Genomic DNA, 72,089 nt, shown 5'->3' with positions numbered 1-72,089 from the left:
GAGACTGCAGGAGGAGGTGTTGAATGTTGTACTCAGAAGGCAAGTGCAAAAATAATAAAGTGAACAAATTTAATGGATTTAGCTTCTATGTCCTGCATATAGGATCTTGGAACAGAAAATTTCTTCCACCCCTCATTTTATCCTTTTTCTATTTGGCAAATACTCTTGTGTGTCCAGACATAGGTCTAAAGTTTAAATTGACATGTCTGATTTAATCTTATTTTATTGACATGTATCACTGTTGTCATGGATCACAGCTGCAGTTTTCTCAAAACCCTGTTTGCATTAGCAAACTGCAACTGCAAACCCAACATGGGGAGCACAAGAACACAAACCACTTCTTCTGAGTAAGGCCTTAAATAGACATCAGCTATTGATTTTATTTTTCATATGTCAGCCATAAAAAGTTACACTTATTTTAAAAGGTAAAGAAATGAACAGATTGGAGGCTCTTCCTATCATAAGAATTCTAGAGTAGGTTAAAAGGTCAGGTTTACCTCCAATTGCATTGTTGCCACTATTTCTGACACAAGTATCTGATTGTGACATCAGAAGTGGTGGCAGATGTGTGGGGTCTTGCAGATCAGCTTTCCAGTGGAGGATACATCAGTGGCATAGAGTCTGGGTGTATTCTAAGTGTAACTTTTTTTATTTAAACACGTACATCAGACCTGAAACAGAGATGGTCATAAACAACATGCAGGGCAATTCCTTTTTCAGCAATCACTGCTTCACACAGTCTGTTTCACAGGGAGCAACTCAGAAACCAAGGCAGAGAGCAAACTCTTCTGTTCTGTTGCTCACACAGCTCTCTGTATGCCAAACCCTGGAAAACAAAATCTAATAAAACACATTTATTTGCACACTGAGAAATAGAACTTGGAATATGGCAACAGCTCAACCCAGTTTCATCTGCCAAAACACCGTGTTACTTTCCTACTTCTGTTGTAGGCCTACTACCATCGTTTATACAGCCCTCATGGTCCCCACATTACATATCACACTCATTCTCTCCTATCTTCAAGAGGCATGCCCTTGAAAAGAAAACAACCACTTCCCATCTCTGGGCCTTTTTCGAGGCAGACCTACCAACACTAAGCTTTTGCTGGAGACTCAGAAGAATTTCCTTTGCTTTACCCCTTTTTTATGTATTTTGGCTTTTTTTGGTCCACAGTGTCCCATATGTCCTGCTATTAGAACATTATTCAGACTTCTGTGCAGGTGGAAGGCTGCCGACTCATGTACTATGCTGTTGGTTGCCATATAAGAAATTACAGGGACAGATAGGGAGATTTCTCCACTCAGTGCACTTGCCGCTTTGCCGTTTCATTTCTGCTCCAGCACTACATGTGTCACTCCTACCCAGCCCACTGCTGAGAAAGCACTCCTCTGTGCATGACGGTTCAAGTCACATTCTTGGCTGTTGATAATCTATATGCTAAGATTCCAGGACTATCACTCTGTCTGTGTGTTACTCTGATGTGTATTATGAAGTGATAGAAACAGCTATAAGCATGGCTGAAAGCTCTTTTTGTATAGAATATCACCAGGTTCAATCATGACTGGAATTCATGGTCTGTTATCATCTGATTTTTAAATTCTCAGCCATTTTAACTTTATGAATTATACCCTGTAGCAGCATGGGGTTTCAGGTACAGTAAGGCATGTATCTATGCCATGCCCAGAGTCCTAGAGCATTGTAAAATCTGAGGTAACTTAACTAGTCACCACTGTTACCCTACAGATAATTTGTATGCAACAATTGCAGTGGTTGTATGAGGAAGACTGCACAGATGGTGGATTACTTGGCCCCCTTGTTGCACTCATGTGACAGCAAGAGATTTCGGCTACCAGTACTGTAAATAATGAGAACTATTTTTGAGAAAATTACCATCCTGACAATTCTCTGCTCTCTCTTCAGAATGAACTAGCCTGAGTCTACAGCACAAGGTTCTCACAATACATCCATACTCAGAAATAAGGATGCACTACACCTGCTTTAACACCTTGCTATTGAATTCTAAACACATCCAGTCTGTATCTTTCTCATCCTACTCTGATCTGAAACCGTTGCTATATAACCAGGCACAAAAGGCCAAGTTGCTGTTTTAAGCATGAATTTCCTGACTTGAATCATTTCAGTCAACCCATAATAACAACAGCAATATACATTTTTTCCAGGACCGTGAAAGCTATTCTTATTCCATGCACATTGTGCCCTCTAGCCCCAGTCAAGATGTCTGCATGAACAGACAGCTATCAGTGTCTATCAGACAGAGCCAGTCTGCAGCACTTAGCACTGCTCTGACACCACCCCCAGCCAGGTTGAGAAAGGTATCCAGGATCAAAACAGATAAATGTCATGTTTCAGAGGTGTGACAGGGTTCAAATGCTGTGAAGACACTTCCCTACTGGCACAGAAGTTCTGGCTGCTGCCAGTGTAGTTATATATGTATCTTTCTCTTCTCCCTGTCCTTTGTTCTTCTACCTTCCTCTCTTTTGACGCCTACTGAGGCCTGGTCTACACTAGGAAATTAGGTCGGTATAACTATGTCGTTCAGGGGGTTGAAAGATCTACACCCTTGAGCTATGCAGTTCAACCTACCTAGCTCCCTGTGTATATGATGCTAGGTCGACAGGAGAATTCTCCCATCAACCTAGCTACAGCCTCTTGGGGAAGCGGGGTACCTAAGCTGATGGTGGAACTGCGCTGCTGTAGTGTTTTAAGTGTCGACAAGTCCTTAGACTCCCGTAGATATCAGTACGTTGGAATAAGCAGCTGTACAGGAGATTTGGTTTTAGGTGTCCCAGACATAGACTGGGCCATAAAAGTAAATGGTGAAGCATCCTTTGATTTCAGTGGGAGTACAGTTGGGCTGTATATCATTTGGAGCTTCTTTTATATCCCTGTGCTACAAATTTCTGATTTCTTCGTTCAGGAATACTTGGCAGCTTTAGCTCTGTCTGACTATTACCTATTTTGTTTCCTTATTAAAAAACCTGAGAGTAAACATTAGCATTCCTGGGAGGGTAGATGAGAGATCTTACTAGAGTTGACTACACTGTTGGCAGCAAACTTCCCAGACACAATTCTGCAGAGAGATATTGTTTCTGACCTGCAGCATCGCTGCTATTTCAGCCTGTGAATGAGGCAGTCAGTTATGTCCTCGTATGAATCAAACATGTTTCCACAAGCCACAATCCACCAAATTTCCTTGTACATGTGATCTAAATGAGGACCCAAACCATGGTCTCTGAGGGTGAGAGTGGAAAGCAAATATGTAAAAATAAGCAGCAGTATGAAAGGGCTCTCCCTGTTGCACCAGCCAATTAATAACTTTCAATCTGTTTGGTTCTTTCTCCTAGCAGACAGTTGATTCTTTTGCACACCCTTGAATTCATTGCAGTTGTGTGGTTTTTTTCATTAGCCTGTATACCCCAGGTTGATTGCCTGACTTTGAGCTTAATTGCTGTGAGGTGACTAGTTACCTCAGGAGTGAACCATGTACTCAATGAAAAGGAACCTGCTAAGAGTACTTGCCTAATGACCCAGTCTCTGCTAAAATTACTCACATGTGTGGAACAAAGCACTTCATTTATCCAGTGACAGTGCTGAGCAGTGCAGAAATGTATATTTTGGGGGAGACTCAGGATGCAGCAAAGTGCTTGTCCCTTTATGTTTAGGACTTGATGGAGAGAATGTGGTTACTTCCCTCTTATAAAGAGGGGAACATGGCAAATTAATGCTAATTGGATTGTTACGGGAGAACAAGTAGGAGAAGAAGTAGGGTCTTTTGGCTCTGCAGCTTGAGCAATGATCTTTGCCTGGGACAAAGAGAGTCTGTCAGGGAGAGAAGGCAGTGTAAATTCCTCAAAAGTCATGAAGACTGGCAAGCCAGAAGGCATTGCACTGCTTTATTAGAGAAGGGAAATACAGAAGCAGCCCAAGCTGCATATGCCTAATAATAAAGTGAGGCTTCAGGCTTGAATTTTTGGTATTTCCACACTGAAAGTTAATGGGGGAAAAGTCACTCCACCACTACCACGAGCCCTCTGAGACTGAACTACTGAGCCATTCCTCCTGGCTTTTCAGTCTCTGAAGGCTGCAAAGTATCAGCCCACTGAAGAGCTTTGCAGAGAACAAAGAGGCAATTCCCTCTCTCACTAGAAGTTAGTAGAGCTGGAGTCATTTATAAGGATGAATGTAGCAGAGAATGTTGCTTATTTTCCTGATTAATTTAAGTTTGAAGATACAGAACTGGTTTTTTTTTTGTGTGTGTGTGCGCCTCTCCCAAAGTTTCTCATTAGTGTTAAGAGCAAAGGCTGAAAAAGACAGAACTATTTAATGTAGGATCTCAGTAATTACCAGGTAATGGAATGCAGACTTTTGCTAAAGGGAACAAAATGTTTGGCCAGAGCCTTTGAAAGAGGAGGAGACTTCTTCCCTCTCTTTCTCTGAACTATGCATTGCAGATCATCCAAGAAAACAGGGACTGGTAGAGCTGCCCCTATAAAAGCTTGGTAAGGGTACAAAATAACAGAAATAGCAGCACTGGCAGTAGGCTTGGTTGATGGGCATGGCAGCTGGGCATCCATCTGCTTAGCTCTATGAATATATGACAGATTAGTAAATGGTTTTCTTTAATTCTTTTGTGGTGAAGTTAATGCTGGTAAAAGTTACTAGCCTGATAGGAGTAGAGAGTAAAGGGCTAGATTGCACTGATGAACACTTACTCACATGAGCAGTCCTAATGATTTCCAAAGGCCGAGGCAAGGCATGCTTCCCCTAGCCAGCTCGCTGAAATGCCTTCTCCCTGACCCTGTGCAGGCATTTCTAGAGCTGAAAGAATCACTCTCTCTCCATACCTATTCAGCTCTTGGTTCCTCTCTTTTACAATTAGTCAGTGGACCATGATGTTAATTAGTGTCAGTTGTTGTCAGGGAATTTTCAAGGGAGGGGAGTTCCCACTGCTTGATGTAGTCACTGTTTCTTTAGCTTTTAGTCACCATTTTAAAATTCTTTTAAGCAAAGTAAATTGAAATAATTTATGCTTGAATCAGGTCCATGGCTTTTCTCAGACCTTGGCAAGGCTGCTCTAGAGAGCTAGTTGAAGTCCTGGTTTAGTTCTCGAGTGAAAAGGAGAGAGTCTCAGTTTAGCCCCTATTAGTGCACATCACAAAACCATGAGATAGTTTGGTATCAACTGCCCAGTGGTCTACGTTCAAGGAAAGCTCAGGACTGCAGTAGCAAGGAATGCTTGAGACCATGCCTGAAGTGTAGTGAAGTCAATGGGAGTTTTTCCATTGACTTTAGTGGGTTTTGGAGCAGGTCCTAGCAGAGGAGTGTAAGGGCTGAGAAGGCGAGACAAGAATGGCTGGAGTGCCATAGATCAGAAATGAAGAGCTGTGTGGGTTGGTGCTGAAGAAAAGTTTGCACAGCTCTTGTCTAAGCTGGTTCAGACCATTGTTATCAGCCCCACACTTGCCTGAACACTAACCACCATTTTTCCTTTTCAAGTTTAAAACTGAAAGTCCAGTAAGAGCTTCTCCTCTAAATTTTAACGTCTCAATGCCTTTAGGGGAGAGATGATAAGGAAGAGCATTATTCATAACCATGAGTGAGCATTATAAACATTTCAATGGAGCAGCAAGGGACACGTATCATTCTTCACTGAAGCAAGTTCCATCTATCTGCTCATTTTTAATGCAGCCTGCCCTATTTATCTAACTGTACAGCAGGGATGGGAAGGTCGAAGGTGTCTTAAAACATGGCAAATTGTAAAGTGCACCAGAGTTTTTTCTAAAAAACAAAAACCTAAACCAACAACCCACCTCTAATCATTTTTGAAGCAGAAGTTTTGAAATGATCTAATGGGATTTTTAATGGACATCTCTCTCCTCTGAATGCTCTAAAATGGGCTTGCCAGCTAAGTCTTTTTGTTTTACGTAAAGGGGGAACCCCTTGGCCTCAAGCTTCCAGCATGCTGCTCGCTGAGGTTATAAGGTCTGATTCACCAGGAATGTTCTTTTTGGCATTCTCTCAGTCAGGGCCACTTAACTTCCTTGCCCCCCATCATAATCCTTATCCTCCTAGCCACATGCTCTGTCTTCCTGCTTCCAGGGTATTCTGTGTTCCAGGAGACTTTTTCTGCCCTATCTGCTTCAAGTGCTTCATCCCACTTGTTCACAGCAACCAAGGCTCACCTACCTATTCATTTGGGTTCCCTATTTCAGGCACTTTCTGTCCTCTAGGTTTTTCCTCTCTCATTGACCAGCAGTCAGGCACCAATCTGAAGCCTCGTTTTCTATTCTGTAATTTTTTTTCTCCTATGTTTAGAATTTTCTGGTACCACACATGTAATAATAAATCAAACATTCACAAAGAAAGCTGCAACCCAAACCTGAACTTTGAAAGCTGGAAAACAGCTGAAAGTAAAAACAATCTGCTAAAGTCGCACAGTTCATTGGATAGCATGAGCACTTTCTCTACTGACACACATCCAATTCAAAAAAATCCACTCAGAGTTTTAGGAGGAAAGGATCAACTCTTAAGTTGATAAAGACAAATCAGAACATAATACCACACATACTATTCTGGTTTTCAACTTCTTATGCTATTCTCCTTTACAGCCTTGTTATGTCTCTGTCAAGAACATTCCAGTCCCTGAATTCTGTTATTTTCCTGATTTCCAGACACTGGATGCTTCATACTCCACATGCAAATAGATATTCAGCTAGTGATTTTGACTGGTTGCAATCCTCTTTCAAGACTCTTCTATTTATGGGGTTTTTTTTCAGTTCATAAGTTGTTTTTTGCATCATCTGATTTGACCAAAAAAAAAATTTCTACTTCAGTAATGCATAAAGTATACAAACTTATAAATAGAGGTAAAGAATTAAGCCCAAATCATTTAGTTTCCTGGAACCATATATAACTAACTGATAATCTTCAAAGGTTACATTTTCTCTGCTCTTATGGCAAAGTCTTATACCTACAAAGTAATAAGGATGAATGATTACTATAAAAATTACATAAAGAATTATATTCTTTCTACATGGTTTTGAATCATCCTAGGGAATCCTGTAACAGGAATATAATCTATACTAAATTCTATAGGACATTTTAAAATCCAAAAGTAATGTTTCTGTTAAATTCTTCAGGACTGTTCTATAAGAACAACTCAAAGCAAAACTATTCTGCAGTGCTTTCTAATGGTGGTGAGAGATGCATATTAGACAAATGCTACTTTTGACTGTAACTGACATAACTGCAGACATATATGGCATTTCTATAGCACATGACGTTATTCATTGTGAATATTTGGTCTGAATATTTAAATCTCTGGAGATTTTTACCTCCTTCACTCTGATAAACTCCAAACAAGGACCCTTTCTGCTTTGGACAGTATTGGACCTACTTCTTTAGCGTTCTGCCTTTCTGGCACAAGTACATGTAATATTCAGAGTTCCTCTCTTTTTAAGGGGAAATCAACAACTTCCTGTTTTCCTGGGAGGCTTTCGTTGTAAAGGGATGGGTATTTATCTACACCCTCTCTCATTGCATTGAGCTGGCAGGCATCCTTCTGTTTAAAACAAAAAAACAGTGAAGAGGATATCTTTAAGGAGATGCCAATAACATCTAAACTGCTCCTTACATTCTTAGGGGATATTTTGCTATTTTGCTATTTTGACCCAATCAGCAAACCTATTTTCCCCTGGATTGATTCAGTAATGAAAGGATGGAATCCTGCCTTCATTTTTTTAGCTGCTATGTGAACTGAAGAGAGGCATGTACTTTAGTGTAGTCTCAAGTCTTTATGAATTAGTAAATGCAGAAGATGTCAGAATTCCACCAAACGATATGAATTCTGTGCCAATAACAAAGCAGTTAAGATCGGCTGGCCCATGTTCTGCAGCTTAAGCAAATTCTCTGTTGTGTTAGCTTGGCAGGAGGTAATATTTTAAAAAGCCATTATTGCTAAATCAATGCTACTGAAACAAGATTGGTCTTCTCTAAAGTGTTAATAACTCATCAGAGCACATTAAGAGGTGACTGGTTTAAGAGAGGTTTGAATGTGAAATTAAAGTTTCAGTCTATTGGTCTAATTCTGCAATGTTTATGTCTGTCAAAGATGAACTGCAAACAGCATTTTGCTTGCTTACTGTATTGTTTACCAGAGGTTTCAGTTAACTGTGATCAAATAGGAAAGACAGTGGGGTGATAAATTTAGGAAGTTAGCAGTCTTGCTGAGTGTCCTAAACTTGTTCTTTGTCCTCCTTCCTGTTCTGTGAGGTGTCTGTCAGAATCCATAATAGTTTTCAACATGTTGGAATCATGGGACTAGATTTTGCTCTTGTGTGCAGCACTGTGTATAGGTTGGCAGGTTGTTGGGACATATCAGCAAGTAAAGACCAGCAGAAAATTAATTCTCCCTCTGCACTGGCTTGGCTTTACTGGCCAGCACATTTCCTGTTCCCTTTCTCCACCTGTTTGCTCTGGTTATGAGAGACAGAGGACAGACAACTTCCATTTATGCCTATACACTTGAACTAAACTTGAACTTGGGTAATCTGGAGAGAACTATACATGATGATCTTACTTCCCTGCATGGATGGCTAGGTCAAGACACAATCTAACCTATCGCTTAGGGTGGGCAGAATGGGCTATATCAGATAAGATGCAGAGCAAACCCAGAACCAAACACAAATATTTAATGGGGTTTGATTAATTTTGCAAATATTAATTTTATTAATATTTTGCTCAATGAGAATTTGAATTTTAAATACCATCCATGGAGGCCACGGAAAGTGCCTAGCACTCTAATAATAATAATTAATAAATCAATCAATCTTGGAACTTTTTAAACCAGAACTTCAAACCTTGGGTTCTATCTTTGCAGATAGGGTTTGTGACTTCAGCGGAAGAGACAAATATATAGCAGAGAGTTCATGGTAGCTTTTTACACACACACAGACACACAGAGACATGGTGATGTAGCAGCTACTCCAAGATGGTGGAAAATTTGGCAATATTCCCACTGTGAACTGAAAGGTATCCCGCTAATTCATTCAATCATGCACTGAAGCCCATGCTTTCAAAGAATCCCTTTGAGAATACCCATTTCCACAGATGGATTCTCACTCCATAGACTAGAATGGCTCTGCCAGAGGTAAGCTGCCACGCAAGGTTTCAGAGTAACAACCGTGCTAGTCTGTATTCGCAAGGTTTCTCTAGCAGTCTGCCCTTTGCATCGTTAGATTGGTCACTGTAAGAAGTCTGTGATTTCCTGAGGCCCTTTTATGATGCCACGAACAACCAATGGGGATGACACTGCCATCAGCTAGGTTATTCAATTTATCTACCTACCAAGGAGGGGAACGTAATCTTGATGAGTGAGGTGCATCAAGGAAAATGACAACATAGATCTTGCACTGGCTCAAAGAATCTTGGTCCATTGATGGATCATTGCCACCACTGAGAAATATATAAACAAAAACATTATACTGTGGTTATAGATGTGAACCTCATCTATAAACATACTGGGGTTACTTTTTCTTTCCCAGAAGAGAGAGAGATACAAACCAATGGAATAAGAGGCTAATGTATACAATGCCTTAAGTTCACATTTCCCCCACTGTATTTGCTTGGCATGGTGTCCACTGTACAGTAAATCACAGAGTTAAATACCCTATTCTTTTCAGACTATTGGACATTAAATTTGCAGCTTATTAGCATGCAAATAGCTCTAACTGATTGCACCCTTAAACACAGTGCTCAAAAGTTATCAGGATGAAAGTACCAAAACTTCAACAATAATGGCTTGCATTGTTGCTAAAGGGAATCTGTGACCTGTGGGGAATTGGACCTGTATAGACTACAACTGCAAGGAAATAAAAACTTGTGGGATTTTTTTCTCTATTCTAGTGTCATTACATTCAAAACTTTTTTTCTGGTGAAATTTGTTTGGGAAAGTAAAGGGATTGTCAGAACTGAGGTCTCTTCAGTTTGTTCATGATTTTACCGTGTTCCATACAGCTTTTGTAATTCTGAACATATTTGTGTCATCTATTAATTACTGAGATTGTCAGACTCAGAACAATTAGGGCTTAATTTAAATCGGAGTGGAGTAAGGGAAAGGAGGCCCACTGGATTTCCTCATCAGATTTGCAACAATACAAATTAGGGTTCAAATATGGATTAGCTAACAATGAAAATTATGTAGGTGATCTGAAGCTAATCTTTAGTAAACATTTGTCTGTATCACAGAACTGGAGCATAATTTAGCAATGCCTTTTGAGAAAAGAAGACAGTCAACAATGGAATAGCAGGAGGTACTGCAGGCCAGGAGTGAGGTGCATAACTGTTTGGAGGTTAAGGACTAGAAGAGCAGGGGATGTTGTATATAGAACAGAGGTGCATTAGTAGAACTGTGTAGGAGAATTTTCTTAATATCATTCTCCACTGTCAGTGATATCACCTAAAAATCATTCAACAATAAAAAAAATCAAATGGTGCAAAGAGATAAAAGCTGCTTTCTGTCAGAATATAAAAACATAAGTAAAATGTCACCAAGGTCCCAAGAAAACCTTTCCTGAAGCTTTTTTGCATTGTCAGCTCTTTTCATGAAACTCCCCGGGCTGCAAACTTGGAGGCAATCCAGCTTCACAGCTCTGGGATTTACCTTTGCAAACAAAGGTAATCTGGCAAAAATCGAACTACTAAAATGCCTGGATCTCACACATTGGGCAAAATGTATCTCCCAGGCCTTCTGCTTGGAAACATGCAAGGAAGCAAATGCTAAGTGGATGTCCAGATCAGAACTACAACCCACAGTGGCTCAACTTGGATCCGCAACCTGCCAGCAGTAGAATGGCTCACACACACAGCGGCAACCAGGTGCACATCTGAAGTCTCTCTTTCACCTTTAATTTGCTGACTCAGGCATTGACTGCTTCAACTCACACAGCCAACTTAGCCTGTAAAGCGAACACAGCAAGGACGCTCCATCTTGCTCAGCTGAATGGCTCGTGCTTTGGCTTGTTGCACTCCTGGGGCAGTCTGTCATTTTTCGGTTTGCTGAGTGCAGATATAAGTTATACATACATCCCAGGCCTGCTGCAGCCCAAGGTTATTTATGAATTAACATTTTCCTTTATCATTTGGTCAAAGTATTTTAAATGAATACATATTGCATGCATAAAACTGTCAACCCCACTCAAGCGCTATATGCGGAATGGGGAGGGAGGGGCCAGCAGGAGGAAAATAGCATGTCATTTTAGGCAGATTTAATAGAAAATGCTTTCCCATTCTCATGGCTCAGGGAGAACATGATTTGAAGGCTCATTTCTGATGCAGTGGTACAGAAACAGAGCCTCCTCTTTAAACAAAATAACCCCTGGATATTAAAGCCTGCTAAGCCAATATCTTCTGGAGACTCACTGGTGCAGGAGGGCTGGTGTATTAGCCTTGGCACTCTGGAGACCTGGGTTTGAATCCTAGTGGTTTATCGGTAGGACACAGCTGAAAATGAATTTATCACCTCCTTTTCTGAGGTGCTGAGCCCTCACCACTCCTACTGAAATCAGTGAGAGTTGTGGGAATTTGGGACCTTTAAAAATAATATGTCTCATTCTGGTCTCTAGACATTTGTTCACACGAAAGAAACACACCATTTTACTTGATAGTGTCCCTTGTGCTGAGGAGACTTAAGACTGCAGGACTAGAAGGATACAAGTGCTGTACGTCAGGACTGGAGTGCGCTGACTTAGCTGTGTGCGGATCACAGGAGTGAAAGGACAGAGATGTATGGTGGAGGTGCATTAGCAGAGCTGTATGGAGGCAGAGAACTGGAATAGCCAGGCAAGGGAGTGCTACAGTTCAGGACTGAGACAAAATCATCATAGCGCCATGAGGCTAGCCTTACTAAGCTGTCATAAATTTGTTCTGGATGAAAATGGGTGAAATTCCATTGAAGTCAACAGCATTGTATCCATTTATATCAGCACTGAAACTGGCCTAATCTGTCTGATGCTAGCAAACAAACAAATAGTAAAACAAAAATGATCAGGGGTTTAGGGATCTTCAAGCTGTGAACTATTCAGGTTTGAAGTGATTTCAAGAAGGCTAGCAAAATAGCATTGTCCACTGATATTCACATAACAAAGATCTTTATACAGGTCTGAGGAAATTCCCTTTTCCAAAATCATGAGCAGAAACTACCTGGAGAAAAGGTCACATTCTTTGTTTTGCTGTCAGATCACACTTCTAATTCCATTGCCTACTGCTGCCATGCACAGTGCTTCACAGCAACACCACATCTCCTATTTAAAGGGTAAGATGGGTGGCATTTAGACTGAATATCCATGAAGCGTTATGCTAAGCAGTGAGAACAAATGTATTTTGAAGGTTCAGTTGCATCTTGAAGGCTAAACTACCTATAATGTTTGTGAAGAGGTGAACACAGCAGACTGGATTCATAGGACATGGGGGCTCATTTTACACAACCCTGTGCCTGAGGGGGCTGCAGAGCCAGACTTGAGGTTTGCTTGAAGGAAGCCGGGCAGGAGTACCTACCCACACACCTGTGGGGATTCCATCTGGGTGTGGAAACTTGAATGTCTGGCAGGGAGCCTCAAAACTTCTGGAGGCTGATTAGAATATCCACTGGCTCAGTTCATACCCTGAACAACATGGCCCCTCACATTCTCAGGCTAGACCCATCCATTTTGTGCTGGCTGGCTCTGGGCTCCAGAATGAACCAATCATCTGCTGCAGCCCCACTCCAGGATGACCTTCCAAAAACGTAGGGCACAGAGCCTCCGTTCCATTGCCTTGAACCAACAGATCCCAAAGGGGGGGATCCCGTCTGATGGTTTAACAGTTATTCTTGGTGTCTAGCTGCATATTTCTGTCTAGTCATAACCACTGTTATGAACACTTGGTACTGCCTCCTTGAGATGACTGGAGGAGCTGGGGCAGTGATAACACAGCTATATCATTGTCAGGAAAGAGAACTGAAAAGGAAGAAATAAACCCTTGAACTCCAATCTGGATGGCTATCCTCATGCTGACAGATGGCATTTTAGCAGTTGCTTTTGTTACAGACTTAGAGACTTTTGTCTCTTCACTAGCCAGGAGAATGGGATGCTGGAGCCAAAGCTCCTCCAAATCTGACACAATAATCTGGGAAAATTGCACTTTCCAGGGTTTTGAGTAGCATTTAAAAATTGTTTCTTCTTCCATTGTGGCATTTGATTGCCACGCCTCTTTCGCTCCCCACTGTCTCAAACTGTTCAGGTCCACTCGAGTCTCTAGTATGTTATCCTCTTCCCTGTTAAGCTGACTTCTGTGGGTGCCTCCTCTTAGTCAGCATGTTATCAAATGGTGGTCAGGCAACCCAAGCTGATGTCTGTGCTATCCAGCTATGTCACCCAACATTCCTATTTTAGTCTTTGCAATTGCTGTATTTGCAAATACAGCATATTGAAGGAGCCTTGGCTGGTCTACAAGCAGTACTCCTCCTAAGTTGCTAGAGAAACTTCTCTCCACTATTCTTATAATTTATTATTTATATTACAATAGTGTCTAGATGCCCAAACCAAGATTGGGGTCCCACTGTGATAAGTACTGAAAAAACACACCATAAGAGTCAGGCCCTGCTTGGAAGAACTTACAGTCTAAATAGAAAAGAGCCACAAAGGGTGAGAAAGCTAGCACTATATTTTCTGAATCCCAGCCCACTGCCATAGCCACAAAGTCATTATTTTTCCCTGTGCTCAGTTCTTCCTTGCTAGTCTTTGTTTTCACATGCATAACTCATAAATGACATTGCCATCCAAACCTCGCAGGTTAGCCATTCATCTGCCAGTAATGCACACAGCCCAAGTAGATAGAATGCATCTCCTGCACCATGAAGTCACCTTTCCAACACGTGGCTGTGAAATGCTCTGCTATCCCATCCCATGACACCAGAAAGACCGAGACCATCTGTTGGGAAAGTGCCACTGTTACTTGGATGGGCACATAAAGCAGAAACCATCACAGCAGAACAACTATGTTTCAACCAATTTATTTTGTGGAGTGTTGCCACCGGGCCATCTTTTCTTTCTTTCTTGTTTTTGAAATATCAAGTAACAATATCAACAGATTGCACTAATCAAACCAGCATCTGTAGCACCTGCTTAGCTTGTATCCAGCACTGAGGAATGCAAAACGAGGCAGGCTTGACAGATGTAACTGTCACAGAATGAAAGAAGGTGTTTCACACTGGGACAAACTTAGGAAGGAGGAAAAAAAAGAGAGATCATTTATATCCGAGAGGCATTTTCTATTCCACTGTTTTTCTGTGAAATTCACACCACCCATGCAAAAGCTGAGGGGCTATGCACGGAGTACCTCTGTGGGGGGAGGAAAAAGGGGTAGGGAGATGAATGAAATCTATCCTCACAATCTTTACAGACCCAAGGCATGCAGCACCAGTGTAGTTGGTCTGCTGTTGCCCCTGCAGCCTATGCACTCTACTATTTACTGTGGAGTTGCTGAACCATCACATGTTGGGGGGTAACTAATGGATGTGCTGGCTGTGCCCCTGAATGTATCCAGCCTGCCTAGGAACCTCTGTGGAGAGAGATCTCATCCCTCACAACCTGGCCTCTGCTTTAGCCTGCCGTGAAGTCATAAGCAGGGGCTTCAGAAGATGCTGATTCTCCTGCCTCAGAATTGACAGCAGTGCAACAGAGCAGCAGACCATCGCTGCACAATCAGACAAGAGGAGAAGGGCAAAGGAGAGAACACTTGTTTTAGAAAACAAAATGTACTAGCTAGTTAGCTAAAGTGGCCATTGAAATGATAGAAATAGAGGTGACCTTCACAAATATGAAGCAAGCAGTTGAGAAACTTCAAAGTTTCTGCAGATGGGGATTGGTTCACAGAGAGTGAGAAGAGTCCTGAAATTCCCATGCTCATCTAAGTGAATTTAGTTCCTGAAACTGTAAACAATTATAAAGATTAATTATTGCCTTTATTGTGAGGGTCTATATAAGGCCATTAGCTACTACTCATTTAGAATGATATACAAAATTACCAGCGTGCCTCTTTAGAAATCTTGTTTTAACTACTCCTGTGATTGTCTGAAAGTATATATATTAAAGGCAAGAACAACCATTTGTAATAAGCAAAAATATAGGAAAAAGTAATTAACAAACTTAAAACCCATTTATTCTCAAACCTGATTTCTTTTATAATGAGAATAGACTCTTTGTCTCTAAAACTGAACAAGATTCAGTCTTGGTGTTTCCCAACTTTTGGTTGGATGTCATTAAAAACAGAATGAAAATGTCTGTGATTCATAGAGTCCCAGACCATAAGGCACCATTGTGATCATTCTAGTCTAACATCCTGTATAACACAGGCCACAGAACTTCCCCAAAATAATCTCTAGAGCATATATTTTAGAAAAACAGCCAGTTAAAAAATTGCCAATGACAGAGACTCCACCATGACCCTTGGTAGATTGTTCCTGTCAAGGTTCCTTCTCCGCTCTGAACTCTAGGGTACAGATGTGAGGACCCGCATGAAAGATCCCCTAAGCTTATTCTGACCAGTTTAGGGTAAAACTTCCCCAAGGCCCAGATTTCTTTCTTTCTTGTCTTGGGAACCAGCTTAGGTTAAAAACCTGGTACGGTGTCACCACCAAGCGATTTAATAAAGAATACGGGAAGAGACCACTTGGAGACGTCTTCCCCCAAAATATCCCCCCAAGCCCTTACCCCCCTTTCCTAGGGAGGCTTGAGAATAAACAAGATGAGCTCAAACCCCTTGGATTTTTAAGACCCAAAAAACCCCCAATCAGATTCTTAAAAATCAGAACTTTATTAGAAGAACAAAAAACAAACAAACAAAAAAGAGATAAGAGAACAACTCTGTAAAATCAGAATAGGAGATAATCTTACAGGGTAATCAGATTCAAAACATAGAGAACCCCTCTAGGCAAAACCTTAAATTACAAAAAGACACAAAAACAGGAATATACATTTCCTCCAGCACAGTGAATTTACAAGCCAAAAAACAAAGAAAACCTAACACATTTTCTAGCTAGATTACTTACTAACTCTACAGAAGTTAGAGAGCTTGCATCCTTCATCTGTTCCCAGCAAAGGTATCACACAGACAGACAAAACCCTTTTTCCCCCCCTTCAGATTTGAAAGTATCTTGTCCCCTCATTGGTCATTTGGGGTCAGGTGCCAGCGAGATTACCTTAACTTCTTAACCCTTTACAGGTGAAAGGATTTCGCCTCTGGCCAGGAGAGATTTTATAGAACTGTATACAGAAAGGCGGTTACCCTTCTGACATCCTGTATAACACAGGCCCCAGAACTTCCCCAAAATAATCTCTAGAGCATATATTTTAGAAAAACAGCCAGTTAAAAAATTGCGAGTGACAGAGACTCCACCATGACCCTTGGTATATTGTTCCAATGGTTAATTACCCTCACTGTTTAAAAAATTATATCTTATCTCCAGTCTGCATTTCCTCTCTTTGAGGGGCCCTTGGAAAAAGTTATTCCCAGATGTGCTGGGACATTTAATTGTCCTTTTGATCCTCCATCAGAGGAAACTTAATTAGGCTCACAAAGGGTAGGGTCCCCTTGCAAGCAGTAAGAAACTGGGGCTTGCACATGAGCCACCCACTGCAGATAAGTAGGTGTGGCCAGGTTTTCTCACCATCTGGGAAAAAAACCTAAGGGGACTCCCGCACTCTGATTCAGCCAATCCATTAGGCATCTGTTTAGCTTTAAATGTGTGGGTAGTTATTAGGCAGGTGATGAATCAGAGCCTACCCTAGGAAACAACTTGTAACTGAATGAACAGAGCTGCAATGTCAGACTGTTGGAATAGAATGATTGCAGATTCATACGATACCATTTATTTTTGTTTAGAAGCAGCACTCATTAACTAGACACCTTCCCCAGGGGAGCCAATGAGTATAATAATTAAATGTAAAAGGAACTCATGATTTCTTAACACCGAGATATGGTATTTCTGGGATACTGTAATTTCCCTCTCAGTCATGTCAGATATGTAAATCAGCTCTGAAATAGGCTCCCGGGTCAAACTGTTTTTTGGATTAACATCTCGTCATTATTCCTTCTTTATATGTTGCCCATATGGCTGTGACTGCTGTATGCTCAAAAGTCTTTTACAAATACTTTTCTAATCGGAAAATGAGAGCCATAGCAAAAGGTTCCTGCTTTCTTTTGTTTCTTCCATTCTCTAGGCTGTGTAACATTTTAAGCATGACACCTCAGTAGGACGAAATGCAGCACAGAGTATGTCAGAAATCCCAAAAGGCAAGCCAAGCATGGTGCTTGACTTTCATCTCTTGTTCACCTTCAGCAATAATTTTGATGCCTTAAATGGCTCACATTCTGTGAATTTGATGATGTGTGATATGGAGAATGAGAGCAAGAGGAAGGAAAGGTTGAGAAGCAGTAACACAGCAGCTCAAGGATGTGAAAACTACTACAAAGCCCCCTTGGGGTGATTGTGGTTCTGGATAAAATTATTTAGCAAGGGGCGGGGGGAGGTGTCATGTTTTTTTACAAGTTTTTGAGTTCTATGCTTTCATTATTGTTTGTATCTCTCAGTGTTTTCACCAAGATTTATTTATTAGTTACTGCAAGATCAATTAGTATTTACAGATCAAAGTGACCTCTTGGCTTGTATAAGCTTGATACTGCAGGGCACTGACCAGGACTTGAAGGTAATGGAACACCTCAATCCTCACAGAGGTCAACAGATGTAGAACATACTCTGCACCATGGAAGTGTGGGGCTGAGCCTTATATAGCATAAAAGGAAAGGCTGGTGAGGGCCCTGGATGGGGACTTAGGAGGTCTGGGTTCAGCGGCTTCTTGTAACCTTGGGCAAATCACTTAATGTGACTCAGTTCCTAAACATCTCATTTGAACTGTCTTTCTATGTGTGTGTATATGTATATATATACAGTGTATGGAAGTAAGCAAACATATTATTTGCACTACCTGGGTGACAGATGGAGGGAGACTTAAGAAACAGCAAACTTCATTTTGAACCAAGGGCATGATCAATGGTGATGCTAATTTTAAGAGGATTTTTTAAAGTAGAGCATTAACATTAATGGGCTTTAAATTTTTAATTCTGTCTTTATCTACATACCTGTTTATTATTTAAGAGTTGGGACCCTTAAATATTATGCCTGGATACGAATTTTGCAGTGTTTTTTCTTTCTCCTTTTTAGATCATTTGGGGAAATGTGAAATGAACAGTTAACGTTACTGCTATGTGACAGGCAAGTCACCAATGGATGATGGCCTTTAGTTGAAAGCTACAGAGTGTTTTCCAAATCTGACATCACCAGAGCAATTATACTTGCTTCAGTTTGCAAGTTTCCAGGCTGCTAGGCTTCCCCCCCCTTTCATGCAATTTTATACTGCCCAACTCTACTCAGCACGCAGCTCAGTTAGGGCCTTATTTAATACCCCTGGGATGTTTTCCATCGACATCAGTAGACTTTGGATTAGCTGTTTAGATTCTTCCCTACTCCAGCCTGTGGCATTTGCCAAGTAATAATTGGATTTGCAGTCAAAAGTTGCAAATTCCTCTTTCTTATTTTGCTTCTGGTTTTTTAAAGTGAATTTAGTGCTTGTTAAAACTGAGGTGCCACACTGACAGATGTGGAGACTGTGGGCCTGTGGTTAGAGCACACGCCTGTGCCAGGGCAGTATCTCCTCCCCGCCTCCCCAGCCTTGATAATGTGCCTCAGTCCAGATTTGGAAGAGTGGGTGCATCTAATATTCTATGCTCATTCAAATCATTGGCTTCTCTGCTGAGACTGACAACCCACACCCAGTTAATGTCAGCTGTGCTGATGGTCTTTGTCATGTGGACATCTCTCCCCTGGGAGCTGGACTGAGATCAGCAAGTCACTTCACATAAGCTATGAACAACTATCCATTGGCAGCATTAGCTGATCATAACCAACCTGGTGAGGATGCTAACTGGCCAGAGATAGTGAAATTTGAGTTCACTCATTCCATAAAAAAATAGACTTTACTGCTTGATTTATGCCATTTAGCTGCTTGTTGACTCAGTGTTATTGCATCATGCACTTCTGGGATTGGTTTGATTTTGTAAGTGTACAGGCAATGGTTTTGTTTTTTTCAACAGTCTCATACACACCAATATACAGATATTGGATGCAGTTACAAACGTCGACTCTGTCACAGACTTTGGGGGTTTGACTTTGGAGAGGACAGGTTGAATGAAAGATCCCAGTGGAGGACACCACGTCCTCCCAGATGATCTACTTTCAAGGCATTTAAATGAAAATCAGATGGCCTGTCAACCAGGCAGCCAAAATTGACACTTGTATAATTTAATTGAGGCCATTGTTTTATCCCCTTATGGGACAGAAGTGTTTTGTTGTGTCTTGGTATAGTTGAGTTGTTCTGGCACCTGAATGAAAAAAGACAATGATTTTTGTACCATAGCCCTATGGCATGATATATGTTTATTAATTTCTATTGTCACCAATAGCATTGCCTGCATACCCTTCATTTCTAAAATATTTTAAAAGGCTGGGGCAAACCAGTTATAATGGAATACACCATTAGGAGGAAAATTAGCCAGTCAGAGATATACAGGGTTGTGCAGGCTTAAATATAAATCTTTACAAACTAAGGAGCACTGAGGAATCTTGGGTATTGACTGATAAGAAAGTCATGCTTTTCTGGATTAGGTCTGATATAATAGCCTTTTAACACTTCATTGTTACCTTGTGTTCTCTCCTCTCCCATCACCCCATCTATTTGTTGTATCCACCTACTCTTCTCATCATATACTTACACTGTAAGACCTGCAGTGCAGGGACTGACTGGGCATCATAGGTTTGGGCAGTGCTTTGCACAACGGAGCTGGGGCATGCAGATGCTACAACTATACTACTACTGATTCTCAGAATGGATCCGTGCAATAAGGACTAGTGATGAATTAAGGACCTTTGGCAAAGAAAGAGAACCACTTAGCTCTGTATTCCTATGATAAATATGCTTCTTCTGTTTAGGATGGGTGTTCAAAGAGTAGAAAAAAATTAGGGGGCACCATTTCCAGGAGTGGGTCTCTCTTAACTTGTATTTATGTGGGTGAGCCATTTTTCATGAGGGCTGGGAAAGAGAGGTTGCTGTTGCCACTTTTCTTTTTTTCCCCCTTCTAGCTAATAAATGGTTAATCAGAGCCTTCACCTCCACTGTTCTCAGAGGTATCCTCTAACTGTGTTGGCCATAAACCTCAACTGCTTATTAACTAACAGACTTATTAACTAACAAACATTGCTCCACAATTGTCCAGATGCCAGATGTCCCAGATGCCAAACTCTTCAATTCCCTGCTGGACAACTTCAGTAGGAACATAGGACTGATAGGGACCTCCTGGGTAATCAAGTCAAGTCCTCTACTATTGCAGGCAATCCTGTCATATAATGCCATTCATACACCGATCAAACTTCATCTTAAAATCAGTTAGGTTTCTTGTCACCACTACTCCTATTGGCAAAAACAACGAGGAGTCCTTTGTTAGAGACTAACAAATTTATTTGGGCATAAGCTGTCATGGGCTATAACCCACTTTATCAGATGCATGGAGTGAAAAATTCAGTAAGCAGGTATAAATATATAGCACATGAAAAGATGGGAGTTGCCTTACCAAGTGGGGGGCAGTGCTAACGAAGCCAATTCAATTAAGGTGGAAGTGGCCCATTCCCAACAGTTGACAAGAAGGTGTGAGTATCAACAGAGTGAAAATTATTTTTTGTAGTGACTCAGCCACTCCTAGTCTTTATTCAGACCTAATTTGATGGTGACAAGTTTGCAAATTAATTCCAGTTCTGCAGTTTCTCGTTGAAGTCTGTTTTTGAAGTTTTTTTTGTTGAAGAATGACAACTTTTAAGTCTGTTATTGAGTGTCCAGGGAGATTGAAGTGTTCTCCTAATGGTTTTGGAATGTTACAATTCTTGATATCTGATTTGTGTCCATTTATTATTTTGCATAGAGACTGTCCAGTTTGGCCAATGTACATGGCAGAGGGGCATTGCTGGCACATGATGGCATATATCACATTGGTAGATGTGCAGGTGAACGAGCCCTGGATGGTGTGGCTGATGTGATTAGGTCCTATGATGGTTAGCCTCCTATTGGGAGGCTGTTCCAGAGCTTCACCCTTCTGGTGGTTAGAAACCTTATTCTCATTTCCTGCCTAAATTTACTAATGGCCAGTTTATACCCATATATTCTTTTGTTGGCATTGTCCTTTAGCTGAGCTCATGCAGTTATGCATTCCTAGCACAAATATGTGCAGCACGTTGAAAATCTGGGGGCAGCATGTAATAAATTACATTTGTTATCAAAATAAACATCGCAATATGTACCCCATTGACTGTATCATACATTTTCATAGTTAATTCAGTGCAAAAATCTCCATGTGACTGTGCTGTGGAGTTTCCAGTCTGCCATACAGGTGCACCATATGAGCAAAGAGGCCTGGTGAAGGAAATGAGGTCCATTTGCAGAGTACATAGGGCCCAACTCTTTGGCAGTATATTTTCTGTAGTCTGCGGGATGGGGAATTTCACGGAAGGTACAAAGCTTTCCATACTGCACAAAAATGGTTAAGGAACTTTTCATTGTTGCCTTAGGCAGACTTTACATGAAAGGAAGTGTGTTTACCCAAAGAGGTTAATCAGCCAAACTCAGGATTCGGTTGTAAACATGAAACCACAAAGCTATTTAAGAATTCATCCTGCAAAATTCCTTGAAACACTTAATTCAATTGTTTATTTTCTTTTACCTCACCCTTTATCACCACTGGCTGCTGGGGAGAGGCTGTTTACCAGGGGAAGATATTTAAAGCAGTTTAAGATTTATCCAGTACAGGGGCAGGATGCATAAATCCTTTTAGCTCCATTTTCCATTACCAAAGGGTTTTGTGAGTATACTGTGGATGTATTTCAGTTATATGTTTGAAGAGATAAAAAAAACTCTTTGTCTATCTACATCATCAATTACTTTCCCCTCCCTCTTTTCGGGGCACTGAAAGAACCCTAAGTAAAAGATGGATGTGGACAGATAAACTTGAAAGGAAAGTGAATGGGATTTGATAAAGGGGTTTGCCAGCACTGTGGCATCTAGCTAGAGTGATTGAATGCATTTTTTTAAAAATTTCTACAGAAAGTGTTTTCTTCCTGAAATCACTAATGTGTCAGTATATAATCTCCCCTATAAAATGTAACTCCACCCTCATTTTAAGATCTTTAAAGACATTGTGAAGAAGCAGCTCAAAAAAGCTGTAGATTTGCAGGGCAGATCAGTCACAGCAGGGTTTAAGAGATGGCCTATTGAGAAACATGAGGGAATTGGAGTGAGGAGGAGAAGGACTTTTGTTGTTGTAAGAGGCTAGTGAAAAATCCACAGAAGCTTTTGTGTATATACCAGAAGTCACTCAAGGAAGATTTAACAAATCCTATTCTGGGAAAAAGCTAGTGATGAGTGACTAAACGTACAGAAGGAAAAAGTGACTGCACAGCCATGTGAGTTAGGCATTCATTCTGCTTTTAGCGTAATCCTGTTAATTAGGAATCCTCGGAATGACTGTTTGTGTTTAAATTTTTTATCTTTGAGAAACTTGGTGCTACAGAGGTTAAACACATTAGCCCTTGCCCCCTCTAAAGAGCCAGACTGAAATCTAGAAACAAATCGGACCCCAGACTTGGATCCCCTGAATTTTGGCTGGGGGCAGGAAGCGGGATCTGGATTTGGATTTTGATCCAAGTATTATAGTTCAACTTGTCTTCTTAGTATGCCATACCACCACCCGCAACAACACATCTACATTGCTCCATGCAGTTATTAGATACTTAGAGAAATTGTGAACCAGATTCTGACATGGAATAGTGCCTACTTGAAGTGTTTGGAGAAAGCATGAGTAAGAGTATCAGAATATGCCCCCATGTTTGTAGTGCCATTTGTCAGGCTACTGCTCAGTACGGGGTCCCTAATGTTTACATTATGGAGGCATACAAAGAAGTTAGCAGGCAAAGAGTGGTCAGGGAAAGTGAAACTACCCAAGATTCCTGAAGTTCTTGAAAATGTGCCTGACATTTCTTCCATGTTGTTGTTTTTTTCCTCCTGCGCAAATTGAACTAGCTACATAAAAATGCAAGCACACACTCGCATGGAGAAATTCCTTTTTTTTTTTTAAATTTTGGAGCAAAGTCCTTAACTACTGTGTAGGTACCTCACTAGGAAAAAACTAAATCTGTCTTCCTTTTGATCTGTTCGTAGCTACAGGCAAAAAATTGGACTCCATTCCAAACCTTTCAAGACTGCCACCAATAGGAACCATTAGACATTCAAAGAGGAGCAGAGTCACAAAGCTAGGGAGATCTCCTGAGCATTCACATTTGTGTTACGTGCATTTGGTGACTGTGTGTTACAGCTGATCCATATTAATATCGGTTAAAGAACCCTGGGTAAAAGCAGTAGGGAAGAGGGCCTTTTGTGTGTGTGAAAAAGTGGAAATCCAGTTGCTTCAGTTTCACAGAAAGAGTTTTATAATTTAGGTTCAGCAGCATTCTGTGACTTTCACCTGCACCTACCAATTAAAATGGGAAAATTGGAAAAAACGTTGGTTGTCCCTGTTCACTTACCTTTCCAGCCTGGCAAAGAACAGAGGATACAGGTGCCATCCTTGAAAGCATCTGCTGCTGTTCAATCACCTCATGTTTAATTGGTAAGGCAATTTAATCCTACTGGGTGGCTGCAGGGAACAAATAAAAGGTGGGTTTCCGAGGCATTTGGGCAAGAATAAATGCTGGAATCAATGGGCTAGACTTAATTTGAGCTGGTATAAATCTGGATTGACTTCAGATTTATGTCAATAGAACCAAGATCAGAATCTGACCTGATGCCTCTTGTTTTGGTGGCAGCATTTAAGGTGGCCTTCTTTTTTTTACAGCAGTTTGGTGCTGATGTCAAGATAATATCCTCTAGCTGGCACAAGTGATTCCTGAGAGAGAACTCCCTTTGCTTTTTTTCTGCTCTTTCTTTCCATTGCAGAGTGCGGCCCCAGGGTCCTTCCTTTCTAAATCTTCTGCTAACCAGGGTAGTCACTGTGGCCCTGAATGTTCATCCCACTGCTTGAATCCAGAATATCTTGAAGGGAAATATTGGAGTGCCCCATATACAAATGTTTGCTAAACTTGCTTTTTCAGTAGTGCTGAGGGGACACTTCAGGGTAGATGATTTTTGTCAGCTGTCTCAGTTAATGGACTTATTAGCAAGCTCCTCCCCCACATTCCTGCTTATCTACCCAAAACGCCCATAAATTGTCAACTTTCCACAGAGTGTATAAGGAACAGCAGAGCACAGGAGGGGGATCACCAGGAGAGTTGTATAGTTATCTCTTCACCAGATTTGATCTGTGATACCTGCAATATCAGTGCAGTGTAGAAGTTTTAGGACAGGGTTATAGTTTAGTGTTTTTATTACCTATGGCTATGGACCCCAGGTTGGTCAGGGCCACACTGTGCTTGGCATGAAAAAATTTAAATAACATGAACATATTTCTTCAGGGGGAAAAATAACATTTTCTGTCAAAAAATGTTTTCAGTGGAATTGTTTTGACTAGCTCTAGTTTTCACAGAGAAAGTGAGATGTTTGAGGTAAAACCATGAAATGTTTAGCTTTCTGTGGCAGATTGATAATATGCTGTAATACCCTGGACCAACCTAATGGAATTAAGATAAACTTTATTAATTAAGTTATAACCTATTGAATTAGGTTTAATTGGGGTCCATTATGTTAAAAACACAACTGTGTATGTCTTATTGTGGCATTGTATATAGCTTCTGTAGTAGATGGGGGATGCTAATGTAATTCCTTTGAAGCCATGCACTTGGAGAGGTATGCATATATAGTTCAAACTGGGTTCTCCAGGGATCAACAGATAAAGAAAGGCTTTTTGGATAAATAGCCTGGTTTTAAACAGGCTTGGGGTTTTCTTCCTGGTCCAGCAAACAGACAGGACCCTTGAGCCACCAAGGACCCCAATCCTTAGGGAAGGGTTAGAAGGAATGGGCCTACTGAGGCTCCATAAAACAGGATGCTTGTTCTGAGCTGAAGCTGTGGTGAACTTGAAACCACAAGGATACGCCTGGCTGGGCAGGGTGTCAAAGGAAAGCTCCTGCCTGAGCCTGTGTTCGGGTTGGGGTGATCTCTGGGATGCTTATTAGCATGCGTGTAAGTTCTAGTGTTGTCGGTTAGTATGTTTTCTCTGCAACGATTTTGCCTTAAGAATAAAATAGGCTTAGATTTTTTTTTTAAAAAAAAGAAGTGTGGTATCTGTAACTGTGGGCAGTCCCACTGTTAACCACCTCTGAAGAGAAAGCAAGCAGGGGTGTTTGGGCAGCCTGTTTCTCCTTGGAATAACACAGCGAAGGCAGGGAACTGGGCAGCCTGGAAATATCCTGGTCAGAAGGGAGTGAGAAGGGGGTCTCCACCCAAGAAAGACAGTGGTTGGGGAGTTGGAAGCCTAAGAGCTGGTACCCTTGCTGGACCACCAAGGGAAAATACAGGAACACTTGCCCTGAACTGTGACACCTTTCACAAAGTGATTCCTTTACTGTTACTTCCCCACTACCTGTTTCCCTAGTATCACATTTCCCGACACCTCCCATTGTTACTGCAGACTGATGATGTCAAGAAGGTCGAGATGAAGAAGAGAAAATGGGGGATGAAGGATAAAAGTTCTCCTTTTTCACAGAAAAGCTGTTGGCTCTGGCAATATTTGGACAATGCAAGACCTATCCAGGATCAGATCATACAGGAAACTCTCCTCTGCTCCACTAAAATAAATGAGGGTGGGGGACCTGATATGGACTTTGTACAAGAAGAACCATTACAGAGTAAATTAAAAGACATGATAACAGAGTTCGCCACTATTAGTCTGATTAATTGGGATGAATTAACCTTATATAAGCCAATAACACCCACATCTTTCACAGGGGCAGAAGGAAACCTGCATAGCATGTGAATGGAGATGAAAATCAATGCAGCTTCATCTCCATTCTGCCAGTGTGTGTGATGAGTTCATTATCTTTCATTGAAACCTTACCCCACCTCCACCTCCCCTCTCCTTCCCTCCATCCCCAGAAAAACCCCTCTATGTGTTCAGAAAAGGTAGAAACAGACAAAAGATACCCAGAATAAGGAACTACTTGAGCAAGAGGGTGGTTTTACATGCTCTGGAATAACAGACCGTCCAGGGATGCAGCCACATTGGGAATACATTAGACCTACAGTCAGAGTGAGACGGACATAAAGAAAATAGAAAAAATATGGGAATGATAGTTCCTTCACTCCCACAGTAGTTTCATGTAGGCTAAAGTAACATTAATGATTGAAGGGGACTGTGTCAGATTAGTTGTTGGAGGTGGCCAATACTGAAATCCTCTTCTTTAAACCTCATTGGGCTGAAATTCACCCCCATGCAAAAGACTAGCTCAAATGCTATAGTTCACCATTAACATTCTATTTTAAAGACACGTGTTAAAGGACTTAAATGTACCCTCAATAAAACTGCCTAGGCCTTGTGCTCACCCTCTGCCCGGAGGGGCGAATTTCCCCCTTAGCGGACGTCCATTTTTCAATAGTTTGGATTGGATCCAGGTCAATTAAAAACAAAATCTAAAATACTTCTGCCTCACAGAGGTTTTTGAAGTTTAATTTAAAAAATCAGAAGGGAGGTCAGAGAAATGAATTGACAAGTTGGAGTGAGTTCAGGGAGAAGTTAGATAAATGATTAGGGGGCTGGAAGAATTGACTTACTGTATGAGGGAAGATTAAAAGTTAAATCTGCATGGATTTACAAAGTAGTGATTGCAAGGGGATATGATAACATTCTGCAAATATTTGAAGGTTGTAAACAGCAAGGAGGGAGAGGAATTAATATGACAGGGTTCAAGAGGGGGACTGGGACGGAGATTTCAACAATCAGGAAAACTTCTTGTCACATCTAATAGGTGGTGGAGTAGCCTCGCAATGGAAATAGTGGGAGCGCCATCGATTGAGACATTTAAACTAGGTTAACAATCACTGCATATGTACAACAAAAAGCAATTCTGCATGGTGAAGGAGGATCTAACTGTAGTTTCTTCTAGATTCTTTGATTTTATGAACTGATTCCTATCTCTAAGGTGCTTCAAAGATATGAAGTTCTATGAAAGTGCTAACTAATATTAAATGTGAAGCGATATTTGGAGGGTTTAATAAAATCTCCTGGCTAAGGTCCTCTGATGCTTGAAAAACCCAGAGACAGAATTTTAAACGGTCTTGTCCAGGGTTTGGTCTCTTCTGTGTCTTTCAGTTACATAGAATGGGAGACAAATAAACCCAACATTTCAGCCCTCAGACGGCTTCAAATATGTTGGGGAAAGATCTTCACGTACAGAAGCAACAGAGTAATTAGCAATGTTGAACGGATTGCACTGGGGTCCTTTCCATATGAGTAACCAAAAAATTTAAATTGCTTATGGAAGTGTGGGCAGAGCTGCTGGAACTACTTAAGGCACTCTTGTGAGGGCAGCAGCAAAGATCAAACTGATTATATTTACATTAATCTCCAAGGGTCCAGGGAGTGAGCATGATTGTTTTTAGAGGGTAGCCCTCATTTCAAATATCTATCTGACTATATATTTCTCAAGAGAAAACTGACAGTCCAGTTAAGTCGGTGTAAATATAGGGAACGACAAAACAAGATTTGATACTGCTCTTGGGGTCAAATGCCAAGTAATCCCACTGTTGTCAGTGAAGTTGCATTCAGGATAATTTGGCCCTGGATCTGTGAATTACATTGTTTAGTATTTTACAAGTCAAAAAATAGTGAGGATGAACCTGAAAATGTTGTAGACTGAGGAGGGCTCTTAGCCAGTGTTGTGCTGCCAATATTTTAACCAGAAACAGACACAAAACATTCCCCCTTAGTCTATGAGAAATATTGTCAGTGTTTAAAGAAAGGAGGGCTGAGGGGCAGGGCATTCTACAGCTTGGTTTTATGCTTAAACAAAAATTCTCTCTCATAACTTTAACTAGGGAAGAAGGCAGCATCACTTGGCAAATCAACTTATAAAGTGGAAAAAAATATTTACATTGATGTAAATTCTGAGTCATGTTTTGTTTTTTATTTGTCCATGCCTGCATCTCCTTTTCTTCAGCTTTTCTTGACATCAAGTGTCTTGATATCTTTCACCCAATTGCCTCCCTTAATTTAAGACCCTCTTTAGTGATTTTGATCTGCTTCCAGATGTTTCCACAGAGGTATCCTCCAAGGAGAATCTGACAGTCTCTGTGTATATTTCACAATTCCATTCATTGACACATAGTTTTTTATTTTTAATCTTTCCTCTTTCACTTTAACAATATAGGGTCCTTTCTGAAGATGTATATACACAACAGTTTTCTCCCTTACCCCATTTCTTTGCATCTTATTTCCAAATAAGTATTCCATGCTGCAAAAACTAACAGCCATGCTTTTACATGTGTATAGTCTTAGCTGGAAGTATTAATAAGAATACAGCTTACTGTCTGCATTTAAAGAGACAAGAATCAGATTTTCTTAGCCCCTTCCTAAATTTACTGTATCCCATATCAAAATATGATTTATTGACAAAGCTGTCATAACATGTAACAAACGTCAGTCAGAATGCACTAGCAATCTTTTTATATCTAGCAGGTACATTCCTAGTTTTTAGTCTGGCTGTAACTGAACACACTGATCACTGCTAACATTCTTGTTGCCCTCCTCTTGACCTTTCCTGTAGGATAGTGCCTAAAGCTGGCCAAAGTACCCTAATTGTGCTGTAACAAACCTCTTTGAAGTTACTGGAATAATTTATTCTGATTTGTCTTAAATGCACCACTCCTTAGACATTCGGAAAAGCTGGAGGGGATGAATTAGTATCGGATTTGAAATACCTATGCACCCTGGAAATATAGCTTTGAATCCCAACAGCTTTGACTTATCCTTCATCTGACAAAGGAACTGTGTATATATTCAGTCCTTGAAGTATACCATAAAACCTGAGGCATTATGTGCTCTGAGGTCCTATGAAGTTTTCCATAAGAATAGGGTTTTAAGGGGTATCCTTTGCCAAATTGTCATCTCCTTTTGAGTTGTGTGCCTGCCACACACCCATCCCAGAAGTGGCTGTGTAACCGCTTTCATGTACATAGTTTGCACAGCACTGTGCAATCCTTGGGGATGAATAGCACTATAGAATGGTGAACTATTACTATTTTGTTTGATTTTTTACCACATCTTATGATTGTGTCTCAGCTATCTCAGGTTCTTCACATGTCTAGTATGTCCTTGAATGGGCCAGTCTAACACACAATAGTTTTTATGTCTACATCACATATCTTCAACTTGTCTCAAACCACATATCTTTAACTTGTCTAAATTGGCATTCATGTAATCCAGTATAAGGCAACGGTATTTCACGATGAAGCAACTTATCACTCTAAGACTTTAACATCCATGCTACTTAATACCGATTCAAGTATTACTCTCCTAGGGATCTTATTCACCTATTAAACAATTTGAGGAAAAGAGGTAGGAGAGCTTTCCCAAACATCCTTGTAACGCCATCCCTGCACGGCTCTCCTAGCTCCTGCCCCCACTGGGCTGAGAAAGTCACACAGAAACCTTGGTGTAGTGCTCACCTGGTGCTTTTATTTACAGGTTGTGTTCCTACCACCTTTCTACTATACACATAGTCCCCTTCGTACAGTCCACCAGCAAGAGAGAGGGGGCAAACTATCTCTCTCTGCTTCCCCTCACTGCCTTTCCTCTAGTGTAGCTTACAGCCTGATCAACTCCTCCCCTGTCTTCCAGCCCCAGCCTGATGAGGCAGCAGCTGTTCCAGCTTTCCCAATCAGGGCCAGGTGATCTACCCAGCTCCAATTCACCTCCCTTAACTGGAGCTGGAGTGACAGAGGGTTGGCTAAGCAGTTTTCTGCTTAGCACCCTGTCACAATCCTGTTTGTTTGACTGTCTCATCTGACTGTGTTGTGATGAATATTAGTGTCCCATTCTATGAGTCTATTTCTTCCTTACCTTTCATACTAACACTTTTAGGGCTAGTTAATCATATCTTTGTTTTCCTGTAATATCCAGGTTGAAATGGGGGGTGCAAGATTATTGATGGAGAAGCCAACAGAAGAGTCCAACCCTGATCTTGTTCTCTTCCTTTCCTCTTGTACTTCTCTATGGTTAGTCCACATCACCATTGTTGTTTCAAACATTTTTCAGTTCTGTTACCTCTAGGCCATCCTTGAGATATGCATATCTACTCCGTCTATTTTTTGCATGAAGAGAAATAGTCTCTTACCCTGGGATCCTATACCAGTGTCAAAAAGCATGTCCTGTTTGTTTTTATCAAGATGGCCAGCACTAGCAGGCAGCTCAGAAATGCCAGCTTTTGTTTGGATACCTTAGAAGTGCCTGTTACCTTCTGAACTCTTAGACTACTGCCCTTAGCCAAATGATTGGGCTTTTCCTTTCATGGTTAGTGCTCTCTGCAAGCACCCTACCCTAGAGATTAGCAGATCATACCAGAGCTTGCATGTGCACTGAGCTAACACATAGTATAAAACACATGGGGCTAAGGAACAGGTTGAAAAGCATAGAAAATCCCGTGACTATGGTATATTTCCTCCAAAGGAAACTTAAGTTCTTTGCTTTTTTGACATAACCATTGCAGATGGTGTCTTAGATGCATTTCTGCTCCAGTTGCAAAAAGAATATTACAATTTATTTCAGCCTGCCTTCATTTTAAACTTGAACAACCCATAGCTAAATATTCTTTATCACCACAAAGTAATATAGTAGCAACTGGCTACAAATGTGTCTCTAGACTGTAATCTCCTAGAAGCTCAAGAAAATGCCATGCATGTGACTATGTTCAATAAATAATTATAACAATACTAACTGATATTGGCCTGAATTCTCAGTTTCGCTCTGGCAATGTAATGGGGGCCTTAAAGTGCACATATATGTAATCCCATTACACTTTTAGAAGGATGTAAAGATGCTGTAGCCAACCATAGAATATAACCTGGGAAATTATATGCTGCTGCATTTTAAAGTGGTCCATATGTACCCAAGGTAGGAATGTATTGCAGATTCTTGACAGAAATATTGACTGCAAACTGCTATTGTTTTGGTCAATTTTAATGCAATATTTAACTCAACCCATTGAACCTTTGTAGGTTATCCCTGGGAAAGATGGCCTGAAATCAATCTGGTTACTCAGAGCTCATTCCCATGAGACTAATGCAAGAGGTTTGTGTGTATCATGAACAGTTCAAGGTCAGCTTAAGAGCTTGGCAGGGCTGTGTTCTGTCACCCATATTATTCAATTATCTTGTTGACTGGATGAGGAGATGAGCCCTTCATGATCACAAAGCAGTAGCTAACTTAGCTAGTGGGCTTTTTTGTTTGTTTTATTGTATGATAGCAGTTTTTAGACTTTATTTCTGATCTTGGATCTGCTCAGGCATGTAGAATATATTGCCTGTTTATGGTAATATTTCCTTTAATAGAGATGGGTGAAATCAGGGGTGCAAAAATACATCTCTTCAGATTTTGTTTTGCAATTTCCATACCAGGGAGAGTTCAGATCCGGTTCTTATTTTATTCACACCCTCAAAATTCGGGGCATAGGGAGAGAAATCAGATACCAAGTTAGGTGAAAAGGGTCCCTTCAAATAATGGTTCTAAAACAGTAATATTTTGTCACTTTAAAAGTAATGAGCCAAATTGACCCCGGTATAAATCCACTGATTTCCCATACATACATACATAAAGGATGCATGCATTGATGAAATATTAAATACACTTGAATAATCAGTAAAAATAACGAGGAGTCCTTGTGGCACCTTTAGAGACTAATAAATTTATTTGGGAATAAGCTTTCGTGGGCTGTAACCCACTTCATCAGATGCATGGAGTAGAAAATACAGTAAGCAGGTATAAATATACAGCACATGAAAAGATGGGAGTTGCCTTACCAAGTGTGGGGGGGTCAGTGCTAATGAAGCCAATTCAATTAGGGTGGATGTAGCCCATTCCCAGCAGTTGACAGGAAGATGTGAGTATCAGCAGAGGGAAAATTATTTTTTGTAGTGACCCAGCCACTCCCAGTCTTTATTCAGGCCCAATTTGATGGTGACAAGTTTGCAAATTAATTCAAGTTCCGCAGTTTCTTGTTGGAGTCTGTTTCTGAAGTTTTTTTTGTTGAAGAAAGGCAACTTTTAAGTCTGTTATTGAGTGTTCAGGGAGATTGAAGTGCTTTCCGACTGGTTTTTGAATGTTATAATTCTTGATGTCTGATTTGTGTCCATTTATTCTTTTTCATAGAGACTGTCCGGTTTGGTCAATGTACATGGCAGAGGGGCATTGCCGGCACATGATAGCATATATCACATTGGTAGATGTGCAGGTGAATGAGCCTTTGATGGTGTGGCTGATGTGTTTGGATCCTATGATGGTGTCCCTTGAATAGATATGCGGACAGGCAACGGGGCAACCGGGTTTGTTGCAGGGGTTGGTTCCTGGGTTAGTGTTTCCATTGTGTGGTGTGTAGTTGCTGGTGAGTATTCACTTCAGGTTAGGGGGCTGTCTGTAAGCTAGGACTGGCCTGGCTCCCAAGGTCTCAGATTGAGGGATCATCCATCAGGACAGGTTGTAGATCCTTGATGATGCGCTGAAGAGGTTTTAGTTGCAGGCTGTAGGTGATGGCTAGTGGAGTTCTGTTACTTTCTTTGTTGGGACTGTCCTGTAGTAGGTGACTTCTAGGTCCCCCTCTGGCTCTGTCAATCCGTTTCTTCACTTCCCCAGGTTATAGCCCATGAAAGCTTATGCCCAAATAAATTTGTTAGTCTCTAAGTTACCATAAGGACTCCTCGTTGTTTTTACTGATACAGACTGACACGGCTACCCCTCTGAAACTTGATTAATCAGCTGTGTCCTGCATATAATCATTCTTCCTGCATTTGGAAGGCTGGGACTGAAATCCAATGCTGGAAAAAAAAGTGAGATATAGGCTCTGAGTTAGCAAAGCGTTTACGCATGAGCTTAATTTTAATGGATTACTGGATTTGATTCTAAATGACTTGCCCTAGACTACAAAAGAAGTCTGTGGTAGGGACAGGAAGAGAACTGCTGTCTCCTGAGTCTCATACGTGTTAACCACAAGACCACCTTTTTTCTAAATGAACAGGGTAAACATAAAGAAAGGTATGGGATTCCTGGATGGGTGTACATTGTACACTAGGAAACAGGATGTTGATTGGCTACATAGAGATCTTTAGCACAGAACAGGTTGCAAGAAAAAGAACAACAGACACACTGCCATGGAGCAAGATAACACTCACAACAGACTTAGGTTTGGCTGAAGTAGCATCAGGCTTTATTCCAAGAGCACCACACCTCTCAGGTGAGGCGTAGATGCTACGTTGAGCAGACGCTGACTGGGACTTCCTGGGTTCTTATATAGCTAGTGTGGGCGCTGTCTGGTAGGCAATGACCAATAGGGGGTAAGCTATACCTATTCAGTTACAAGGCCTGCACAGGCTGCATGAGTGCCTTCCAGATACAATCTGCAAGCCTGAGATTACGGCGTTTTCAATTTGCAATAGAAAATTTGAGATGGGATGTAAATTTAATTTGAACCATCTCTTTTTATGTCTCATAATGGATACTAAAGTAATGAGAAGAAAAGCAAAATGAAGTGGACTGTCATAGCTTGACTTTCTTTATAGACCTTCCTGGAATAGCACTAAACTAAAATCTATAAAGTGCTAGGGTGACCTTGTGTACCTCGTATGCAATGAGATGCCATATTCCATGTAATTAGAAGTAACTGGGTTCCCTGGTTCAGACCTTTTGAGCCAAAGGAAGTGCACTGAGGATAATCAACTCTCCTACCATATGCACATTCACAACCAATTTTATTTCTGATTATTAGCACACCTCCAAGACAATGTTTGATTAATGATAAAATACTCCAGAATAAATCATTACATGGTTCATCTCAGACAATATTGATTTTAGCTTTAAAATAGTATGATTACCCTAAATAGGAATGATGCTTACCTCTTTGGTAAAGTGCTTTGAGATCTACAGTGTTAAAAAGTGCTATATGAGAGCTACGTAATATTGACGCTTTTGCCCCAAGCTAAACTGTCCACTGCCTATAGCAGTAGCTGTCAAGCTATTTCATAATGGGGGGCTGTCCCTCAAGATCTTTTCAGGGACATTTCTGTTCCCTAACCCTAACCCTCACCTGCCAATCCTTAGTCCACACCTTCTCAGTGGCAACTATAAGCTCTGATCCAAAGCAATATTTAGAAAATACTAAGGAGACACAATGAAAATAGTCTTGCTTTAGTGCAATAGTGGCAAGTTCATATTCAGTTCCCCCCATTTCATAACTATGCTGTTTAGTTGTTTTCTCTGGGTGTAAGATTCTGGTTATTTGCGATGCACTTCCCAGGTCAGGGCACATGGAAGCTACTGCCATGTTCTGCCAGTGGTTGAGACTCTCCCAGGATACAGTACTGGCAAACAGTATTAACCTGAAATGTAATCTTACAAACAGTATTTTTTTTAATTCCATGACTTTACTTTCCTAAATACAATTCAAAAATATAAGGGTGGAAATGTTAGTTTCTGTAATATGTCCCACCACAACTGAATCAGCTTCCTGTATTTCAGAAATATTAATCTATCTGAGATTTTGAAATGAGAAGAAAGTCTGACAGTCTCTTTGTTTTTACCTAACCAAAGCTTTCACTGACTTCAGGGTTTGGAATACTGCTATTAATAAAAATAAGTATAATAATATAATAATACATTTATAATTACACAATCATAAATTATGTACATCATTTGTTACCTTTACAAAAAGTGCCTTGGAACTTTGCATATCAGCACAGTTAAAAGCAATATTAGCTATTTTTATCTCAATTGTAAATTTCCATAAGAACAATGAGTGTTTTGTTATTAATGGATTATGTTGAAGGGCCATGTTGTTTGCACTGGTAAAACATAGAAGCAGCTTCCGGGAGCCCATTGCAAAGCAGCCGGATGAACAGCATTCGAAGCTCCCACAACTGTGTTTTTGCAAAGGGAATGTGTGCACATTTTTATTTTCATGGGGAAAGCCTTGCAGATGGTGTCTCAGAAACATTCTGCTCCAATCATAAGAGCAATTTGGCACAATTTGCTTCTACCTTACTGGATTTTTTCTAAATAGGCGCAGCATATTTAGCAAAATATTCTCCCTCCCTACTAAATAATACAGAGATCAAATTAAACATATATAACAAATGTTACCATGCAATTATGTTTTTTCCAGTATTCATAACAAGCCACTGGGGCTAGGTTCACAAAGAAGTGGTACTTCCTAATGATGTTAATACACGTGCAACTTTAATTCAAATGCTGTAGTTCTCCATGCAGCCCAACTTTCAGGCAGTCACAGAGCCATAAAATGTCCTAGTATGAGAATTTTCTTCTCTTCTAGTACTGATTATACTATCAGCTGGGCTTTTCTACCTCCTAATAATATGTCTGTCTTTTCTCTCATATTTCTTATGGCTGATGATACGTTTCCTAGTGGATGGACTTTTGTTGTTGGAGGTTTTTATGCTCTCTCTCTTTCTATCTCTCTCTGTATTCATTAAGAAATTAAGCCAAATAAGGGTGGTGGTTTCTCACACCACCTTTTCAGGAGCTGCTCTCAGAGTCAGGTGTTACATTAGAAAACTGTCATTGCAACTGGCTCTAACCTGGCCCTGTAGTCAGTAGTCTCAACTGGGAGGCCAAGGACAGGAGGAGAAGGCAGAATAAATTACCTTCTTTCTTCTAGAGCTGGCCCCATCTCCAGGTCAGGCTGAAGGCACATGGGCAGAGGAGTGTGAATAAAGTGGGCACTGCCATTGCTCATGTGGTACCTGTTCAGAGAGTAGTTCAGTCTCTGAGGCTGTCAGTCTAGCAGCTTTCATAAGAATTGGATGTACAAATATAGACGGACATAAATCAAATGAAACTGCAAGACCAAGCAAAACTATTTTTTCACATTTGACACCATTCCCTTCTGTAGCTGACCTAACCTCTTCTATTAGTTTTGTATTTGAGCCACCTGTGTGTACTGTGAGCTAGATTTTCTGTCACACTCAGGGACTACTAAGTACAGCAGGGAGACAAAGAGCTCTCAGGAAGCTAGTCAGACCACCCAGATTCTCTGTTCCAGCCCTGGCTCCAGTTTGAGGAGCCTAGGATCTCTGCTAACTTGTGCCAGCTGGTAATAGTTTCTCCCAGCAGGGGGCAGGTGATGGGCATCATACTCCAGCCACTCCTCCTCTCCCAACACATCCTCTTTGTCCCAGGGCTGCAAGGAGGAAAATGTAGGAAACAGCTATGCCTGCTGTACCCCTACTGGAGACTCTTCTCTGTCAAGGTTATCCTCAGCAGGGTGGTTACGGCCAGTCTTCTCTGAGCGGTGCACAAGGAGCAAAGCAGGGCAATGATTCTGGCTTTGTTTATGCAATCTTATTGTGGTGGCCAATTTCATTACTTGCTTAATTGCATACTACATAATTTGGATTTTAGCTCCTAAAATCCTGCTGACATCATGGAGCAAATGAGGGGAAACAAGCAACATTGGGTCAACATTGGGGGATGTTCCTTTTCCAACTGTGAATATGTCCTAATCTATGGCTTGTGATTCTATTTTCCAAATGGCTTGCCACTAATCATAGAGGTGAGATATGGAAAAACACAATTTAGACCAAACTCTCACTTTGGCTCCTTGCCAACACAGGATTGTTCCCATCAGGTAACTTCCCCAAGGAATTTGTTCCACAGCCATAAAGACCTAGTGAAGGAGGTGTCCTCTTGATTCCTCCTTCCAACATGATGCCTAGAAGTTTATTGTTACCCTCTGCTTATGGTCTCCTCGCTAGTTTTCAATCCACAATGGTTTTTAATCAAGCAGATTTGAATTATTATTTTGATTTCTTTTGGATTTTCAGAGACATTGTATTAAATGCTTTATTCAAATCAAATGCATTTCCTCTCTGACTAATTTTTCAATTACAATGTCACAATAATTTGGTAAGATATATATTTCCCTATAACCAAGCTGCCTATTGCTCCTGGTACTATTACACTCTAGCAGCTAGATACTAAATTGGGATATACAAGGCCCCAATCGTAGGACATCAGCTTAGGTTGCAGTGGTAAGAGGTACTTGCAATATTTACTTATCTACTCAGTGTTATGCGCTGCTGCACCCCAGAACAGCAATACCAGCAGAGCATTATGTATGTATTGAGCTAGGGCAAGAAACAAGTATAAACTGCTATGATCAGTGGGTAATAGTAGTGAAGCAAGAGCTTGTGGGTGTTCAGGTGTTTGTTTCACACCATCAACCAAGAGAGAATGCCTTAGAAACTCCTACAGCATCTTTTACAAAACTGCACTTGGCAACATTCAACTTTATGCCAACATGTTAGAGTCAGGTTAGCACCTGTGCTCACGAAGAGTCTTAGCAAAGATGAAAATGTCATCCAAAAAGCAACATGCACCCTGGATATTATCAAGTAGCTAAGAGACCACTCTCTGAAAAACCTTAGGAGCAGAAACTAAACCAAAAGGAGTTGTTGGTAGTAGTACCTCCCAAATGATGTTCTGAAAGTCAATAACAACTGTAAACTTTCAACCACAGGTATCTGCCAGTAACACAGAGAAAATCTAGGATCCACATACCAGCATGTCACCTCTTCAAAGGTTGGCAATTGAAACTGTTCACATTTCACATAATTATTAAGTGCCCTAAAATCTGTGCACAGCTGAATGCTGCGATTTCTTCTTCTGTACAATCACCAGGGGAAAGCTCCAATACATAGGCCCTTCCACTGCCTGAATGATACTATTATCTTTCATGCTCTGCAGTTCTGCTTGGATCTTGTCTACAAGTGCAGGAAGAACACAATGTGCAGGTGGTTCAAATGGCTTGGCATTTGAATCCAACTGCAGAGAGTACACATAACCTGTGGACACAACACCATCATCATTAAATAAACCATGGTGTCCAAGGGTTGGGTATTCCTTCTATTCTAGGCAACATAGCCACACCTGAGGTGTCCTGCGCAGGTTCAAGCATAACACAAAGCTGTAAGCACAGATCGTAGGACAGCAATCGCAGCCATGCCTTTAACAATGTAAAACTTTGTAGTCAAGGCTATGCCTTGTAGATCACAGAACATACAGCTTCACACATTGTCTGCACAATATACAAATTCCAAGCTTTTATAACCACTGTAGTCAGACAAAAGTCCATATTATGAACTAATCCACCGAGGATAAGGTTAACTTCAGCACCCATATCCACTAGGCACTTCAACAGTGTACCATTAATTTCAATAATACAGGATACCAGCTCCAGCACCTTGCCATATGAGAAGATCGTACTAAAGGAAACGTCAGAGTCCCTGGTGAAGGTGGTCTCATGCCGCGTCAGATTTACAGTTTGAACTTCAGGGCTCCTGTCATAAATATAAAGGGAAGGGTAAACCCCTTTGAAATCCCTCCTGGCCAGGGGAAAGCTCCTCTCACCTGTAAAGGGTTAAGAAGCTAAAGGTAACCTCGCTGGCACCTGACCAAAATGACCAATGAGGAGACAAGATACTTTCAAAAGCTGGGAGGAGGGAGAGGAGTTTGTGTCTGTCTGTGTGCTGCTCTTGCCAGGGACAGAACAGGAATGGAGTCTTAGAACATTTAGTAAGTAATCTAGCTAGGTATGTGTTAGATTATGGTTTCTTTAAATGGCTGAGAAAAGCATTGTGCTGAATAGAATAACTATTTCTGTCTGTGTATCTTTTTTGTAACTTAAGGTTTTGCCTAGAGGGGTTCTCTATGTTTTTGAATCTAATTACCCTGTAAGATATCTACCATCCTGATTTTACAGGGGGGATTTCTTTATTTCTATTTACTTCTATTTTTTATTAAAAGTCTTCTTGTAAAAACTGAATGCTTTTTCATTGTTCTCAGATCCAAGGGTTTGGGTCTGTGGTCACCTATGCAAATTGGTGAGGCTTTTTATCCAACATTTCCCAGGAAAGGGGGGGTGCAAGTGTTGGGAGGATTGTTCATTGTTCTTAAGATCCAAGGGTCTGGGTCTGTAGTCACCTAGGCAAATTGGTGAGGCTTTTTACCAAACCTTGTCCAGGAAGTGGGGTGCAAGGTTTTGGGAAGTATTTTGGGGGGAAAGACGCGTCCAAACAGCTCTTCCCCAGTAACCAGTATTAGTTTGGTGGTGGTAGCGGCCATTCCAAGGATAACGGGTGTAATATTTTGTACCTTGGGGAAGTTTTGACCTAAGCTGGTAAAGATAAGCTTAGGGGGTTTTTTCATGCAGGTCCCCACATCTGTACCCTAGAGTTCAGAGTGGGGGAGGAACCTTGACATGGTGGCACAGTGGTGGGATTAACCTGAAATCATTTGAGATCCAGTTGAGATTTTTTGAACTAGAAATACAGATTTTAAAAAGGAAAATTTTTTTTTCTTTGGAAAGAAAGTCCAGAAAGCAGCTTTGAAACTGAAAGCAGCTTGGTTTCTCTCTGCTTTGTGGCCAAGCAGAGACAAAAGGGGATTATCTTGTGAATTGCAGGTTTTTTTTGCCTGGAGGCAGGGTACTTAACTCCTGCAGGGAAATCTTCCAATCCAGAGGTTTTTTTTTCTTTTCTTCCTAAAAGTAAATAGGGGGTGTGTGTTCTACCCATTTGCTTTTTCTTTGGGCTGGGTAAGCAGGTTTCCAAGTAGTTGGAGGTTTTTTGCTTTAATTTGGGCCCAGAGCAGAGACAAGGGAATTGTCTTTTTCTGTAGGCTGACAATCACTATCAGAGAATAGGTATTCTATTGCAGCACAGCAAAATTTTACAGCCAAGTTTTGTTTGTTTATTTCTAAACCTCAGGTGTAAAGTTAGTTAAAAACAGAGAGGTTAGAATGACCAAATCCTCAGCTCAACTACAGCTGGAATTAGCCAAATTTCAGGCTGAGGAAAGACAAAGGGAACATGAAAGACAGATAGAACTCATGCGGCTGGAGAAGGAGGTACAGGAGGCTGCCCACAAGAGGGAAATGGAGGCAAGGAAGCATGTGGAGGAGGAGAAGGAAAAAGAGAGGAAGCATGTGGAGGAGGAGAAGGAAAAAGAGAGGAAGCATGTGGAGGAGGTGGAGAGGATAAAGGCCCAGCAGAGTATACCAACAAACCCTAGCAATCCTTCTCCAGGTACCACTTCCCATCCCAGAAAGTTCCCCACCTACAAGGCAGGTGATGATACTGAGGCCTTCTTAGAAAACTTTGAAAGGGCCTGCCTTGGGTACAACATCTCTACTGACCAATACATGGTAGAGCTGAGGCCGCAGCTCAGTGGACCCTTAGCTGAGGTGGCAGCTGAAATGCCTAAAGAACACATGAACAAGTATGAACTGTTTAAATCCAAGGCGAGAGTCAGAATGGGGATAACACCCGAGCAGTCTCGTTGGAGGTTCAGAGCCCTAAGGTGGAAACCAGACATGTCATTTACCCGACATGCCTACCACATTGTGAAACATTGGGATGCCTGGATATCAGGAGCAAGTGTTGAATCTCCAGAAAATTTGCCCTTCCTAATGCAAATGGAACAATTCTTAGAGGGTGTTCCTGAGGAAATAGAAAGATACATCCTAGACGGGAAGCCCAAAACTGTAATCGAGGCAGGAGAGATTGGAGCCAGATGGGTGGAGGTGGCAGAGAAGAAGAAAACTGGTCGCAGTTGGAGTGGAGACCAGAAGGGACCACCCCAGACCACACCCTATTACCGGGGGCTGCCCAAAGCCCCACCTACCTCCCAAAGAACCCTCCAGACCCCTTATCGTCCCACCACCCCGTTCTCCAGCAACCCTCCTCGCCCCAGTGACCCATCAGCTGGACGATGTTTTAAATGTAACGAGCTGGGGCATGTAAAGGCCAACTGCCCCAAGAACCCCAACAGATTACAGTTCATTGCACCGGAATCACACCAGAGGTCCACAGGCCCAGATACCTCCCAGATACCCTTGGAGCGGAGGGAAACTGTGAGTGTGGGCGGGAAGAAGGTCACCGCGTGGAGGGACACCGGAGCACAAGTGTCAGCTATCCATGCTTCCTTAGTGGACCCCAATTTAATCAACCCAGAGATCCAAGTGACGATTCAACCCTTCAAGTCCAACTCTTTCAATTTGCCTACAGCCAAGTTGCCTGTCCAGTACAAGGGCTGGTCAGGAATGTGGACTTTTGCAGTCTATGATGATTATCCCATCCCCATGCTGTTGGGGGAAGACTTGGCCAATCATGTGAAGCAGGCCAAGAGGGTGGGAATGGTCACCCGCAGCCAGGCTAAACAAGCCGTGAGGCCTAGCTCTGTTCCGGAAACTTCTATCAGGACCCAGTCAGAGGTGATGGACCTGGACCCCAGGCCAATGTCTGCAACAGCAGTAGTGGATCCAGTCCCAGAGACCCAGACGGAACCAGTCCCAGAACCGGAACCAGCCGAACAACCAACACCAGACCCCGTGTCAGCACTGAATCCAGTACTTGCAACCTCAACACCAGAGGGCCCCACCGAACCTGAACTGGCAGCAGCCGATAACCCGACCCAAGAGGCTCAGCCGGAGCCTGAATCCCAACATAGTGCACCAGCGGAGAGCGGTTCACAGTCAACAGAAACAGCTCCATCCCCTATATCGCTTCCAGAGGGACCAAGCCTAGGTCCACAATCCCATGAGGAACTGATGTCTCCAGCATCAAGGGAACAGTTCCAGACCGAACAGGAAGCAGATGAAAGCCTCCAGAGAGCTTGGACGGCGGCACGGAGCAACCCACCGCCTCTCAGCTCTTCTAATCGATCCAGGTTTGTTGTAGAAAGAGGACTTTTATACAAGGAAACTCTTTCTGGTGGACACCAGGAAGACTGGCATCCTCAGAGACAGTTGGTAGTTCCAACTAAATACCGGGCCAAGCTCTTGAGCTTAGCCCATGATCACCCTAGTGGCCATGCTGGGGTGAACAGGACCAAAGACCGTTTGGGGGGGTCATTCCACTGGGAGGGAATGGGCAAGGATGTTTCTACCTATGTCCAGTCTTGTGAGGTGTGCCAAAGAGTGGGAAAACCCCAAGACCAGGTCAAAGCCCCTCTCCAGCCACTCCCCATCATTGAAGTTCCATTTCAGCGAGTAGCTGTGGATATTCTGGGTCCTTTTCCGAAAAAGACACCCAGAGGAAAGCAGTACATACTGACTTTCATGGATTTTGCCACCCGATGGCCGGAAGCAGTAGCTCTAAGCAACACCAGGGCTAAAAGTGTGTGCCAGGCACTAGCAGACATTTTTGCCAGGGTAGGTTGGCCCTCCGACATCCTCACCGATGCAGGGACTAATTTCCTGGCAGGAACTATGAAAAACCTTTGGGAAGCTCATGGGGTAAATCACTTGGTTGCCACTCCTTACCACCATCAAACAAATGGCATGGTGGAGAAGTTTAATGGAACTTTGGGGGCCATGATACGTAAATTCGTAAATGAGCACTCCAATGATTGGGACCTAGTGTTGCAGCAGTTGCTCTTTGCCTACAGAGCTGTACCACATCCCAGTTTAGGGTTTTCCCCATTTGAACTTGTATATGGCCGTGAGGTTAAGGGGCCATTGCAGTTGGTGAAGCAGCAATGGGAGGGATTTACACCTTCTCCAGGAACTAACATTCTGGACTTTGTAACCAACCTACAAAACACCCTCCGAACCTCTTTAGCCCTTGCTAGAGAAAACTTACAGGATGCTCAAAAAGAGCAAAAAGCCTGGTATGATAAACATGCCAGAGAGCGTTCCTTCAAAGTAGGAGACCAGGTCATGGTCTTAAAGGTGCTCCAGGCCCATAAAATGGAAGCATCGTGGGAAGGGCCATTCACGGTCCAGGAGCGCCTGGGAGCTGTTAATTATCTCATAGCATTCCCCACCTCCAACCGAAAGCCTAAGGTGTACCATATTAATTCTCTAAAGCCCTTTTATTCCAGAGAATTAAAGGTTTGTCAGTTTACAGCCCAGGGAGGAGACGACGCTGAGTGGCCTGAAGGTGTTTACTACGAAGGGAAATGTGGTGGTGGTGTGGAAGAGGTGAACCTCTCCATGACCCTTGGGCGTATGCAGCGACAGCAGATCCAGGAGCTGTGCACTAGCTACGCGCCAACGTTCTCAGCCACCCCAGGACTGACTGAACGGGCATACCACTCCATTGACACAGGTAATGCTCACCCAATTAGGGTTCAACCTTACCGGGTGTCTCCTCAAGCTAAAACTGCTATAGAACGGGAGATCCAGGATATGTTACAGATGGGGGTAATCCGCCCCTCTGAAAGTGCATGGGCATCTCCAGTGGTTCTAGTTCCCAAACCAGATGGGGAAATACGTTTTTGTGTGGACTACCGTAAGCTAAATGCTGTAACTCGCCCAGACAACTATCCAATGCCACGCACAGATGAACTATTAGAGAAACTGGGACGGGCCCAGTTCATCTCTACCTTGGACTTAACCAAGGGGTACTGGCAGGTACCGCTAGATGAATCTGCCAAGGAAAGGTCAGCCTTCATCACACATCTCGGGCTGTATGAATTTAATGTACTCCCTTTCGGGCTGCGAAATGCACCCGCCACTTTCCAAAGACTTGTAGATGGTCTCCTAGCGGGATTAGGAGAATATGCAGTCGCCTACCTTGACGATGTGGCCATATTTTCGGATTCCTGGGCAGACCACCTGGAACATCTACAAAAAGTCCTTGAGCGCATAAGGGAGGCAGGACTAACTGTTAAGGCTAAGAAGTGTCAAATAGGCCTAAACAGAGTGACTTACCTTGGACACCAGGTGGGTCAAGGAACTATCAGCCCCCTACAGGCCAAAGTGGATGCTATCCAAAAGTGGCCTGTCCCAAAGTCAAAGAAACAGGTTCAATCCTTCTTAGGCTTGGCCGGTTATTACAGACTATTTGTACCGCACTACAGCCAAATCGCTGCCCCACTGACAGACCTAACCAAAAAGAAACAGCCAAATGCTGTTCAGTGGACCGGAAAGTGTCAGAAGGCCTTTAACAAGCTTAAAGCGACACTCATGTCTGACCCTGTACTAAGGGCCCCAGACTTTGACAAACCGTTCCTAGTAACCACAGATGCATCTGAGCGTGGTGTGGGAGCAGTTTTAATGCAGAAAGGACCTGATCAAAAATTCCACCCTGTAGTGTTTCTCAGCAAAAAACTGTCTGAGAGGGAAAGCAACTGGTCAGTCACTGAAAAAGAATGTTATGCCATTGTCTATGCTCTGGAAAAGCTACGCCCATATGTTTGGGGACGGCGTTTCCACCTGCAAACCGACCATGCTGCACTGAAGTGGCTTCACACCGTCAAGGAAACTAACAAAAAACTTCTTCGGTGGAGTTTAGCTCTCCAAGATTTTGATTTCGACGTCCAACACATCTCAGGAGCTTCTAACAAAGTGGCTGATGCACTCTCCCGTGAAAGTTTCCCAGAATCAACTGGTTAAAATCGTCCTTGAGATGTGGAAAATATTGTTAGTCTTTATGTACTTGGTAGTATATTTAGAGAGGCATGTGTCTTATTAACTCTGTTTTTCCTAGAGCTCCAGGAAGAAATCCCAGCCAGTGTTTCACCCTAGCTGAGATTTGGGGGGCGTGTCATAAATATAAAGGGAAGGGTAAACCCCTTTGAAATCCCTCCTGGCCAGGGGAAAGCTCCTCTCACCTGTAAAGGGTTAAGAAGCTAAAGGTAACCTCGCTGGCACCTGACCAAAATGACCAATGAGGAGACAAGATACTTTCAAAAGCTGGGAGGAGGGAGAGGAGTTTGTGTCTGTCTGTGTGCTGCTCTTGCCAGGGACAGAACAGGAATGGAGTCTTAGAACATTTAGTAAGTAATCTAGCTAGGTATGTGTTAGATTATGGTTTCTTTAAATGGCTGAGAAAAGCATTGTGCTGAATAGAATAACTATTTCTGTCTGTGTATCTTTTTTGTAACTTAAGGTTTTGCCTAGAGGGGTTCTCTATGTTTTTGAATCTAATTACCCTGTAAGATATCTACCATCCTGATTTTACAGGGGGGATTTCTTTATTTCTATTTACTTCTATTTTTTATTAAAAGTCTTCTTGTAAAAACTGAATGCTTTTTCATTGTTCTCAGATCCAAGGGTTTGGGTCTGTGGTCACCTATGCAAATTGGTGAGGCTTTTTATCCAACATTTCCCAGGAAAGGGGGGGTGCAAGTATTGGGAGGATTGTTCATTGTTCTTAAGATCCAAGGGTCTGGGTCTGTAGTCACCTAGGCAAATTGGTGAGGCTTTTTACCAAACCTTGTCCAGGAAGTGGGGTGCAAGGTTTTGGGAAGTATTTTGGGGGGAAAGACGCGTCCAAACAGCTCTTCCCCAGTAACCAGTATTAGTTTGGTGGTGGTAGCGGCCATTCCAAGGATAACGGGTGTAATATTTTGTACCTTGGGGAAGTTTTGACCTAAGCTGGTAAAGATAAGCTTAGGGGGTTTTTTCATGCAGGTCCCCACATCTGTACCCTAGAGTTCAGAGTGGGGGAGGAACCTTGACAGCTCCCATCATTGTGAACCAGTGTCATGGCACGCTAACTTAGTGTCCTTCCTTCCCACAAACCCAGCACATAGCAGATCTAGCCAAGCAGGCAGGGAAACTGGCCAAGTGACCCATACAACCACAGCAGAAACAGTGAGGAGCCGGTAAATTTCATTGTCGAGGTTGTGGAGCGACAGTAGGTAGTGTCCTATGGAAGCAGGTGGAGCAGCTGATGGTTTACGTATAGATACAAAGGTAGCAGCAGTCTGAGACATAGAACCCCTTTCAGCTTGAGTCCTCTCAAATGCCTCGCTCTTAGCAACTGCAGCATCAGAAGACAGAGCTCTAGTATCTTCATCCAGTAGCTGTTCATTGGCCATTGGCTCCACCAATCACACAAATATCCCTGACCATGATCATCATCAACATCTGCAAATTCACAGTCTTGGGCTAACGACTGTAAACAACATGCAAATTCATATATGGTTTTGCTGGGCTGCTGTTGAGCTTCAGAAATCATTTTCCTCTTTTGCAAAACAGAATCTTCAGTCCCAAAATACACATGGAGGGGCTGCATAGGCGCACCAAAGGAGGACTTGGGCTCTGGGAGACCAACATAAATATAAATGCCATTGCGGCCTAAGCAGTTCTGCAGCAAGGGTAACCTAGCAGCATGGAAGAGCTTCAGGATCTGCACATATTTCTGAAAATTCCAAGTGAAGTATCACCAGTCAACAGTCGAAGGAGGTGCAGGTAGCCTGAGTTACAGAACAGAAGCACACATTGCCTTAATGTTATGCTCTGATGCACCCCAGAACCATAATCCCAAAACACAAGGAAATCAACACAAGACATGCAGGTAGGTGGACAATCAAAAGATGTAATAACCAACATGAACCAATTAAGTCAGCAACAGTCTGTACGAAACATACTAACAGTCTAAATGGCAGGTATGTAGCATCATGCACTGAATAAATGCATAAATGCAAAACTATGTCCAAACCCATGCTGGAGCACTGAATTCAGGCAGCAGTAACAAAGAAACAACAGGGAGCAGGAAGCAATAAGCAAGAAGGCAATCTGCACATACAAATCATCACACTCAGCTAAATGCAATGCTCCTGCAGCTGGCTAGAGTAACCCAAAGGTGGACAGCCTTGGTCATCGAGAGATGTAGGGTTTAGCCAGAGTTACTGAAGGATGTGCTGAGTCAGCACAGTCACAAGCAGCCTCCATGCTGGGGTTTCTATGAATACGTTCCCACAGGCTAAAGAAGCCTCCTCTGCCAGTGTCCTTGTGGAAACCCACTCTCCAACATGGGCAAGCTCCCCACAGATGCAAGGCCAGCTCCTGGCACAAGAGATCATTGTTTCTTTTCTCTTTTGCCAGTGGGGATCAAGCTTTGGAGGTTTAGTGATTTTTTCTCTTCCTGTGTCTTCCATTATTTTAATAGGGACAGAAGTTAGACTGATAAGAGTAGGATTTTTGCAGCATTGCTCTACTCTTCTTCCGTTTATTTCTGACAGCAATGACCCTATGGACATTTGCACTTCCTACCTCACAATCCTGAGGCTGCACCTTACCCGTGACAATTCGCATATTTGATTATACAAACCAGTTCTTTGTTGGTTTTTATTTTACCTAATTTTATGAAGATGAAAAGCAAATTTGTTTTAACACGGTAAGTACAGCTACTTAGATATACCTGCCCGCCCCCCACCTCCCACTACTCTGATAGCTCAAGGCCGTTTTACAATTTGGTTTGTATCTATCTGTCTACTTATTTAGGTTCATATACCATGCCCATCACCTTGCTATCTGATACTTGGCTCCCATGTTTTTGCTACTCTGTTCACTTTTAGCATTGTCGGAACATTTGCTTACAGTTAAACTTACACCAGCGAGACACCTGGCAAATAACTAGACTCTCTAACAGATTTTAATTTCTGTACAGCAGCCCAAATAGGCATAAGCATAATAGGGAGTTCTGGCAGGCATATAAAGTAGCTGTGCTTGGAGACTGATATATGTGCAACTGAAACGTTGTAGGATGATAGGAGTGCCTTTTATTTCAACTGTACATGTGTCACCATTGTGAAAGAGACAGCTCTGTGGGCTACCCGGTTCTGCCAACACTAGTGATATGTTCATTAAATAGATTTTAATTAACTGTTCTTACTACTATTCTAATTTGCAATTCCCAAATCTCAGCATTTAAACTTAAACTGGGCCTGTGTTTTCTCTTAGCTCGGGTGCATTTATCAGCTAGCAGCATAAGTAACTCAGAGACACTTTCACAGCACTGCTGACCCTGAGCCTTATAAAATCAAATGCATAGCCTGCTAATGGAATGTGAAAGCACTGGGTGTTTCTGATATTTGCTTTCTTCTTCCACTGAGGAATATCTAATTCCTGTTCCAGGAACTTAATAGCTACAGAGCTGAGTTATCCTCACAATTTATTCATTGCTGCTTTTGTCTTGATGATTGTTAAATGTCTGTAATTAAGCATAGAAGTTTGTTAGCAATGAGGGGCACATAAAGCATGAATTTGGGAAGATACAAGGAACTCCACCTAGAGGAAAATCAATGCTGCTTTCATAATCTTAATTTCACTGCAACCTTGCTTAACATTTTCTGGCCTTGTTTACCAGCTCAGCAAGGTTAAGGGCCACAAGATGTCAGTGTAGTACCAAGCATGGAGCAATGGTGTGTGACATTTCCATAACCATCGACATCGCTAACCAGGCAATACAGCTTTGTCTCTGAATTCAAAGCAAAACACTCAAAATAAGCAATGAGATGATCCTCATGAGTGACCATTAAACTGCTCTGAGTATGCAACACCTGAGAGCAGCAGAGAAATAAGCCCAGCAATCCAGAATGAATATGGACCAAAGAAGCTGATTGTGCCTGCAGTGGGGGCAGACAATACATCTGCCTTCCTGGGTTCTTTGGGTTGCCAGTCTTCACCCCTTCCACTGTTGATGTAATACCCAGCAATATGAAGGAGAGCTTTTCATATTACTTTTCCTGCTCTAGCGCCCTGCATTCTGCCTTATCCTACTGCAATGGCAAGATGAAGTTGACACCGAAGGAGAAGAAAAAAAGGAAAAATGAAAAGAAAACTACTGGTTGAAATGCAATTTCCTGTACAGAGTTTAGAATTCTTGCTAAAGAAAATGAGTCAAATGGTTTACAAAGGGACATGATATCAGTGTGATAATCTTGACAATGGTTAAAGAGACATATTCAAATCCTGTTCACATAGTGGTATTTCTTTTTTACTCTCCATTATAGAACCATTTGAGAAGCTTGACGACAGAGGGTCTGATATTTAAAAAACAGGCCACCCTCCATGCAGAAGATCTGGCCACAGTGCACATGCAATTGTGCCTTTATGGGGTGAACATTTTTGTACATGTAAAGCAAATTGGGAAGGCATGGGAACACTTGCCATGTACTTGCCAGTGTCTCTGATACGCAGGTACGTGGACATAAGTGCATGCAAAACAGATGCACATTTCACAGATATGCCTGGACCTGTTCTGAAAGTCAGACCCAATAATATTTCCCTACAAATTTAGCCCATTTGGTAAGCATGTTTTAAATATGGTAGCATATGGGTTTGGTTTAGTCCTCCCTCATGCACCAGTACCATTAACTCTGTCAGCAGTAGCTCTGTATTCCATGTTCCTTCTGCTTGCTGTGCAGTAGATCACATGTGAGAGGTGAATATTTTTATTTTATTTCTCATTATTCAGAGAGAGGTTAGGTTTTTAAAGAGAGAGATTTCAAATCCTAATGTCAATTATAAAATATTTTCTAAAAAAATTAAAGGAGGCCAAATGTGGTGCTAAACTGCTTGTCAAATCTTTTTTAATTAATACAGGTTTTTTTAGCACAGTTGTGGCTTTGATCTGGAGCTAGGTCTGACCCAAACGCTGAAATCCACACACCCAGGAATTTGGGATATATTTGGAATCTGAGGCTTGCTCTAGGCCCAAGTTTCATAAATGGCCCCAATCTGTTTAATAGGCTGAAACAGACTCCCAACACTTGGGGTGCCTGAAATCCACAGCTAGGCCTGAATTTTGCAGAGTGGGCCCATTTTTGTTTTTAATCTTTTCAACAAGAATTCTTTACATTGGTGGTTCCCAGCCTGTGCTCCATGGCGAGCTGTATATCACATGACACAGGCTTGTCCTCCTTTCTTTTCAGCTACCCTTACAGGAGTGACCCAAGATGCCCATCAAAGCAGTGAGAAAGAGGGAGGACCCAGGCTGGTTGTTTTCATTATGGGTGAATGCTGTGGAGAAAGAGGAATCAGGAGCTGCTCTGAGGAACTGGAGTCACCAGTGGGAACTGATCTGCCAGTCATCAACTGGTCTGTTCCCACCTGGTCACAGATTCAGCTGGTTCACACCAGCTCAGTGTACTGGTACCTTCTTCATGACACCTTCTTATTCTCTGAAATCTAAGCGTCATCTCAAAAGAAAAAAAAAGACTCTGGCCATTAAGTTGGCTTAGATAGCCTTGAAAATGTGAACCAAGGTCTTGTCTAAATGTCTGGCACAAACTAAAAAGTTATATAATTCACATTAATGTAGTCCAGAACACAGTCCTTTTAGTTTGTGCCAGCAAGGTCTAGGTGAGGCAGTCAGAGCACAGTGCTTCAGAGTGCTCTACAAATCATTCCCTATAGACCAGATTGTGGCAGCATGTGGACAACTCCCCCCCCACCCACATGTAACTGAGACAATGGTATCTGCCTGTGTCATAAATATAAAGGGAAGGGTAAACCCCTTTAAAATCCCTCCTGGCCACAGGAAAACTCCTCTCACCTGTAAAGGGTTAAGAAGCTAAAGATAACCTCGCTGGCACCTGACCAAAATGACCAATGAGGAGACAAGATACTTTCAAAAGCTGGGGGGAGGAGGGAGAGAAACAAAGGGTCTGTGGATCTGTCTTTATGCTGCCTTTGCCGGGGATAGACCAGGAATGGAGTCTTAGAACTTTTAGTAAGTAATCTAGCTACGTACGTGTTAGATTATGATTTCTTTAAATGGCTGAGAAAAGAATTGTGCTGAATAGAATAACTATTTCTGTCTGTGTATCTTTTTTGTAACTTAAGTTTTTGCCTAGAGGGATTCTCTGTGTTTTGAATCTAATTACCCTGTAAGGTATCTACTATCCTGATTTTACAGAGGGGATTTCTTTACTTCTATTTACTCCTATTTCTATTAAAAGTCTTCTTGTAAGAAAACTGAATGCTTTTTCATTGTTCTCAGATCTAAGGGTTTGGGTCTGTGGTCACCTATGCAAATTGGTGAGGCTTTTTATCCAACATTTCCCAGGAAAGGGGGGGTGCAAGTGTTGGGAGGATTGTTCATTGTTCTTAAGATCCAAGGGTCTGGGTCTGTAGTCACCTAGGCAAATTGGTGAGGCTTTGTACCAAACCTTGTCCAGGAAGTGGGGTGCAAGGTTTTGGGAAGTATTTGGGGGGAAAGATGTTTCCAAACAGCTCTTCCCCAGTAACCAGTATTTGTTTGGTGGTGGTAGTGGCCAATCCAAGGACAAAGGGTGGAATATTTTGTACCTTGGGGAACTTTCTGACCTAAGCTGGTAAAGATAAGCTTAGGAGGTTTTCGTGCAGGTCCCCACATCTGTACCCTAGCATTCAGAGTGGGGGAGGAACCTTGACAGCCTGCCTGTGCAGACTCTGAACCAATAACTCTAAGAAGTGCCAACTGACCACTCATTTCAATGAGGTGATACCCAACGATGCCAACATAGACATTTAAAGCTTGTCAAAGTAGATAAGAAAGGATGGGGAGTCTGATATTATGAAGATCCACATGTACTTCTGTGAGTGACAGAGCCCAGCAAGGCATCTAAGCATCCCCACATCCCATGAAAGTCCATTAAGGTGTACAAGCCAAGTCGAAGAGCATGTATGATCACATTTTGAATAGCTGTAAAATCTACTTTTAGTGGTGTCTCATGTGGGTTGATCTTGGAAGCACTGTCCCCCCACCACACCAAGCTGAGTGCTGGCTCTCCAGAGAGTGGTGAGGTTTTTTTTCTCCTAAGGCCACATTTTCAAATGTATATAGGCCCCTAACAATGCAGATAGGTCCTTAGTGAGATTTACAAAAGTGCCTAACCAGGATAGGTACCTAATTCCCTGCCTACTGTTACTCTTTTACTGACCTGAGTGGTTAGCCAAAGTTTGGGGTCCTGTGGGCTGTTTTTATTAGGAAGAGAATTTGAGGACCGAGTCAGAAATCTTTGATGCAATCTTGTTTATTTGCAAAGAAAAGTCTTGTTTCCCTCAACATGGGAGGAATAAAATAGCAAGAGACAGTTTCTTTGCTCATAGCTCCAAGCCCGTCAACCTGCTCACAGCCCAAAATGTTTTCTTTGGGGTTTTCGTAGAGGTCATCTAGTCCAGTCCCCTGCACTCATGGCAGGACTAAGTATTATCTAGACCATTAAGTATTATCTAGACCAAGCTTTTCTCAGGACCTCACTCTCAGTGCTTGTTCAGGCTGTGTCTAGTGCTTCCTTGGCCTTTCTGGTCTTTCTTCTGTTTCTCTGAGAGACTCGCAAACCTTCACAGAACAATAGCCCCTGAAACCCCTCCACTCACGGGCCATTGTTTTGGGCAGTGACATATGCTTGTGTTTGTCGTTGAGGCCACTATTTAGCTACCTGGTTGAATAAAGGAGCTTACTGGTTTATTACAGCTATGTGATGTAAGCAGAGTCTGAATGAGGTCTCCCCTGACATCTAGTGGTGAGCTGTGGAAAAGGACTTCAGGAGCTGATCTCGTTTGCATGGACACACCCACCCTGCATAGGTGCTCAGCATGATGGGATTACTTGCACAAATGATCACTTGAGGCTGATGTTGGATCCCCAGTCTCCTTGTTATTGGGGCAGGAGTAATAAAGCGTTGTTACTCTTGTTGTGTGAGCCGAGGGCAGCAGAACTGTACCTGACATATCCTGATGGAGGTATTCACCTTCAACTGAATGGCACTCACTAGGCAGGGGATATGGGTTCCAGAGCACAGTGAGTTGAGAGAAGGTGGGCCCTGTTTGAGGGTCCTAAACACCATTTGACCCTTCCTCTAATTTAGACTCAATTAAGAGTCTTGTTACAGCCTGCAGAGCTGAAATCACTGAGTATTAGACCTGCTTTGGGACAATGTCTCTATTACAAGAGACTACCCAGTGTGCACCAGAAGTGAGGCTCCTCCCCACCAACAGCTGAAATTACTGAGAGCTGAAATCACTGACGGCTGTTAAGTGGCAGGCCCTGAAAACATGTTGGTGAGTGGCCTGCTGGGAGGTGGGTGGAGAGGCATGGTGAGTGGCCAGCAGGGAGGCTGCTTGATCATTGCAGCTGGTGGAGAGGTGCAACAAGTGGCCAGCAGGGTGGCTGGTGGAGAGGGCCAGAGCAAAGCTCTGTGGAGAGCTATGGTAATTGGGGCAATGAGCAAGTGCCTTAGCAGGATGGGAGGTGAACTCTGCTGATAAACCTCTGAACTCTGGGGCTGCACTGGCCAAGGAAAGCAACTGTGAGTAGGTATAGAGAAGAGATTGACACGTTAAATGGACTTTTGGGTTGCTGGATTTAAGAACCTGAGGGGGAAAAGGACACTGCCCCACTTACTTGGGGATGCGTCTTTTGCTCATGGTTTATGTTTATGAACCCTAGTTGCAGTGTTTTCCCAAATTAATGCTGAGTTCCTTCCCTCCTTTTATTAAAAGTTTTGCTACACTCAGACTCTGTGTTTGCGAGAGGCGAAGTATTGCCTCTTAGAGGCACCCAGGGGGTGGTGTGTAATTGTCCCAGGTCACTGGGTGGAAAATTGAGCTGGTTTTGTGTATGTATTGTTGAAAAGGAACCCCTAGATACTGAACCCGGCCCTTGTTGCTGCCAACTTTGACTAGCAGAAGGGTTACAGTTAAATGAAGTGGCAGATACAACCCCCAGTTTCAAAGTGGTTTGACGCAATCTATAGTCGCAATTTTGTTAATCCCACTAGGTGCTTGTCTAGGCACCTAAATACCTTTGTGAAACTTGTTCATAGTCAGCAGAAAATACCAATCACAACGTTGAACAAACTGTGTGGTAAAACAGAAGGCTATAGCCATATTATTTTTATCAATTTATTTTCAACCAATGCTGAACCACAGCCAAATGATTCTGTTCTCAGCCCTAACACCTAATAAGGCATTTGGCCAAACTCTTTTCTATTGGTACAAATGTGATCAAAGATTGATTCTATGTCTGCAAAAATTTAGTAAATGAAATTGCACAACTATAATAGATTAACAAGGGTCTCCTTTGTCTCTCTCTACATATCTTTACAAACAGCTACTTTCAAACAATGTAATAAAAGTTGCAAGGTCAAACACTCAAAAGTGAAGAAATGTGAGAAGAAAGGCTGCCCATGTAATCTTAATTCAGCCCCCTTGTGGATCTCCATTAAGATACAGTTTAATTACAGGGTCCCGTACTCTTTTTTTTTTTTTTTTTTTCCACAAGGCCCCTGCTTCATTCGGTACAATGGGCTCAGTGAATGCATCAGGGTTGTGTTTTGCATGAGGCAGTTGTGCATAGGGCTCCAACCTCAGGGGAACAGCAAAGGGAACCTCCCTAATCACTGCCAAATTTCAAATCCCTGCTGCAAATGATGCAGCTCTTCAAAAAATAGTTGCAGCCTTTTTTTGTAATGGGAAGTGTGAAGCATCCTGACTAGAGGGGGTTCCTGTAATGTGTGTGTGACTAGATACATTAATTCTTATTGCAGCCTTGTAAAATGTGACTTGTCCCTGCATCCTGAGTGTAATGATTGTAGATATCATTACTTTCCCTCATTGCCATCACTGTGATGGTAAAGATGGATAGGTAGACTTTGAACCTGGGCAGGCAAATATTCATGACAATATTTCAACTCTACCTTTTATGTACCGGGTAATTAAGGCCAACTCAGAGTCACAGGTGGTGTCCCTGTACAAGCTGGAAGAGAGGACTGAGGACAGAGACAGTAAGCTGGACAGCATTATCCTTGAGGAAACTCAACTGCCTTCAGCACTACTGTACAATGTTATCAGGATGCAGGACATGTGAGCTGCACACACTTTAAGCTTTGCTCTTTTACCCTATGTCTGAGAGTAATTAACTTTCTTTAAGCGTGTCCCTGAAGGAAAATATAATGGATCCTTTAGTATTATCAAAGCAAAGAGAAATGTATTACTTTAGAAAGCCTCATTTGGAAAATCCTACATTAAAGCATGCATCCAGTGCTTTGTCTTTAAGATCCATCTATAAAATCCCATCATGAAATGCTGAGAAGCACTAATGCACTCATGAGGACACATCCAAATTACATAAAAATAACTTTATGTAGAACATTTACCTGACAGAGAGATGAATGGATCTCTGCATCTCTTCCTTCTGTGTTAATACTCTTTAGTTCACTTCGGCCCATTCAACCATCTTTTAGTAAGAATGAATGTAATTACTACATTGCTGTTCTAATTACCATCATATCATATCTTTATTCAAGGACACGGGATCGCTAAGGACTGCAGATTTGGCAACAGCCACTAAAATCCTATTTTTATTAATTTTGGTCCTACATACATTATAAACAGAGGGAAGCGCAGAATGCTGTTGTCATAAATGAGGCATTCCACTGCACAGGGTGCAGGTAACTGATGCTTCCTCAGACCAAAAAGGTTTCAGGACTGGTTTGACTGCAGAGTAAACCACTGGCATTTAGCATATGTCATCAGCTCCCCCAACGCTACCTGCTCCTTTCCTCGAGGCTCTAGTCTTCCAAAAAGAAACAAACAAAACCTCTTCCATTTACAAAATCTTCCCTGTTTATACAAATTCCAGTGAAACTCCTGGGGTAACACAACTGAGGCATGAAAAACACATGCCTGTTTGTTTTTATTTTTCTCTCATTACACTGTGAATTCCCAAGGTAGAGCTAAAGCAATTTGTCTGAAAAATGTCCTCCCCTTTTTTGCATACCTTGGATGTTGCTGTCAACATCTAATCCAGCAGCAACAGTGGATATTACAGTTTTTATAGGCTCCAATAGCAAGTCAATTTAAAAGACAGGATTATCTGGCAAAGGAATAAACCTGCTAAAGTATAAATTTACTATGCCTGGAATTATGCAAAGTGGAAAGGAGATTGCCAGAGAATATCTAGTAGTATGATAAAACAGTCATGGAAAGAAATAAAATCAACATCAGCTTCTTTTTTTTTACCACAGTCAGCCAAGATATCAAAATTTGGGAAATTCAAAGTTGATGCAGGAAAAAACAGGATGAGATTAAACCTCTCTGATTATATCATTATATGAAATATGTACATAGCTGTAATCACAATTTTCCTGGGTTGTAATTTATGGAAACATGATCTATATAGTTAATGAGTAATCACCATTCTAATAAAAGGTAAACTTTCAAAAACAGTTAACGTTACATATACAATTCCCCTTAGCTCTAGTTTTTGGTTATAAAAATATTTACTAGATTTGCTATTCTAATAGCAAATGTGTCTTATAAATGACAGGCCAATATTCAACCATTTTCAAGAGAGTTTTGTGCACCCACTTAGCATGTGCAACTAATTGTGTCTCGAACATTTGTGGCTGTGAACATAACTGGCTAGCTGAGAGCCCAACTGATGGATTATGGTAAAATTCATTGCTATGCAAACGCAGTTTGAATACAATGGACTTTAATTCATTTGCGTATTGCAGTCTCACTGGTTCAAACGCTATTAAAGTTGTTTAAGATTTCTTGTCTACTGAAAAGGCATATTTTGGGATTAGAATGTCCTATGATAGAAAATTATTAATAGATGATACATGTAGTGGGTAAGAATTGTGACTCTTTTGTTTCTAGTTGTCAGTTGGATTTTGCAGTATCTGTGTAAATATAAATACAGCATATAAAATGAAACACTGAAAACCAATTCCTGATAAAGGTTAATAATACCCAGACAGAGTTTATGAACACAATCAAATGACTGTGTTGAAGAGCTCCCCATCGTAATTTCACAGACAACTTAGGGCCAGATATTGTCACCATTGCTTACATATAGTAGGATCTTATTGAGTAGCCCCAATGAAATCAGTGGTACTTCTTGATGAGTAAAGCACAATTCAGTGTAAGGCCGGCAGAATTTGTCTCTCTCAAAAGTTTCTGAGAAACTTTTAAATATCATTTAACTGTGTTAATCTCATAGTTACCTTTCCAAGATTCCCTGAAGGAATTTCAGGAGTCCAAAAAAATGGCTGCTGTAAAAGTGATTCAATTTACCATTGTAAGTGAAATTTGAATAATTTACTTGTGGAGTTTCAATGTTGGCAACTAAGTTTCCATATTTTCCTGGCGCGCTGGTATAAGTAAATCAAAACTTCCCAAAAACTTGGGTTCACATTCCACAACACACTTAAACTCACCCCAAATTTGTCAAAAGAGATCAGAAAAAGTAGCACAGCTGAGCCTAGTTTGAATAAAACTTTGTGGATTTATGTTTTATCACAAAACCAGGTAAAATTGAATGGTTTCAGATGAACTTCACTTGGGGTTTTGGTGGGCCTGAAACTCAAGGTGAAACAGGAAGAGAGGGATACAGATCCTCATGGACCAAACCCCAAGAGGTCTATACAAATATCAGAAAATTGAACTGCTGGGTACCCCAAGATTCTAGAAGGAATATGGTGCCACGTTATTTCATTGTGGGGGATGAGGACCAAGAAAGGGGATTTATTAAGGCTGTGATGATGCTAGGTTTGTTCATCCTGGAGGCATGCAGAAGTGTTGCAATAAATTCCTTAATAACTCATTCATTGCCTTACATCTACTTTCAAGCAATCCCACTGTACCATATTTTAATGTAATAAATACCTCTTCCCCGTGCCCCCCCCCCAGGAACACTTCAAAGTTGGGAGGTGTCAGATGATACCTGCCAGACATAGGGTTGGTCTCCACCTCTGAAATTTGTCCTGTAGGACAATCTAATTTGCCAGACAATAATAGTATTAACGTAAATCACCATGGCCTGATGTTTTGCCACAATTATTATGGAGAGAGGAAAATAGTCCTGCAGACAGCACTTTCAGAATATTTGGGATGATCACCCAAACTGTAGGTGAGATGGGTTCTCTCTCTCTCTCTCTCTCTCTATATATATATATATAATTCCCGGGATAGTTACAATGAAAATGAATGCAGCAACTTTATTACGCTAGCAGCTGCCCTTCTGGGTGATTCACCAGTGTGAAATCAGAGTCATCTGGGGTTGTTTCAGCAGTGGGGGCACAGTTAGAAACATGTCACCATCATTCCTCAGTGCTGTCTGTCTCTTCTGGCTCTGTGCTAGTGATCAGGCAGGCAGAATGAAATATACCAGGCGTCTGGTGTATTTTAATCTGCCCACTTAGCCACAATAATGGGCAGGGAGAGAGCAGAGAGAGATGGCGTGACATGACATGCACGCAGCTGCCTGCAAACCATAAGCAAGCTCGTGCATCTAATTTTAGGCCTACCAGCCTTGACGGTGTCCCTTTCATTAAATGCCCCCAAATAATGACAAAGACAAACATACATTCTTAAGACTGCATTCCTAACACTGGGAACTTTCTTTCTGACATTTACCACTGGCAAGTGCCTTATGTCTAGCGTTGAGATGTCTGTGACAAAAAAATATATATTTTTTGTTTTTAAATGAATCAGGCTTCTACAATAGCAGCTTGTGTTTGGAGTTTTATTTATTTATTTGATTAGCAGTTCAGTGGAAGAACTTTGAACACCTGTGATCTCCAGACAATGTGTCACCACCTTACTTTCCAAAAACCTGAACTTCTTTTTCTTTCCTCTCTCCCCTTTTGAGCCAGGCTAATATTTGTACCTTTTGATACACAGGGCTCTGATGGGACTTTAGGGCCTTAACCCTGGAGTTGTCATGTCTTGTTAGATTTGACGCAGTCAGACAGCTTCGTGGTAGCTGAAGGCTCTGCAGATAATTGTCATTTTTTCTTTTCCCTTTTTGGAATTTCAGACCCCTGAAAGCTCCTCTAGTAGAATAAATGAATGAATAAATACATAAATAAAAGTCTGACGACTGCTACCTGAAGCAAGCTATTGCCTGTAACCTGTAGCACTAATCTGGATTGAAGCGGAGTATGGGACGCAGAATAATTATTCACATGATAAATGTGATGGCTGCTTGCTTTAAAGCTAAAAATATGAAAACCAGGACAAGGCATAGAGGTTTTAGCTTTCATAAACAATGAGACTTTACACCTGTTTCAGTGAAATCTCATAATTGCTAGTGTGACTTCAGGCTTCTGCTCATCCAGAGCTTGATTAATAAGTTTGATTACATTTAAAATAGTGCATGTGATTAGGAATGACAACACAATTGGAATAGGCCGAGTGACAAACTGGAGAAGACTAACATTCCCATAGTAGTCAATTGCCTATGAGACAGGCATCCTTGATATCCCTACAATGTGTGTCTGGGGAGCATGGATCAGCATTTACATCACATTCCCTGTCGGCCCAGGAGAGCTAATGAGCCAACCAGCAGACCCAATTCAGTGATTAATCCTGGTCACGTGCTGCCTAAGGCATGTTGTGCATATGCTAAGAAGAAGAATGTATGGCTATCTAGAGAATTCCCTTTAGTTAGCATCTAAAAGTTACAAGTGATGATACTCTGATGATAGGGAGGAGGATTAATTACAGTGCCTTTTAGGATGTTTTAGGTTTCCCCATGCAACTTCCATCTCTGTATCGAAAGCTAAAGCCACCCCTTTGTGAAGGGATTCTAGCAGCAGTCATCACTACTTTATAGAAATGAGCCATTGGGGTGCAGCAGAATATTCAGCAAACAGAGAGAATAGCTTGAGAGTGGAAAGGTGGAATCTGAGACTCCAGTCAGCCAATCAGAAGATCGTGAGTGAAGTCAGGGGGTTCCTCAAGTGAGTTATGACTTACTGGAGAATAGAATTGGGCAAAGGAAACTAGAGAGGTGATGGCAAAGGGGGGAAGCTTAGAAACAGAAAAGTTTACTATCACAGTTTCAGAGTAGCTGCACCTGTATTTCCCCCTTCACGGTCCCCGGAGGGCATTTACTTCAAGCTTTCCAGCTCCCAGCCATCATCTCTTATGCATGGAGAACCAAGTCTCACTTCCTTCTGAACAGGGCTTTTAAGACTGCACAGCTCCCTGCCTACACTGTGGTATTTCGAGCAAGCCAGTCTGCCTGAAAAGGCAGCTTCTATGCTTCATTTTTTCTCTGAGGGCTAAGACCAGTTTATTGCCAGCAGTTACAAGTTACCACACAGGTCTTTCTAAGCAAGCAGCTTTGTTCTTAAGGTGAAAGCATTACTGAGAGAGCATATAAAACAATAAAAGAACCTACATGCTAAAAAGCTTATCAGAGGTCATCCCCAAGTCCAACATAAGGCTCTAGTAAGTGTCAGTCCTTCAAACCTCACAACTGGGTTTTCCCTTTGATTACAAGTTCATATCAATCTTTAGATCAGGGGCAAAAATGAAGGTCCGATGTAGTTTAAACTTGGGCTAGTTATCCAAAAGTCCTGTCTTTGTCTGTTGTTCTCTGGAGAATCCTGTTTGAACCAGAGTATTGGAGCCTCCCCAGGAAGTGGTACCTCTCTGGAGGAGCTATAAACTGGGTGATTTGCCTTAATCACTCCTTACGGTTTTCACTTCCTGGAAGAGCTGTGGTAACACTCCCCCTGTGCAGTGCATTCAGTCCCTGGCCCACATTAACCATTCATACACTTAATACAACATGGGCTCCCCAAGATATTGCAGGAAATTGCCCTATCTGTCACAGTTACAGTTTAAAAAGGCAGGGAAATGGAGAGAAGAGAGAACTTAAAGAGTGATAGCGTAGAGAGAGAAGGGATAGAGTTGTTAATTTTGAATTGGACCACATCCAAATTAATGAAATAGAACTGGTCTTATGATTTTCAGGGCCTCCTGGCTTTGTTGTACTTCCTTTTGCCCCAGTTATGAGAGGGCCATGGACTAAGCTGTGAGTTGCAAAGAGTACATGGGGATCACCAACATGTATGGAATGAACGCTTCACTGTGTAGTGCTTGCAAGTAACACTAGACAGGTCCAGGTTTTCTGACCTTTTCCATATTGGCCTCCTCCCTTCACCCTCTATAATATCTCTTGACCTGCCAGTGCTGCTCAACCTCCCATTAAATATATAGTTACTCTTGAAAATTAATTGTAACGGTTAGATTGGTTTAATACCAAAAAAGAAATCTGAAAGAAAGTCACCCACTGATATAACACAGAGCGAACACTCTCTGTGCTGATAAACTTCAAAAAAAAAGTCTGCAGCTGATCAGCAGTCACAAAACATCAAGGCTTATGCTTCAATGCTGTGTCAAAGCTAGTTTCAGGGTTGTAGCGGAAAGCTTGACGCTGTAAAGCTCAACCGAGCATCAACACTACACTAAAGCAGCAACCCTGGCACTTGAGCCTGCCAACTGGATGGGTTATATAAACTTTTTTTCTGAAACGACTAGTGAATCAAACCATACAGACTAGCGCCGAAACATTTTCTCAGACCAATGTCATGGAGTTAAGCTAGCACTGTGCTTTACACAACAACAGGGTTTCATTTTTACCAGCTCTAAGGTAGTATAACATTGTAACAGAATCATCCAGTCATGATCTAAACCTTTATTTCTCTTTATTTCCCACATCCAAATGCCCTCCAGGACCATCCCATTTTTGGTGGGAGGCTTTAATGGTGAAAGAATGTAGGTGACTCTCACCTCTGTCTGATCAGAACAAAGGAGGTGAAGAAGGAGATAGTCTCCCTCTGGTGAACTTAGTTGCTGATGCAGAAGGAATCCTACAGATCAGTGTCAGCCTGCACACTGTATTTAAAACTATATGGACTGAAAAGGAGTGACTGGATTGGCTGGTTAACAAGCATACCTGTCAGAGCTGGTTGGGAAAGTAAATTTCACTGCCACAAAAAAATCTGAGGCTTTGAGGGAAAAAATGCTTCTTGAATTCTGACAAAACCCCCAAACCTTCTATAATGTGTAATTTTGGAAACACCAACATGTTCCCCCAGTGGAACTGTTTCAGTGTTTCTGAAACAAAATATGTTCCCCAGGTTGCAAGGCTCCCATGGACCCTGGGAGCTTCCAGGTTCCCAGATCCATGCCAGCCCATTGGGTGAGCTTCCAAGGAGATTGGAGCCTGGGAGCCTAGGCTGCTGAAGACTCTGAAGGCAGGTAGGTGGGTGAGCTAGCTGGAAAGCTGGTAGAGGCATTTGAGCTAACTGGAAATCCCCTATCTATGGGACTTTGCTATGGGGATTTACTTCAATGGAAAATGCTAAGCATTTTAGGTTGAGATTTTCAAAGGAACAAAGGGCAGTTAGGTGCCCAACTCCCATTGAAAGTCAATGCGTAAAACCCATTGGTTGTTTTAGAAATCTCCCTGTTAAGTCACCCACACTTTTTTATCCTGATTTCCTGAATTAGTGAATATTTGATAGGAATGCATGGGAAATGAGAAGGTTAGGTCAGGTTAAAAAGTTTGCATTGATGTGACAGAAACAGAACAAGGTTGTTACTCTATAATACCATTACATTAACAAAAACCTGCATGGTTCAAATGCATTATAATACAGGGTGCAGGAGACAGAATTTTTCTCAGGCGCCCGTCCTGCCTGTGAAACACATTCCCTTGGGAACTAATGACCTCTAACTAACTAACCTCACCACCTTCCACTCCAAGTACAAGGCACACTTTTTGGATCTTGCCTTCTCTGGCATAATTTCATAATGACATGTACATTTAACTACAAAACCTGACCAAAACAAACATTTCATTGCAAACACAATTCTGCATCTTCGGAGAGGATGAGAGAGAGACCAAAGCATATGTGACAAATGTTAATCACATCTCTTACTGCTCTAGTACTCAGACACTACAGTGATGAGGGTGATATTAGAATCGATAAAGAATAGAGTCTGATTTTTTCCAGAATACTTAGCATGTTTACAGAACTTTATATGTTCGATGCACAACCCACAGTCAACTTCAGTTGTAGCTGTGAGCACTCAGCACTGCTACAAATCTGGCCCTGATGTCTCACATTAGGCACCCAAAAAATGAGGAACACACAAATAGTGGCTAACTGAACACTTGGGTTTAAGTGACTTGCCCAGCATCATATGCTTTATGGCAGAGGCACAGATACAAGAGAGTCCACATAAAACTATTTTAATCACAAGACCATTCTTTTTCATCCTGCAGTCCCCTGCTTCATTCACCACATACCTTCCAATTGCTCCAGCAAATGAGGCAGGGCTCCTAAAAACAACAGCTTCATTAACTATATAACCTTGTATCATCCATCTCAGCTCAGAATGAGGCGGGGTCATGTGGAAAAAATAGTCTGTGATCATGTCATTAAAGACTGATCATAATGCGTACATGCAAGGAGATTGAATTAAAGTTTCCTCCTACCTTTCTGAATGCTTACCTTTGTACCTTTCACTTTCTTTTAATGTAATGGATGTAATATGGTATTTAGGAGCAGAGTTACTGATAGAAGATATTAGACATTAAACTATGTGCCTTTGTGTATTCAATAAGGGCCTGATCCAATGCAAGTTGAAGTCAATGGAGTTAGTACTGAAGGAATCTTTTAATTTGCTATTCATAATAGAGAATGAAGACTTGTCTCTACAGAAAAGTCACACTAATATAACTTTCCTTATGTTAGTGGGAATTACCCAGCATCCACACCACCATTTCGCCCATCAATGATTATATACCACTGCAAGTGTATTATGATTATGCTAGTGTACTATTTGTATTATGGTAGTGCCTAAGGACCCTAATCAAAAACCAGGACTCCATTGTACTAAGCATTATATAAACACATAACAAAAGGACAGTCCATAACCCAAGGAGTTTATAATCTAACTAAAGTATGTAACTGGCTAAAGCTCAGATTTATACTTGTGGACTTATCCTGAGTGGCGATAGTTTCCAGGTGTTTTCTTGGGGGCTATTTTTCTGCAAGGTTATTTTGTTAGGGAAAAGGGAGAGCACTCCTGCATTGCACACCCATCCTCCATACACAGCAGACAAAAGTTAGACATGGCAGACCTCAAAAGATTCTCAGGTTCTGTTTAAATACTCGCAAAAAGAAAAGGAGTACTTGTGGCACCTTAGAGACTAACCAATTTATTAGTTTATTGGTTAGTCTCTAAGGTGCCACAAGTACTCCTTTTCTTTTTGCGAATACAGACTAACACGGCTGTTCCTCTGAAACCTGTTTAAATACTGTCACTCTTCGGAGACCAGCATAAATGCTGATCAGAAAATAGCACATGTGATAAGAAAAAAATGAATGTCTTAAAAGTTTTTTTTCATATTTTTTCACAGAATTTTAGTTTTTGAAACCAAAACCAAACATTCTTTCACAGAAATGTTTTGTTGAAAAAAACAGAAAAAGAAAATTTTGAACAAAATGAAAACTTCCCTCATTTTTTTGTCAAAAGAAAATTTGACAGGCATTTTTCAACCACCTCTACTCCTTTCTTTATAGCACTGATACCCCCGACCCCCTCACAAAAAAGATCCCATTTCCCCACATCTATGCTAAGGGGTGGTGTAGTATATGTTTGGGGGTAAGGGAGGGCATCTTATTTCCCCATCTACTTTTAATTCTATCCTTCTGGGAGACAGAACACCCAGGAAAGGTGGCTAACTTCTCCCCTCTAGCTCTGAATCTCTAAGGTTGGCTGTGTGGCCTATTCCTGCTCGCCATTAGATGGGAGGCAATGTGGCAGCATCAATTTCATAGGAAAGCCTTGCTGTAAGCAGAATTTCACTATATCAGGTGAGCTCAGATAGTGCCTGGAAAAAGATCATCCCTCTGTATCCCACAAGTAGTGACAAGGCCTATCTTTACTACCTGCTGTTGCGGGGCGGATTGCAAAAGTTTGTGAGGGGCCTTCACTTCTAGCATGCTGAAACTGTAGCAAAAATAGATCCTCTTCAATCTTTCCTGTGAGCTGCTAGGCCAGGACTCAGAGGGGTGGGGGGTGCGAGTGAGAGGGTGGTAGAGCATTGGACTTGATTCGCTAGGAGAAAGATACCTGTATCTTGATTCCATTAGGTTTCTAACTGAGATCGCTATTTTGATGTTAAAACACATCTTATTTTTGCAGTGAAGACATAGCCTCTGCTTTATTTCTCCATCCATGGACTAATGAGAGCACAGTTTTCTTGTCCCCCTACCCCTCTGATCAACCAGAAAAGAAAAGGAATGGGAAGTGATAATCCCATTAGAATGCAGCATTTAGCATACATATGGTAGATGATGTTTATGGATTCTAAATGGATTAACATATTGGACCACACCTAGTTCATCCGCCCATGCCTTGCTGCTCCAAAAACAAGCTTGAGAGAGAGAGACTGAGAAAACATGGCACATCCACATTGTTTTACTGAAGTTACTATCATGGCATTTACTGGTATGCCAATTGCATAGCAGCTTTCCAAACTCACAGCCCTCTTGTTGTCAAATCTGCTTCTGCTGGTAACACTGGAGATCACTCCATAAAAAGACTATATAGAGGTGACAATGCAAGACACCATCACGCAAATTAGTGGGACTGAAGGAGAAAAGAGAGGTTGTGTCAACTCTGGGTTTGTTTGCTTTGATTATTATTCATTTTTAAAATTTAATTTCTTTTTGAAGTGGAAAGCGTGTAATCATGTGGAAAATGAATTAAGGCAGCTCACTTGTCGGTGTTGAGGAGAGAGAGAGACCTCATTTTTCTGAAGGATATGGCTGTTGAGGGAAGATAAGGTAAAGTACACTTTCAAAGCTAAAGTTCACTCTAGCACCTTCTCATCAGCCTTTTGAAGTTTAGTTAAGAAAACACAGACCTACAACAACAACAACAAAAAAGGCCCTGTTCTGCTTCATGCTCTCAGGAAGTAATTTTGTCACAAAGCCGCAGAGATGAGGGTAAAGCTTGTCTCACTCTTTTATAATTTTATTTTTTTCCCCAGCTCTCACTCTGAAATATATTAAAACACTGTCCATGTATAGTGCAGCTGGCAGGTGTGCTGAGTAAAATCCAGAGCAGAGAAGATTCTGTTTCTAAGCCCATCTCTGTAGCAATGGCCCTTGTGCTCTTATCGAGAGTAACCGAGAAACCATATTATTCAGTCAGTTAGCCAAACTCATGCATGGGTAATGAGTCAACATTCCATATCCATACCATGGCTCTTGCTTAGCACTCATTTCAGGAGTCAGACCTGTTATGGTAAATGGACCAAAAGGACAAAGTGGTTAACTCTTAATTACTGCAGGTTTCTTTTATAGGAATTGCAGCCGACGATGGGGAGGAGGGGGAGGGAATAAAACCACCTCTCTCACTAAATGGATCAATAATAAAATAGGTGTTAAAAAGTGTGATAAATGAAGTTGATTTAAAGATTGGGAAATTTTTTTAGTAAATGAAATAAATGAAATTACCAGTACTAGAATAAGCTAGAATGACTTTTAATGATATGTGTTTCCATTGTTTGCAGAGCAGTTTGTGTGATCAAATTTCAGCCTTTGAATTGTTCACGAAATCTTTATTTTATTTGTTCTGCATTCACTATGTGCTAGCTTTATTCGAGCTGCGTGACCGGTCACTAACATCCTAGGATATTGCTTTTGTTTCCTGACTGGATGATCATAACTGTTATATATGTACGCACATGTTGCACATGAATAAACTGTGTACATGTAAACAAAACAAAAAGTGCAAATAAAACTGGATCTCAAATATCTTTGAATCAAAATAACTGGTTTTCTGTGTATTAATATTACCTTTTGTTGCAGTGTTTGCCCAGTTCTAGCCTCAATTGCTTTATCATCTACAGATGAAAAGTGCTATAAAGAGCTAAGTATTAATATTATTACTGCACATATTCGTGACTGGCAAATATCAAAAGATTTAGAGCAGACAGGCCCCAAAGCATAGACACTTAGCCTAACTAATTTGAACATTTGGAAAGTCCATATATTCTTTCCTCCCCACGCTACAATTAGCTTTTAGTACATTCTTTGTTGTTTCCCATCCATCTTGCACACGCAGTCTTTTCTTCCTGATTCTTAGCACCTTCCTGTTTCCCATGTTTTCTCTTTGCCCACAGGGCAGTTCCTTTACCACTGATAATATTTGGGTAGGTTCAGATATTTAATTATCTGCTGTGTTATCTCCAATTTTGGGACTTTGAAGAATCTGAGACTCTATTCGAGTCAGTGCTGACACAAGAGAAGCAAGGAGATTTGGGGGGTGGGAGAAAGGGGGAAATCATGATGCCATGCACCGCGATGGCACCGCGATGGCACCGAAGAGATTTAAAGACTGCCACCAGGCCAGCTGTGGTCTACAGGACTGCTGGGACTACTGCATGGCATTTTGCTGCTGTTCATGGGAAATGACCCACGTTTCTCAAACCTGAAAAAGGTGCAAGGGAGTTTGTTTGGAAATTCAGTTCAGGAGTCAGATTTGGGCTGGTTCTTACTTTCTTTGATTTACTTCATCCATCCCTTTTAAGTATCTCCCATATATATAACCAGCCTGCCTAGTCTCTACCTCAGCTTTGCTTTGCGTTTTCAATGTTGAGTTTTGCAGCCGCATCATCAATCCTTATCACAGAAACAACTGTGATCTCAAAAGCACTGGCTTTGAGCTACTGTTACTTGAATGTCTCAGTCAGTATGTGGGGAAGCATGTGTTTGCTCAGAGATAACTTGGCAAAATGCAGACAAAATATAGAAAAAGTATGTGACAGTTTTACAAGGTTTCATTAACTTTTTTTTTAAAATTTGAGTTTGGCAACTTTTTAAATTCATACAAAATATTTATATTCTCAGCTTCCAGGCAAAACAAACATGCTTTTCTTGCTTCTCTTCTAACATTCATAATTTCATAACATTTTTCCTCCTGTCTGACTCACCAACAGCAAGAAATAGCTTTGCCATCTGAAACATCTCACTAAATATCATCTGTCCAGGAAACCTTTGCAATGGTTTTGTTTTGACCTGTTGCCAAAAGTAGGTGGGGCTTGGACTTAAAACCCCTATAAGAATTTGAAGAAATAAGAGAATGAAACTCACTTATAATATTCTTTTCCAGTTACATGTAACATCAGCTCAGGTCAAAAGCCATTAAAATAACAGGAAAATATAAAAACAAATGTTAAATATGAAAAAAATATTCTGGGGAATTTGTCCTGTCTCAACAACACGGCAGAGCTTTTATTCTAAGTATGGATCCTGATTGCATATTCTGTGTTCATTTAATCAGTGGGAATGTCGTTAATGCCAAGTCAATTGGAATTCTGTGTAAAATAGGAGGGTAAAATGATGGAACCATAGTCTGGCCTACAGTTCAGGCTTCAGCACCTAATCCATTCTAAACCCTATTTTGTAATCCTTTCAAATGTTTTCAAATTTTTTGTGTTCTGAAAATAACCATGCTTTTAGAATGAGCCAGAAGGCTGGGTGTGTGTGTGTGTTTTTTTTTTTTATTTTATTTAAGGTATAATGCAAATTCACCATTTGGGGAACTATAGGCTAGTGAAAATTGCATATCTACTTATGCTTCAAAGAGAGCTTGGGTTCCAATCTTGCAAACACTTTTGTGAGTTCAGTGAGACAACAAAGTACATAAATTGTACTTGAGTGTCCATGAGTTTCAATGGAACAACATTGACTTACACTAGCTGAGGATCTTATCTGAAAAGTGTCAGAGGTGGTGTGAGATCAAGCTAACTTATGTCATCTAGAGGTATGAGCACTGCTCTGGGAGTTGGGAACTGCTGAATCGCTGAGTGGTCTGGAGCAAATCATTTGGTTAACCTCTCTGTGTCTCAATTTCTTGGCCTAGAAAATGGGAATAATAATCATTATGTATCTAAAGTAGGAGTTGTCTGGATTAATGAGGTAATGTTTGTGATGCTATAGATGCTATAAAACTCAAAATAGTAATAATTAAAACTTATTTAAGATTCTAACTCCATAACGGAAGATGTACAGAAAGCATAGAGTTAACAATAGATAACATTGTCTGTATTTTAAAACACAATATTAATTGTCACTTTTTACTACCTGATAAAAGCCCAATTGCATCATCAATCTACCCTCAAAAGTCCCATTGATTTCAGTGGGAGTACACACAATACACACACAATGGCAGATTGGGCTTCTAGCCGTGAGCACAAGATTCAAGCCTGGATCTTCAGCAGAACTCTGTGGGTGCAGCTGAGGAGATGGTGGTGGGCCAAGGTGACATTGATTTCCATGGGACTATTTATGTGCTTAAAATCAGGCAAATGTTTAAGTGTTTTGCTGAATTCTGAACTTAAAAGCCACCTTAGAACTGTTCTATATTACGCCCAGATGCAACAGCCCTGGGGGCTGCTCCATAGCAAGCAATAACTGGAGCTAATTTCACAGCCTCTTTTCATTGCCATGGTGGCATGAAGAGTCAGCAGCATGGTCAGGTCAAGAATCTGCTTCTCCATGCTTCCCCCTAACTGTTTTTGACAGCACAATCGCATTAAACAGAGTAGGGAAATGGGAAAAATTGTTCTCTTCAATTGTTTTTATACAAATATTACTTAATTGATCTTGAACATTTTTTAAAATGTATTTTCGCAATAGTTTTATATGGCACTGTAGTTCACCTGTTTTGTTCTGAAAGTTTATAGGCTTGCCCTCTGTAATGACAAAGAAAACCCAGTATTCCATCTCATCTTTTATGGGGATAACTTGGGAAAGCTGCAAGAATCATGTACCCAGTATTCCTTAACAGCAAGTGCACTGTGTTTGTGCTTTTCTCGTGTTTTAATAATTTGGTGCTGTTCCCATGTTTTAACATTCCTCCTTTTCACCTGCTTTCCACCCAGTGTATGCAAAGGAGATTTTTTTCTTTTTTCCCCCTTTTTCTTTTTTTTTAAAATATGTTGTGGAGTGCATTTACTTTTTCAACATAGGAACCTCAATAGTTCAACTCTGAAATTCTTCCAGAAGGGAACAAAATGTGATGAATTTTAAACACTATTTTTTTCTTAAGATGTGTCTGACTAGCTGCAGGTCATTTGAACAATTCCAGACTTTGGTGTATGTGTAATAAAAACAGAAAAAAATGCTTGCAATTTGTGGTGGAAAGGGTGATATTGCTTGTATTGCACTGGATCATTACACCAGCCAATTAAGACAGATGGCCTAGTGGATATAAAACACTGGATTGGGACTCAGGAGACTTAAGCTCAGTTTTTAGTTCAGCCACAGGCTTCTTGTGTGACCTTGGACAATTTTCTTAATTTAGCTACCCAGTGCCTCATTTCCTCCTCTGTACAAGAAGGATAACTCTTCACAGGGTTGTTGGAAGGAAATAAATCCATTAATGACTGACAGTCACAGATGCTTTGGTGATGAGGGCCATATAAGTACTTAGATAAATAAAATATAATGATGTAGTCCACAACGACAAGTCTAAAGAGCCTGTAACGTACACGTGCATTACCCCTTTATTAGCGGATATAGAAGCAGGGGTCACCAAACAGACAAAACAACAATCTAATGTATCTGTCGGACATATTTTTTTTCAAAATATAGGTTCCTGTAATCTGATGAATCCTTTTATCTTCTTCTTCTAGCCTTGGTTCCTATCTATATGGGGTTGTCTTTTCTAGTCCTTCTCTATTCCAGTCTGTCTTGAAGCCGTTCCTCAGAAACTCCTCAGCTAATCAAATCCTTTTGTATGACATGCATTCATTAGTTTTGTGTCTTCCAACCCTTCTCTTACCCTCCACTTCTAAATTTAACACGCAGTTTCCTATATATTTTTCTGATAATCTTTTCACACACCCGGACCACATAAGCCTGAATTCCCTCAGATTTTCTATAATTGGTACCACCTTCAAACTTCCTTAATTCATTTGTTCTGAAAATGGTTTATCCTCGTGACTTCAACCATCCATCATAATATTTTCATCTCCGCTATACTAAAGATCTGCTCTAGTCTTCCTCAGTGCCCAGCATTTAGAACTATACGGGCCTAATTACCATCTTGTAGATTTTACTTCTCAATTTGATGAATAGCAAAATTACTTTTCAAAATTGGTGAATCCTCGTATGACTGCACTATTCTCATTTGAGTCTCTTCTCTGTGCTTCTTAAAGTTTAGGATTCCCCACATAAAGAACCACTTAAATTTTATGTGTGATATGGAGAGTATATGCATGTGTATGTACATGGCGAGGTTAGATGTCCAAATTATCCTTCAGTCTTATGGAAGTACAGGGACTGTTTTAAGACACAGCATCCTATTTTGGGACAGGAAGTGAACAGGGATGATGTATCCAACTGCAAATGCGTATTTATGTTTTGTATCAATTTAATCTTAGTTTACTTTTTATGTCTTTTTGTGGTACAAGGAGAAGGAAGCAGTCCATAGAAGCATATGTGATTGCAACAGTCGTAAGTGTTTTATTAGTAGAGCTGGTAGAATTTTTTTCACAGAAATACTGTTTTTGACATAAAACAAAATTTTCAGCAAAATTTTTGTGGAAAATTTTAATTTTGATCAAAATTTTCCAGTTGATCAACATAAGAATGCCGACCCTAATTCAGTAAAAAAAAAAATTGTTTTTAAAAATTGTCCCAAAACCTGAACTTTGTTTTTAATAGAAAAATAAAAAAAATATTAAAATTCATTTTGAATTTTAAAAAATCCCACTACAAACTGACATTTTTTGAAAAGCTCTGTTTATTAGCAGTGCCCTGTCAGTGACACAAGAGTCTACACTATTTCCAGGTGTAGTAAGAGCTACAACATTAACTCTTTAAATGCTAGCCAGCATTATTTGGTTACTGGAATAAGGAGGAGCTTATTGTCTTGTAATTGCCAGATCTCCTTTGTTTATAAAAGAGTCATCAATTTATAGGCTTTTCCCAGAATTTTGGAATAGTTTCAAAGATGTCTATTGCATAGTCTGGCCAATTTCTCTACTATTCCAAAATTATTTTCAGGCAGAAATCTCACATGCATACCCACAAATCCTAGATTTTAAGGGCCTGATCCAAAACTCACTGAACTCAAAAGGCATATTTCCATTGACTACAATGTAATTTGAATCAA

General features: G+C 41.3%; 1 long non-coding RNA gene across 1 annotated transcript; it reads right to left on the bottom strand.

Moving 5' to 3' along the window:
* Positions 1-32,016: 32,016 nt before the first annotated feature.
* LOC142072893 (uncharacterized) lies at positions 32,017-58,230 on the bottom strand. The gene is made up of 2 exons (XR_012669500.1): positions 58,124-58,230; positions 32,017-33,168 (listed from the first exon to the last, which is right to left on the bottom strand). It is a non-coding gene; the product is annotated as an uncharacterized LOC142072893 (long non-coding RNA).
* Positions 58,231-72,089: the final 13,859 nt, after the last annotated feature.

The sequence above is a fragment of the Caretta caretta genome, chromosome 7 (genome assembly GCF_965140235.1).
Source record: "Caretta caretta isolate rCarCar2 chromosome 7, rCarCar1.hap1, whole genome shotgun sequence".
NCBI lineage: Eukaryota > Metazoa > Chordata > Testudines > Cheloniidae > Caretta > Caretta caretta.
Note: the sequence above shows the minus strand (reverse complement) of the source record. Positions and strands in the feature narration are given on the sequence as shown.